Here is a 60,948-nt window from a genome sequence, read left to right on the forward strand (position 1 = left end):
TTGTGTGCAACACAAACACAACACAACAATGGAGGTAATTGAATACATGGTATACGTGCTGCTCAGTGTATGGCTTTTTGTCAGACTTGAGAAACACGGTGTTGGTGTTTTTGCTGCCGTTTCCCTCTCATGACGAGCCACTGACTAGCCAATCATCTGCTGACGTCACATTTTCAGATCCATTCAGATCGCTTGGAAACCCTGTCGAGTTGGTGCTAAAAAAGTACCTAGTAGCAGGTACTACCCTACCACCTAATTTAAAACCCTAAAAAGTTTTTATAAAAAGCTCAAGTTAAGCTGAGTAGGTACAAATGAAAAAGGGCTAAAAGTATTTACAAGTAGGATTTCTTTTTTCTTTTTTTGCATCACGTGACAAGACAGAAATATGATAGTGGGATGCTTGTTCACCACAAGCATTAATGTTTTGCCTGTGCACGTGACACAAAACATAAATATTACATTACTGTGACATTGACTAATTTTCATCTTTATACGGTGTCAAATCTGCTTGAGTTTCCCTGCCAGAGAAAGGATGTAAAAAGAAAGTAATCTGTTTGATAAAGTCCTGCTCTGTAAATAAACAAAAAGCTGAATTCCAACAAACAGGCGAAAGTCATACAGAGAATAATGAGTAACATGGAGCCAAAATACAAGAGGGGGAAAAAAATCTCTGAAAGACACAGTAAATATCATCTTGTAAACAAATCATAAGGAAATCCCTGGAAAGCTTGCCTACTTGGAGTACAAAGACAATCTGGCAACTGACAGAGGGAAATGGGAGAGTATATATATTTGGGAGAGTGAATAACTGGTTGGAAACAGGTGGTGCAGAAAAACTGGCAGGAAAAACGGCAACATGTGAAAGTAAAACTCAGCGGCATGCATGAAAACCCAAGATTACAAAATAAAACAGGATGTGACATAAAAGAAAAGAAACCTAAACACATGGTGATGAAGTGTCAGTGAGGAGTTTCTAAAAAACTGAAATGAGGACTGTGTGGTAGATAACACTGAGTTAGTAGACATCAGTCTTCGAGATGCTAATGCATCATAATGATTAATGCGTAAATATTTGTAAAACACTTTCACTTTCTTCATAATTAACTTTGAATTCATTAAAAAATGCTTCATCATTTGTTACTCTGTTCATGAACCATGAGGCATTACCAACAACCCTCTCAACATTTCATGACCATCCAACCATCGCGCCCATTAAAAATAAAGTATAACATCATCTTACGAAATCAATGTACTTTTTTTAACTGGAGAATTTTAAGTTATATCCTTAATAACAAACCACAAACGGCACATGCAAAGCAGCACTAAATATTGAAATAAGTTAATAAAGCTTATCTGAGAAAGGCAAACCTCCACCAACACTGGATGTAAATAGAATAACTTTGTTATTGTTTCAGCTTGCCAAACAATGGTTGCTGTTCTATATACAGCAAGTGTGGCTGATGCTTTAACCCTTTCATATAAAATGCTTTGAGTCCTTTTACCATTACTATTTTTTTTGTCATGAACAAAAAATGATATACTTTTGAAATACCACTTTAAGATATCACAGAGATTAAATGTAAAGTTAAACTTCTTTAACTTTGGGCTGTATGTGGCCCACGATGTAAAATAAATTCGACAGTCTTGCTTTAACCTCTTCACACTTTCTTCTCCATGCACCTTGGTGTAGGTAAAGTTGTGCCAGAAACCCCTCCTCTGTGTGCATTTTTTGGGTAAATCTGATTTAAAGTTGACAAAATGGAAAATGTTTCACCTGCTGAAAAACGATCTTTTGATATGACTGAGAGCTTCTGAGCTGCGCTCGAGGCAAGGTCGTTTTTGTCTGCTTTATCTGGTCATATCAGTTGTTTATCAGAGACGCTCCCAACATTAAAGGCAGTTTGTTCAAACCTTCTGGGCTGTTTAATCCTCCTGTTAAGTTAAACTCTATGTGATGGGATGCAGGATACTTTACACAAGGATTTTAATAGAAATAACCGAGGCATGGATTTACCATTAAATTATGTCCATGCCAGTTTAGTTTTCCATGCTGAGATAACACCCGGGGCTCACATCACTCCAAAAATGATGCAGATTCAGGCTTGTGTTACTTTAATTGGAGGCTACACTGCTTCCCTTGCTGTGTTCAAGAGAGTGTCTGCCAAAGTATTTTCCTTTAATGTTTATTGATATAAAATGTCAAACCATAGCCTGTTTGTTCTTTTCACCTGAAAAACAAAATCCCCAAACTTGAGGCAGTAACAGCTGCACAGCACTCGATGAAATGAGCAATCTTGGTCTGTAAGTGTCGTAGACACTTGAGAGAAGTTTGAAAGTTCAATGAGTCTGCCATCATCAGGTAAGTGTCCAAGTGTCCCAGTTTATGTGGGACTGCACATCATTTTTATCCCTCATCCCACTGGCCCACATATTGACCAAATGGCCCACATTTTGACTGGCTCTAGTTTATAAAATTCAACACTCGCCAGACGTTTCAGTAGTCACCTTTCTTGTACCATGTTGGGCTCTTGTTTACCTTCAGATCTGCCTTAATTCTTCATGGCATAGATTCAACAAGGTGCTGGAAACATTTCTCAGAGATTTTGGTCCATATTGACATTTTACCGTCACACAGTTGCTGCGTTATTGGCTGCACTGCACTGATGCAAATCTCCTGTTTGACCACATCACAAAGGTGCTCTACTGGAATGCAATCTGATGGCTGTGGAGGACATTATGATCCAAGCTGTAACATAGTGCGCCATCCTGCTGGAAGCAGCCATCTAAAGATGGTTGCTCTGTTGTTGTAAACGGATGGACATGGTCAGCAACAATCCTCAGGCAGGCTGTGCCATTTAAACAACTCTCGGGTGGTATTAAAAGACCACAGTATGCAAAAGAGATGATCTTCTGCATACTTTTGAGCTGGTTTCCTATCAGCTCAAAGCCATTCATTCTCCTCTGACCTCTGGCATCACTGCAGCACTTTTACTGAGAGAACTGCGGCTCACTGGATATTTTCAAATCATTCTCTGTAAACCTTAGAGAGAGGTGTATTAATTTGCTGCCACATGATTGGCTGATAAGATGTTTGCATTAAAGAGCAGTTGATCAGGTGTACCCAGTAAAGTGGTCACGAGTATGTGTTTCTGTTTTTGAGGGAAAAGATTTCTAAGAAATAACTGAGCGAGTGAACTAAAGCTTTTGTACACCAGCTATAACATTTGTGCAAGCCTCAATTCAATACCTCTTAAATATACAGTGAGCAAAATGAGAACTAAACTCATTGTGAATGTGTGTTTGCACAGGAAGGTTTCTCGTGCTGCCGTGAGCCTCTGCCAGCACGTGGAATCGTGTCTTTAGCTTTGGTGGCACTTTTATTACACAGATGGCCTTTCCTCATTCATCCTTCGGGCTATTTACATTTCTTGGCTGTTCATTATGCAATCAGCGTGATGTGTGAGGATGCTTGACCTGGCTTGATTGCTATTTAGCATCTCGTTACAGTCTCCATCTTTCTGGCTCTCTCAAGCGCTCTCTCTCTGCTTCGGGCAGCTTCAGAGAACCAAGGTCGCCAGAATTGATTCAGTTCCTCACTGAGCACACACTGATTCTCCACCAGGGCTTTAATTGCATTTCTGTACCAATAACTCTCATGACAATCACGTAATTCTCACTCACACACACACACACACACACACACACACACATACACATACACACACACACACACACACACACACACACACCCTTCTCTTAACTTGGTACCCATAAACTGGCTGCAGCGATGATGATAAGACAGAAAAGAGACGAATGAAACGACAGAAACTGATGTGTCCTTTTGCTGTATTCATGCGCTGTTGTGACTCTCAGTATAATCCATTATGTTATTAGAGAGCAAGAGAGAACTTGGCACCAATTCTTCATAAGGCACTCAGCTAAAAATGGTTAGTTAATAATTTGTTTTAATTGACAAAACTGCTCTTTTATGATGATTTTGTTGAGAAGAACTGGCAAATCAGCATACCATTTGCTTAAGAATCTGCAGATACAATTCTAATAAATTCTCAATTAAGTGCTCTTACAATAATAAGCACTGCAGCTATAAATATTGTTTTAGCTGCTAATTTATTAGGCTTTCCCTGGCCTCTCAAACATTTTTATTAACCCATTATTTATCCGCTGAAAGCAGCACTGTACATTGCGGTAGATGCCCTCACTGTCGCCAAGTGTTTGCTCAAAGAGGCTGATTTTAAGGGTTCTCTCTGTATTATTGTAGTAAAAGTGCATTGAGACAATGCAGATGTGATTTGGTGCTATATAATTAAACTAGACTGAACTGAGTATAACATATTGTAGCACACTGACTGAAGTGTAATATTCAGTCCTCTGGAGGGACCTGGCAACCAAAAAAAGTTAATTAAAGTCTTCTAAAAAAAACATGAACATGTAAAGAAACCATTAGTTAGAGCGTAAAATCAGTATTGCAGCAGCGATACTATCAGCTGGAAAGGAAAAAGCATGAACAAAAGTGCATCACAGAATGTGTCTTAAATATTCTGCGTATGCTATTTCAGACAACATCAACATCCCAGCGGAATTAAACCCACGGCCAGCCTGTTGACTTCACATCATCAGGCTGTAAGTCCACTTGTTTCCTCCATCCTCCAGCTGCACCCCTTACCCCACCCCCCGCCTCTTCCGTGGATCTCTCTCGCTCTCTCTCTCTCTCTCTCTCTCTCTCTCTGTGTGTGTGTGTGTGTGTGTGTGTGTGTGTGTGTGTGTGTGTGTGTGTGTGTGTGTGTGCGCGCCCGCGTGCATTCCTTTGCATCCAGAGCAGCGGCAGTCGGAGGTTGAGAATCCGCGCAGAGAGGACACACTCTGCAAAAATCAGCTATCATTGTCGCCGTTACAACACAGGAAAGCATGCAGGTAAGATCAACATCGAATGATTATTTTCTGTAATCGGGCATTTAAAAAAGGCGGCTTTTCTGCAGGTTGCAAAAGCAAAAACGCGTCTTAAGTTGAATTAACGCGCGGCATCTCCTCTACCGGCTACTTGTTGGCTTGATTTATATTTTAACCAATTTTTTTTTTCTTTCTTCGCGGACCTCGTTGGCTCATTCCCTCTCACTTTTGCCGAGAGCTGAGTTTCGGAGTGAAGTTATGTAATTGCAGCTGTGGAAGCTGCCTGTGGAGGAGACGCTTCGCTTTTAGCGCGCAGCAGAAATCCTGCAGACAGCAAGTGTCACTTGGCATCACGTCTCCCACCGCGACTTTTGCTCCCTGTCATCAAATTCTTTTTAACGTGTGGTTTATATATGTCATTATTAATGTGTGTGCGTGAAATAGACGTCCTTTATGTGATTCACTCGTGACTTCAAATCTGTAATAATCCTCGATTCTAACGAAAGAGTGGGATTGTGCTGGTAATTCTGCCGGTGTGTGTGTTTTCCTCCATGCTGATGAATCAGTTTAGGAGCTCAGATCTCAACAACAAGCAGCCTCTGAGTCTAAATCCGAGGTAATAGACTGTAAAGTGAAAGCCCAGCCTCCCCAAAGTGACTTCTACCACCTTGCAAGGCAGTGCTCATTAATTCTCCCAGAAAGAACAAGTTTCTCCCTTTATGGCTGTTTTTTTTTTTTAATATAGCGGGCTGGAAAACAAGGGCAACCCTGTGCAAAATATAATTTAAGAAAGGAGAGACACACATCATTCAGCAGGAGACGGGAGGCTGCAACATGTGTGTAACAGTTTCAACATAAAATTCTGATAATCTCAGACAGGAGCTGGTAGTCACACGCAAACAACTCACAAGTGCATCGAGCTCTGAGTGGTGAGATTTTGATTGGTTGGAGTTGGTTGGAGTACAAGCTTGAGGACAGTGCATAGCCTCTTTGGGATTGATGATACTCATCATCGGTCACTCGGTGGGTCAATAAGTCAGTCAGTAAATTGATCAATAAATCACATGAACATCAGATGGAGAGCTGAGGTCTGTGTGCATGGACGTATGCGTGTACACTCGTGGTTCTTTCAGTCACCATGCTGTATGTATGATGTTTAAGATGAAAAATACCTAATGCATGGGCACAAAGTACAAAAAAAGAAGCAAATTCTGACATTTCATGGACAAAGCAATGCTTGGCATTTTTTCCTTTCTGCATTTAGCAGCTGTTATTTGCTCCAGTTTGGTACCTCCTGTAGGTCGACTGTTGCAGGACCTCTACCTCATCATTTTATCTCTCCTTTCTCTCTGGCTATTGACATGCAGGTGTTTGAATTAAATCACGCTGTGAGGGAGCTGGGCACCTGCTGTTTCAGTGGGTGACTCACTTCAGTTTATTATTTGCTGTAGAATGACTGCGTGATCAATATTGTTGGTAGTTGTTTTCTCATTCTGAGTCATTTTCAGCAATATCAGAGTGCCTGTTGAAAGAGTGAGCCTGACATTTTTATATTTTATGCCACACTCTGCCTCAGTTTGAAAAATATTCATTTGGATAATGATAAATGTGAATTTACTCAGTGCTTTTATTCTCTCCTGTTGTTGTTTCATCTGGTTTAATGCTTGTTTGATACCTGAGTAATGTTTACTTAAAACTTCCAAGGTCTGCTGTTTTAGGAAATTATCTCAGTTTTTAAAATGTCAGTAAAAAACTGAACACAGTGACATAGTTTAAAACTTATATTTAACTAAAAATGGTATAAAGAAATGACTGAAACTAAGAAACACTGGCTGTTTGAAAAAAATACATGTTCAGTTTGAATTTGATTCCACTACTAAATGTCCCCAAAACTGTGAAAGCTGTAAAAAAAAAATCACCTGGTGGAACACTTTGTAGTTGATGCAGTTAATTAGTAAAACGACCGGCTCTATGAGAATATCCTAGAGAGGCTGAGTCTTTCACCTCTGTGGGACAGGACGCACGGGCAAGTGGTTTAATCATTTAGGAATCACGTTTTCATTATTAAGAGAATTTTAGGATATTGTTATCGGTGGTACAGCGACAAGGCTGAAAACCAAAATAGCATGGCTGTGATCTTAAGGATCTAAGATAGTGCTGCATTTAAAACTGACATGATTCTGTGGCGGAAATTACTGCACAGGCTCAGAAACTCCTCTAAAAAGCACTGTCAGTGCAGCTCGCTGTTTCATCTACTGATGCAAATTAAAATTCAACCGTGCAAAAAGGAAAAACAAACCCAGATAGGCCCTCATTTTTGGCCCTGAGTTCATGTAAGATGGACTGAAAAAAGTGGAGAACTGTCCTGAAAGCTGTGTGACCAACGGCAAATTTTTCCAGAATTGACTGTTTTTGAAAATCATAGACACTGAGCCCTGCAGTCTAAAGAGGAGAGCAACCATCTGGATTATCATCAGCGTACAGTTTAAAAGCCAGAGTCTGTGTATTAGTGCACATCACACTGGCAATTGAGGATCTTTGAAGGCGCCATTAAAGCTGTGTGATGCACATTTAAGAGCAAAATATGCTGCCATTCAGACTTTTTCTTCTTTGGGAAGTCTTTGCGTATTTCAAACTAACCTACAATTCAGACCTGTCATCCAGTGAAAACATTTGGTGTTTATTCTTTTTAATTTTTACTTTTGGAATTTTAGCCTTCATTTGACAGGACAGGGCAGACAGTTAACAGGAAAGTGGACAGCGAGGGGGAGAATGACACGCAGGAAATGATCTGGGGCAGACTCAAACCAGGCCCAAGCAATGAGGACTTCAGCCTTTGGCACATCAGACACCAGTTCAACCAGGTGAGCTGTAGCAGCAATCCTTCTGGTGTATTATGAAACAAGCAAACAAACAAAAAAAATGTGACAGAGGAGGCCCTGAACTACTAAACAGCTAAAATCTCACATCAAACAAAAGTGGGAAAACTTTTGACTTGTCAAACTTCAAATTTTCGTCTCCTCAATTTCCAAACTCTTGATGTTTTTATAAAGATGTGATGCAACAAGAGGTGACTGCTTTTTGAAAACAAAATATTCAAAATGTGTATAAAAGAATATTTGTAGCCAACTATAAATAGTACGTGAAATGAGTATTGAGGGGTGGACTCAAACCTCATGTCTGCACATTCCTGCCAAACCTATGTTTTGTTGACCCTGTTAGCTTCCCCAACATCCTCCTTAATCACTAATATCCCCTAATTACCTTTTTAGCTCTTAAAGTAACAATGTGTAAAAACTTTAAGCTGTGAACTGAGTTCAATTTTCAATTACGTTTATTTTTCACTCCCAATTCAAGTGCAGAATCCTAGCCACTGTGGCTGTTATAGGATAAACATGTTTTAGTCAGCAAAAGAGATGTTGCCAACCAACATGTTTCTAATACCGTTAGGACTGGATCTGGAGCCGGCCCAGAGTTCTTTCCCTATCTGTAGAAGGTTGTAAGTCTGCTGTTTACCTCAGCTGTCAATGCCAGGTTAAAATTGTCCACCCTTAGTTACTGTGGACGAAGATGTGAAACTTTGTGGAAGGAGTCCAATACGGGTCCGACACATTCACTTCTGAACAATGAGAGTCGTACTGAGGTGAGCTGTTCAGGATATGCTGACCTGTTGGTAGCGCTGCTGTTTTTGTCACTGTTAGCTACTATTAGCCTCTGTTAGCTGCAGTTGATGGCAATAGTGAAAAGCTCTTTTAAGTAGCTGTAACACTGCTGGAATCTGATGTTTAGTGAATAAACACTCAGATGTGATGATTTAAATTAAAAAATAGGATTTTTTCTTCTCCACCTTTGGTGTGTGTGGCTAGAGACCCATCACAGATAGAAATAGATAGAGATGTATGCCATATTGTATTGTATGTATGAGGCTTGTTTCCTGCCACTGAAAATACTTTTTTTCTGTTAGTCAGTCTTAGACTAACCCTAAATCTAACCCTAATTTCAAGTTAGCCAAAATTTCAAGATAATAATGCAAAATTTGGAGTTATGAATGGCAAAAATTGTTTGTTGGTTTGTTTGTTTGAATTGCAGAAACTTCCATAGGTCTGGGATGGAAAACAGCCCGCAGTCATACTTCTCCCTGTTATAAGAGTTTTTATTTAAATCTTTCTACTACTGTACTGCAAGTAAAGATCACAAAACAAGTATTTTATAGTGGAATTTTGCTTTAGGGGAGTATACCCATCATAGCTATTACACACACATAAGCCTGCAAGATGAGTGAATCTGTGGTAGACAGGCTGACGGCAACACACCCACCCTCACCCTCATGCTGCACCTGATACTGTGTCTTCGGGACCCACCTGCTCAATAGGTGGGGTGATTGGAAGTTGTAGACTCATTAAATAATTTACCAGGTCTGGTAACTGTATCCGTTGAAGTGGGAACAGGGATGGGCACCGCACAGTTCTGATCAAACTTCATCAGCAAACACAAAAGAGAGCTTCTGAAAAACAACAGAAAACTTTTAGCTCACCAAGGTCAAGTTGTTTTGTTTTGTTTTTCCAAAGTCTTCCATTTGTCTTATGATTACCATAGCTTATATTACCAGGAAGCTACACACACACACACACAGAGCCAACTTCATATTACCAAGAAAAACGGAGTATTATTGACCTAAAAGGGTAAAAATGCAGTGAGGTGCAAAGATGCTGCTGAAGAATATCAGTCACTGATCAGTATGTGTTGTTATTATCTGCCAGTATTTTTATTGACCTGTCCGGAGAAGAACGAAGCAATGTGATATGTTTCAGACTGACTTGTGTGTGTGTGTGTGTGTGTGTGTGTGTGTGTGTGTGTGTGTGTGTGTGTGTGTGTGTGTGTGTGTGTGTGTGTGTGTGTGTGTGTGTGTGAAGGAGGAGGGGCTGATAATTGAAACATGTCTCTTCTGTAGCTCTGAGCCTCCCCAGAGTATTAATTCTTTCACCACATGCAGGCTCACACATCAATATAAGTCTCACTCTTGCTCTTCTCTGACACACACACGCACACGTGCGCATACAAACACACACAGCATGCAGTCCATATGGATGTGCTATCCTCCCACAGACACAATGATTCGCTTTGACAGCGTTTAGGACACAAATAGTATCAGCTGTCGACCGTCAGCCTGCTTTCATATTTCATAATTTCGTCATCATGCTGCTGACTTCACATATAGAGCCGCACTGTGCCACATCGCAACAACAGTAATGCAGATATTTTCTGTCTGCTTACAGTAAAGGTTACAGCTCTGCTTGCTGCCTTCTTCAGAAATCTGAGAACAGAATTGGGCTCATTGTCAAAGCTTTATCACTTTATCACCTATTTATTTGATTCAGATGCTGTATATGCAGTTGGGTGTGTGATCTGGCAAATGACTTTACAAAGAGAAGGAGAGGTATTGCATACACAGTTGACAGGATCTCATCAAACAAAGAGACAGAAGCTAGAAGGAAACAAACCAGTCAAGAAGAAGATGAACTAATATAAATGCACCAATCATTATCATCCTCTGTAATGACACGTATGAGGGCTTTCTGATCTCTTGTCACTACTGGCAGCACAACAATTGCTGTCTGTGCTTTACAAAATCAATACATTGGCTGTATCAATATTTGACTGTTACGTAACTGTGCAGTGCATTTCCACCATTATAACTGTGCCTTCATTAGGTTTAGACCCAATCAAAAATGAAGACATTTTTAAAAGAATTAATGGTGGAAGCTCATATTAAAAATGATAAAAGTAATTAATGAGCTCAACTTGCAAGAACATCACTTTTAATTTTGGATATTAATGTCAGAGAGAGGTTATCAATATGATAATTTCAGGCATACACTGTCCCTATGGGCATAGCAGCCTGTCAAACCTCCCGCTCTGTTTGGTAGGCTCAGCCACTCAGAAGAGACTTGGTTTAAGCTGAGGGTTGGCTTAAAGGGGGAGGAGCTAAATAAAAAAAAGCATATTTCAGACTGCTCAGAATCCCAGTATGAGATAAGTAAGGCTACTCCTGTTTGCTGGAGAAAAAGAATTGAGGTCTGTCCATCAGAGTGTCCACGTCACACTCTTTTTTTGAAGTCACGCTGACCTCCTGGGGCTACTATTTTGGCTGATTGTCCACGTGGAGTTCTGAGCTGACAAAAGGCATCTGTATCATTGCGGCTTTACTTTGGTCGTCTCGCTGTGCTTCCTCCCGTTTGGCTGTGTTTTCAGCATGGTGTCCCGATGCGTCCATCTGTCTTTGTTATTATGAATGGTGTCCTGATGTGTTGTTTGACTGCGTTGTTATGAGCATAATTTCGGCACTGTGGCACTGCGGCAGCCACGTGACTAAAAACTGAAATTTGACATCTTTGCCAGTTAAATTTAAAAACGTTAGTGACATGGAACAATGCCCCGTTTTTTTCTTTTGCTGGTGAAACAGAGAGAGGAAATAAAGACAAGGAGTGTGCAGTTTGTAGGCATTTAAGAATGTAAAGCTGCATGAATGTACATTAACATGATTAAATGACATATGTACTATGGGCTCTTAGCAACAAAACCATAAGGAATCACTACCAGGCTCTGCATGATGCTCCTTCATCTCTGTGGAGCTCCTCCTGCTATTTTTGTGTTACAGATGCAGTTTTGCAATTTTGGTCAAATCTCAGCAGTAACATGGTTTCTAGCTACTGCAAGATACTTTTTACAAAAAAAGAAAAAAAATCCCTGATAAAATCAACCATCGGTACACTTCCTGCTTAGTATCAAACCAGCTGGTGGACTTGATGAAGCATTTAGCAGCCAAGGAGCTATATTAAGTTGGTGAAAATCAAACAAGACCATATAACACACTTGCCATTAAAAACAAAGGAAAACCTAACAAGGTGATGACATGTGGGGTGTTTTTCCCCCAGCTGCTTCCAGTCAGACAAAAAACACTCAGAAGTTCCTCTCCATAAAGATGGAGGACTCTCAAGAGACATATTTGGTATGGATCAGATGTTTAGCTCCTACTTTGCTCATAAGGCAGCTTCATTTTTTCTTTTCATTAGACCAATCCCTCGTCTCTTTTAAACTCCACATTCTATTGTTTGTAAGGATCTGCTGGTTCCTGATCCTCATGGCAGTTTTAGTTTCGCTGTGCTGAACACAGAGGGTGTTATCCAAGAGTTTTCTCCAGCTGACTTCTTGTCATTTAGATGTTTTAAATAAGAAGAATTTTCCTTTATTTCATTTCTTTTAAAAGGACAAGCACAATCTTTTCATTTTTCTGCTGCCAGTGATGTCATAACTCCAGGTGTTTCCTATTTTAGAGCCAGTCTGTGCCATGTTATTTGTCAACACACTGTGCCAACAAAATGAACCAACTCCCCGTGAAGCTGCGTTGTTCTCATGCTGCTTCACAAATGCAAGGCAGAGATTTAAGAGCATCTCACTCTGCTGGAAGCCTGGATGGGTTATGTGCGAGGGTTTAGCAAGTATTCACTGTACTTCTCCCCTTGTGCTGTCAGTCCTTGTCACCACGCTCCTCCTTCTGCCTGCTCGCCTTATCTCCCCGCATATGCAAGCACACATGGGCATGCAGAGGCTGAGTCTGCCTTCCCTTCTGTTTAGATCCCAGCTGGTATCTCTGCTTCACCTGGAGAGGAGCATGGTGACAGGTGACATTATGTGTGTGAGGGGGAGGAGGGGGAGGTGCCCCTGCAGGCGGGAGAGAGATGGAGAAGGAGTGATTGACTGTGAAATAAATTGGAAGGAATGAAGAGGTGACGAGATGGAGCGATTGAGAACAGATTTGTGCAGACATCCAGGGAGAGGAGATACAATAAATATTAAAATGAGGGGCTAATGAAATGACTGTTGTTTTCCCATTGTGGATGTGTTGGTGTATGTGTGCATACGCTCAGTTTCATTCTGTCTAAAATCAGGTTAAGGCTTTGAGTTGCAGCCCTGTGGATCAATTAGATCTCCTCAGAGTTCTACAAAGGAATGCTTAACAATAAATAGGACAGAGAAATATAACTTGGGAGACAATAAATGTTTGCGTTGTAGTAGTTAGGATGAAAACAGAAGAAACATCATAATCTTTTTTATTTTCTCCCTTTTCCCCCTGGTTCCAGTAGAACCAGTCTGGGAACTTCTCAACCAGTGCTTTGTGGTTCCCAGGTTAGCCAGTGGATACCTTTTAAAACTTTGCTGTCTACAGGGACTGTTTTCATGCAACTGTTTCTAGAGATTAAGCTGAAATGACTGTACACTAAGCTGGTGTTTCCAAACTTGCACAACAGATGTATATTTTACAACAACAGTAGCTGATTAAATACAATTTAAATGGCATTCAGTTGAAAGAGGGAGCAGAATTTGAAGGAATTAATGTTGCACTTGCTTAATGGTCCAATTGCCAACCACCATAATGGTTACTCTGTGGCATTATCCAGCTTTTCTGTAAGAAGAGAGAGAGAGGAACAGGAGAGGACTGAATCATGTAACCTTGTTCACAAACAATAATGGCCTATCCAGCCATTTTCTTCTGCTTATCCAGTTCAGGGTCATGGGGGCTGGTGTATATCCCAGCTTGTCAGATGGTGCATAAAAAGTCCCTGACACAAACCTTGATAAAACAAAAAAGAGAAAGAGAAATTATTCAGCTGGAGTATGAAGTACATGAAAATCCAGAACAGAAATTCAACTGAATCTAAAGGTCTTAAAAAACAAACAAAAACAAAGGCGCAGAAGGCAGAGCAAACAAGAAAAACAAACAGGCAGAGAGCACAGGCAATATGTCAGGAACATCATATAAACTTCTCAAAAAAATTAAAGGAACACTTTAAAAACACATCAGATCTCAATGTGAAAAAGAATCATTCTGGATATATATACTGATATGGATTGGGTAATGTGTTAGGAATGAACGGATGCTACATCGTTTGATGCAAATGAAAATTATCAGCCTACAAAGATGCCCTAAAAAATCAAAGTGATGTGGCAGTTCAGCAGTTTGTATGAACTTACATGTTTGTATGCATCCTTGACAATGATGCATGCTCCTAATGATACGACAGAGGGTGTCTTGGGAATCTCCTGCCAGATCTGGACCAGGGCATCACTGAGCTTCTTTACATGCTGAGGTGCAACCTGGTGGCATCAGATGGATTAAAACATAATGTCCCAGAGGTGTTCTGCTGGATTTAGATCAGGCAACCATGGAGGCCAGTCAACAGTATCAATGACTTCATTCTACAGGAACTACTTATATAGACTCATCACACAAGGCAGAGAATAGGGCCAAAGATTTCATCTCAACACCTAATGGCAGTCAGGGCATCATTGCCTAGCTTGTAGAAGTCTGTGTGTCCATCCAAGGATATGCCTCTCCAGACCATCACTGACCCACAACCAAACTGGTTGTGAAGAACAATGTTACAGGGAGCATAACGTTCTTCACAGCTTCTCCAGACCCTTTAACATTAGTTACATGTGCTCAGAGTGAACTTGTTTATGTGTGAAAAGCACATAAACAAGTCCTCAGGCCACCCTCATGAAATCTGTTTCTGATTGTTTGGTCAGAGACTTTCCCACCAGTGGGCTGCGGGAGGTCATTTTGTTGGCTGTTCCTCCTTATAGAGAGGAGCAGATACTGACTCTGCTGATGGGTAATAACCTTCAGCTCTCCTAGAGTAACTATCTCCTGGAATCTCCTCCATGCTCTTGAGACTGTGGTGGGAGACAGTAAATCTTGGGGGAGAGTGGAGACACCTAGGAAACTAGACACAGCTGAACTCAATCAGATAACGAGACATGGAAAACTAAAACTAAAACGTGGCATAAGAGACAAATAAAACAGGAAGTAACATGACACAGAAATGAAGCCTTAACAACCAGATACAATGAGTCATTAAGTGATTAACTAAAGCAATGAAGCTAAACCAAGTGATTCTAACTCTAACAAGAACTGAAGACTAAACGCAGTGACAATAAACCCGATACAACATGAAGGTACAGATACCAAGGAATGAAAAAACCCTGTAATACTAATCAACAGGAAATAACTAGAAATTAACACAAGAAATAATAAGCAGAAGTCAAAACAAAGGAAAACTAAAACCTGATTGAGACTATGAGGCTGACACTTACAGAAGTAAAGAAAACCTGAAGTATAAGAGCTCCAAGCAACAAAAACAAGAAAACCATAATCAAACAGAATTTTTAATACTTAACCAGAAAGTCTCAACAAACCCAAACCGTGGGTTCAAAACCACAGGACAATGAAACAGCCATCATAAGGGAAAAGGTGGCATAGAGCCTGGACAGGCTTGTCAGTTGCAAGGCTGAACGACAGAGACAAACACTCACAGCCAATTAAACCAACATGCAAACTGAAGCTTTTGTGCTTGCAATTGTGCAATGAATGGATATCGCTGGTTATAGCATACATTGTTTACACTATGTGGTGTTCCCTGTTTACTAATGCTGTCTGCAGTGTAGATCCAATATTGCTTAGTGAAACAATGGGGCTCCTTGACACATTGTAGGTTAATATTATTTTCAGATTACTTCCTTACTTCAGATTTAATAACCTGAAAAAATATTAAAGTTTTTTTTTACTTGTAAACTTGTGTGCACAAGATAAGGAAAAAATGATAAAGAGCTATTTAATTCTAGTGTAGAGTAACCCTATACATTTACTATTGCTTATAATGAAACAGTCCCCCACTAAAAGGGGAGAGCTTCTATCACTATTCATATGCTAATGTTTGTAGCTTATATAAGAGTACACGCACACATACACACACTGGCTTCTACTCTTGTGTGTTTAAAATGGCAGAAAATGACACAGTTCTCCAAACTCTTTATAATGAAGGTATCACTCCTAAATCACTTTCAGATTATCCTCAGAACAAAACTTCGCTCACCAGCTGTATCTGGCTAATCTGATTGTTTCTGTGCAGGTGGAGGGTTTCAGTGAACTCTGAAAGTGCAGTATCACTGAGCTGCAGCATAGCTGGTTGTTATTCTGTAGGTGCGACAGTTATATGTGGAGGTGTGTGCTGGTTTAACTCTCCCTGTGGGGACGTTTACACAGTCACATGGTGTGGTTGTGTCTTGCCTATGGGCACAGAAAGCAACATAAATCATTGATTTTTTTTCAGGTGAGATTTTAGGGTTATGGTTAAACACCATAACCAACACCATAACCAACATTTAACTCTTTAAGAACGACAATATGAAAATATTTTTGCTGTATCTTGAATGGGTTCAGCCTCATTTATACTTCTTTTCTAAAAACAGCGTAAGCCATTATAAGAAACTAACACAACATCAGTAACAGCAGTAGCAGCAGTCTCGCTGAAATCGGTGTGAGTCAATGTAGTGTCCATCAAAGTCACACAAACACAACTGTGTATATGGTGGTCTTGGTCTATTTATAGTCTGCACACCCTCTATATCGTCTTCTGTAGATGTGCTTCGAATGCACGTCAATGGTCTCAGTACAGACTGTATATACAGTCCTGTGAAAAAGTAATTGTCCCCTTCCTGATTACTTTTTTTTCCATGTTTGCCACACTCAAATTTTTCAGATCATCAAATAATTTTTGATATAAAGCAAAAATAAGCTTAGCAAATTTAAAGAAATGCAGTTTTACATGAAGAAAGCTAACACAAAAATCTTGGAGATCATCTTGATGTTTTTTGGCAAATGTGAGTTGAGCCTTTGTGGGATTTTTTCATCAGGAGTGGTTCATCCATGGATGTCATTTTTGCCAAGTCTCTTTTTTATTGTTGAACTCTGACCTTAACTGAAGCAAGTGATGCCTGCAGTTCTTTAGATCTTCTGGGCTCTTGTGAGACGTCCTGGATGAGTCGCTGATGCGCTCTAATTTTGGTCACACCTGGGATGATTCACCACTGTTACAGATTTTCTCGCTTTGAGGATAATGGTTCTCACTGGAGTTCACTGGAGTCCCAAAGCCTCAGAAATGGCTTTGTAACTCTTTCTAGACTGATAAATGTCAGTGACTTTGTTTCTCAACTGTTTTTTAGATCATGGCATGATGTGCTGTTTTTGTGATCTTTTAACCCACTTCACTGTATCACACAGGTTTTGTTTAAGAGGTTTCTTGATCTAGCAGATCTGGCAGTAATCAGGTCTGAGTGTGACTAGTGAAACTGAGCTTAGCTTTCCCAATAAATTGGGTTCAGGATTTAAAAAGGGGTGCAAGAAACCTTACCTTTTCACACAGGGGGAGGTAGACTTGGATAGCTTTTTATTTCCTTGATAAATTGAATTTTTATAAACTGGATATAATATTCTGAAACATTTACATTTGACAAATATGCAAAAAACAAAAAAACAAAAAACATTGTCAGGTCTCATTGTGATGTTTTAGCTGTGTTTTAGGTGTGCCCAAGCCCAAGCTAGTTCAACCCAACGCACACCCTGCTTTCTCATCTGTTTGCCTCTAAGTGGGACTTTAATTTGTAAAACGAACATCATGCTGTATTCAGTAAGACTTAAAAGTACATTTTCTCTGTAAGCCTCTTTACAATCTGACTTCATTTTGCAACCAGGGGAGTTATCCCCTTTTGGCCATTAGAAAAAACAGCATGTTTAAATTCATGCTGACCTTGAAGAAGCGGCAGAGGAGCACAGATGAACTCTGCTGGCTAAGTTTGAGTCACACTGACACAAAGAGTCAGAGAGAAAGTGAGAGAAAGTGAATCTGCTGTGGCCTCGTTAATCACTCATAAATTATTAATGGAAACTCCCATCCGCTGTTATAACATTGCAAGGATACACCGCTCTCTCTTTCTTAGACCTCTTTCCATCACTTTTACTTTCATTTTTTTTTTCATATTGCTGTGTTTTCACAGAGTCATGAGCTTCTTTAAGCCATTCTCCCAGAATGACTTCACTCTCAAATGTCCTTCTCAGGTATTCTAACATAATTTATAACACGACTGCCCAACATTTAACTCCTTAAGACTTTCTGCATGAAAATACTTCTGCTGTATCTTGAATGGCATCGGCCCCACTTATACATCTTTTCTACACATAGTGTAAGCCATTTTCAGAAACCAATAAAACACAAATAATGTCAGCAACAGTGCCTTAAATCACAGTGAGAGTGTGCATGTTTTCTCACCTTTTCTGTTGTCTGTAGAGGCTCGTAATTGTTGAATCATTATGTGTTGTGCACTATTTTCACACTAAGAATCCAAGAATAAAACGCTTTTAGGCTTTTAGGCTTTTTAACAAAAATAGGGAAGAAATGATTTGGTTAAAATGTGTGAAAAGAGAAGGGAAAGTGGTTTGGAAATATCTACTACAAATAAATTAAAGCTGCTCTCACTTACTGTGACAATCACACAGGGATTCATTACTAAAGCCTGCAGCTCTTTTAGCATCACTGAACTGATTTCTTCTACCCATAATTTTCCTTTGTGATTCAGTTTTGCTCTGCTTGCCATAAGCAATTTTTAATTTTTTTTACTTAATCTGTCATATTCGTTGTGAAGATGAAGACCCAAATGCAGACACTCAGGCACTGTCAGGCAAGCTGACTGTGCAGCAGGCATGAGTAGGATGCAAATGCAAGACTTGAAAACAGTAAAGAAAAAGCACTTTTATTTAACCTAAACTGGATACAAAAATAATACAAGGTGAAGAACAAACAAATCTAAACATACTTCAAGGTAGGACACAACCACTAGGGACAACACAACAGGAACAAAGGGCAATATATATACACATACCAGGCATTACCTGAAAAAGGGAATACACTGAAGGAAATCTGACTATTGAGACAAGGGGAAGTAACACTAAGCACAGTACACGAGACAAGGGCCTATCAAAATAAAACAGGAAGTAACAATCACTGAGACCGGGACTAAGACATGTGAACCTGACACTTAGGAATTTAAATAAATTGGGAATCAAAAGATATTTCAAATAAACAAAAATATCCAACAGATAGAGGACTGTGACATAACCTTTATTTAATAATATGACTGATAAAATTAAAAATTCACATCCACATTGTTCTTGCCAAGACACACACCAATAGTATTAATGGTAGTTGTATAAAAAAACCCACAGATACACAGTGAAAAACAGTGAATATAAAAAGTAAAATACAACACAAATAACCAACCTTTTTGACTTTCAGTGCCAATTATGACTAAAAGAACAGTAAAGGTCATTGTGTTGGCCTACAGGGGGTAACGGTATTCAGGAAAAACATTTCCAGCCCAGAGTAACTGGCTCTAGGTTATTTAAAATCCCCATAAATTAATTTAGTGAGCTGATTTTGTTGCAGATTCTGAAAGCAAGCTACTAATTTAAAGGCTCTTTTGTTAAAGTTCAGTGCAAACTTTCAGGACAGACAGCAGGAATGAATCTTAGGCAGTGACGGCCCACAATTTTTTCATTAATCTAATGGATTAAGAAAGGAGCAAGGCAAGAAATCCCTTCTAAATAATAATGTAGCAGTGGTTTAGTCTATGACATGAATATACCAGACCAACCGACCCCAGCATACAACGTTCGGTGGAGTTTGGAATAAGCCCCAGTGGAGACGGTATTAAGCATATCTATGCATTGTGAAGATACGTGCATATAAATCATGTCACTATAAATGAGCACTGACGTAGGAGTAGAGGCTGAAAGTCTATTACTTTCCTAACGGGACAGAAAGGACAGTTTCAGTTTAAGTTTTTGACAGCAGTTACTAAATGTTAGTTGTAAAAGGCAGCGAGCCATCAATTATTATTCCTAAGTACTTATACTGCAACACTAACTCTTGGAGTGGACTGTAGCGAAACATGAGATGTTTCGTGGTTTCACATTTCAAATTTGTCACCATTTAAACAAATGTGCTGTACGTCATTAAAAGCTACAGTACCATGCAGCCATAACCATTTAAAGCAATAGCAGATGTTTTTGACTAGTATACATTTTTAAAAAGCCAAATTCATGTTACATTTTCACTCTAAAATAGCGTAGCAACTACCTGTCGAGGAAAGCAAAGCACTTATAAGCCTAACAGCCTGATAATTCCCTCATTAGTTTGTCAGTTAAGATAAATAAACAAAGAAAATAGAGGAAATGAAGCTGTGCTAAAATAAGGTAAATATATTGGACTTAGATTCGACAGGTGGCCAGAAATAAAACACCAAATTAATGCTAATGCTGATCCGTGTTTGCTGACAGTGTAAACATTGCTTGCTGACACAGCTCCCTGATTCGTTCTCCATAACAGTTACACAGTGTTGTGTTTACAGCCTGCATGGCTGTTCCAAGTGACCAAAACTCTACTAATACTGCTCAAGAAGTAGAAAATAAAAAATGTATCTGATGAGAGGGGTTCAAGTTAATTATAATCATAAGACAAGAGGGAAAAGGATGGAGATGAATTAAAGAGAGAAGCTCAGTTGTGTTAGTTTTCTGTCAGGTCCTGGCACTGTTTTCCTACAGTAAATATTGAATTTTGTTCTGGTCTGAGAAAGTGTTGAACTCCTGGTATTTGAGTTTCATTTCAGTTTGGAATGAGATATTTCTGTCGTTGTACCAGAAGGAAGTGCAGCTCCATCTGTTCTTCTTGTTTGTGAAAGTCTGTTGTCTTTGGGTTGCCATGTTTGTCTTTGTCCACCAATCTCTGTGACCAAGCTGAAGTTTTCTAGCGACTGTCTTTCTAAATGTGCAGAGGTTTATAGGAATTGATTCTTATGCTAATTATCTATCATGTAGTGGTGCATTACATGATTTGAATTTAAGTTTAATCATTAACTGACTCACACTGGGCCTCATTGTGGCCCCTGAGTCCATCCTCTGTCTCAGATGTCTACGCGCCATCATTTTAGCCTTCTCTGCATTTTGCGACTCACAGCTTTAACCCAACTTTGTTCTGAAAAGCTCGCCCTTTTAAACAAGGTTTGAACAGCAGGTGGGTCAGTTACTGTCTCACAGCCAGAACTGTGTGCCTGAAAGGACCAAGGGTAGAAATAAACTGCCTGAAACCGAGTGGTTAAAGCTGCCTGAATTGTGAATTGGCTCACACATAATAACTTAATCTGATGTTATTTGAAACATTGGCTATGTATAGAAATATAAGCATGCAGAAATTATAACAGTCAAAAGTTAAACACATAATTTGTTGGGCAAAAAGAGAATTATTGTAGTTTTGGTTCTGTACACCACCTCAGTGGATTTCAAATTAAACAATGTGTGAGTAAAATGCAGACTTCCAGCTTTACAAAACTGCGTTACATGAACTGTTTTAGAATTACAGCCAGTTTCATGGCCAAGTGAGGTTTGTTCTCTCATTATTTAATGACAAATGGAGCCTAATATCTCAATATAATTCAAAGTGCTGTGCCCCAAAGCCCAAGAGATGTCAGTGCAAGTGAGGGAAGCCATCATTAGGATGACAAACCAATTAAACCAATGAGTGATAAAGCAGAAACTTCAACAGTAGCCACATCAACATCTGGTACATAATTAAAGACGAGGAATGCGCTGACCAGCTCAGCAACCCCTAAAGGCCTAAAAGAAGACAGAAGACAAGTAAAGTACATGATCAGAGAATTATTTTTATAGTTAAAAACAACAACTTCACAATATGTAACCAAGTCAAGAGCATGCTTAAGGAGGCAGATGTATCATTGTCAAAGTCCCGATTAAGAAACGGCTTCATGAATGGAAAGACTGGGGGTCTACAAGAAGGTGCAAACCACTGATTACGCGCAAGAACAAGAAGGTCAGATTAGACATTGTCAGAAAACATCTTAAAGATGCTTATTGTTTCATTTAAAGCATAGGTGTTAAACTCTGGCCCGCGGGCCACATTTGGCCCGCAGCCTAATTACATTTGGCCCACGAAGCCACACCAAATTACTATCAGAGCTGGCCTACTGGTATTATACAGCTAATATATATATTGTTTAGTATTAAGCTTTGCTTGTTCCAGATTCAGTTTTTCAGCAAAACGTGTTTGAGTCCATAAGAAAAGATTCATTCTTATATCTGGATGAATAAATATATTTCAATAAATATTAACGTTAGCCCGCGACTTTGTTCCAGTTTTGAATTTTGGCCCACTGTGTATTTGAGTTTGACACTCCTGATTTAAAGTCTACTGTGGTGGTGACAGAGGCAAAACTACAAAAAGTGTGCAATTCTCCAACAAATTGTGGACTTAACTGTACACTTTTGAGTACATAAACACCATCAGTCCTCTTTAACTTCGTTTCTCTTTGACTGTGTTTCATTTTAGAGTGATCCAGATTCGCTCTGTAACGTAATAAGGCCAGAGTTTATGCTTCACATTAGCCAACCTCCGCTGAAGTAACAACCCAGCAACTTATATTTAATAATTGATGGCAGAACATAGCGATGCGTACGGCTTGGCTCCTCTGTTTGCTCTGAGCGTTATGGGTCCCTTATAGGATGTGCATGAGTGTTATAGTGGATGTTGTACAGACATTACGAATGGGAAGTGCCGCCCCGGGACAAAGCCAGCTGAAGCGTTAAGAAACAGAAGATACTAGCTGCAAACGTGTGTGTGTGAGTGAGTGACTGTGAGTATGCCTACATGTCCAGCAGCCCATGAATAAACAAATAATGTAGGGCTGCATTTTCTGTTGTTTGCACTGTGCCTGTCTGCATCTGTTTGCCTTACGGCCCTCACTTTGGAGTTTGGGACTTTCTCTTAAAAGCCACGCTGAAAACAACACTTTCCAATAATCTACTTCTCCAAAGAAGCGAGTCACTGCTGAGCACATTTGCAGCATATATGTCACTGTTGACATGCGATTAAACAGATATTGTATGTTGTCATTACGATACAAGCCATCTTCATCCATCTCTTTCCTCGCAGTTGTCCCTCTCAGCCACTTTTTCCACTCATCTTTCGCTGTTTTTACCAATCTGTTCATGTGGAAGATGCACAGAAATAACCTTGAAAATGTATTCCCCAGCAAAGTGCTTTCATATCTTCACCTCCTATCTTCCCATCCTCCATCCCTCTGTCCTCTGGCCGTCCTCAGATGGGCCACGATTCATTATGGTAATTGACTTCGGTTCTTCCAGGAACATGAGCAGACCTTGTTCTCCTCACATCTTTTTCTTTTTTTTCTCTCGCTCTCTCTGTTTCCCTTTCTGCCTTAAAGTAAAGGATTTGCATGGTCAGACTCCCACAGAATCAAATAGCTGTTAAAAATCCTCCGTGTGTTTGTTTGTGCACCCTGCATCTTCATTTTCCCCCCTCCTCTCCCTCTGTCATCCCTTTTTTCCCTCTCTTGCCAATAGCATAACGGGGTGTCTGTTTGTTCACTGTTCACCTCTTTCATCTTCCTTCCTGCACATGTGTGTGTATGTGACTATTTTGCATGCACCCAGCAGGAGCAGCTTAATAGAGCTTATTGAGAATCTAAGAAAAGACATTCTCAGTAAATCAGAGATCGCATCGGATCAAATCAATGTTTGCTGGATAAAAAAAACTGAAAGGATGCCAAGATGTGAAGGAAAGAAATTGAAAAATATATTAGAGCCAAAAACGTTATCTCCTCTGATGAAAGCGAATAAATGCTAAATATGAATGAGATGGTAGGGATGGGGCTTGCATGGTAAGCATTACAGGGAGCTGAAATATGAAAATGAACAGAATGAGGCTTTTAACTAATCTGAAATTAAAGTTATTTCAGCTATTTAAAGATGTGAGAGCATGATATTTGTAGATGAAGTGGAAATAATCTCTTTAAGCATGGCTTGCTCTTATTCTTTCTTTTGGATCTAATAGGTATCAGAGATACGTTGTGTGCTTTTATTTGTAGCCAGAAATATGAAACCGTCCTTACTTAAATTTCAAGACTGTTTTGTGACTGATACACTGTTGGTGTCTCACCAGTTGTGTTATTGTTGTCTGGCTCTTAGTAAGAAGGTTTATCTGCCACTGGAAAAAAAAAGTAAAAGAAAAAGTATCAGGCAGACTTGTCAAGGAAAAAAAAAGGCAAAATTTCAGATTAGTACGTCAGAATTTCGACGTACAAACTCACAACGTCAAAGTTTTGACTTATGTACCATACAGAAGCTTGTGTAAAATAAATGTAGTATAGTCAATATAGTATTGAGTACAGATATCTCAATCTCTTAAATCAGTGCTGGATGATTCCATGTGTTTATTGGCCTTTAATTGCTGTCTGTTGTCCTCCACTGATCGTTTGTGCTGCTGTAACTGTTATTTTGATCTATCTCTTAAACTTTAAACTTCCTGTTTGAATAAATGCGCCGTTGTCTTCGCCACAAAATGTATATAAATGATGAGCTATTAGCATCTTTTAGTTTCTCTATATTATCACTGGCCACTTCCATGTTGTTGTTTTTTGTGCGTGAGGGTGCATTAATAATGCTAGCTAGCTTAGTTTGAAAGCTAGCTAGCATTAGCAAACAGTAGCAAACTGGCAAACAGTACTGGTACAACACACAGGCACACATATGTGTAAGCTCTAGAGGTTTTATATGGAGAAAAATAACCTACCCCATACTGTTTTATTCATCATAATTATTTCAGGTTATTAATATGTTTAATTTTCTGTTTTTGTCACATGATAATCTTTGCTAAACTCTTGTTCTTCTATTGTACCATAAGATGAAGCATCTATTGAAATGAAGTAGGACTAAATTCATATAGGACTAATTAGATAAAGACTTTTACTCTGGAAAACTGAAGCCTAACATCCTTGGATACCTCACTGATAATCCATTACAAAGGCTCCAACTACACAGACACGGTGAAGCGGTCCAAGTCAGAACGTTGAATTGGCAGAGGTGAGGCCCAACGGTCAGCTCTGTCCAAATGGATGACTTATAAAATATTCAGTGGTTATGATTTTTTTGTTGTAGGCAGTAAACGTACTCTTTAATGCTGTAAAGCAGGATTTGGCCATCACTTTCAGATGGGCTGGGACACCGTACCCGTGGAACCTAGAAAACGAAGCTTTCCAACATGCATTAAATATTCTGAAAGGGTCTTTTTAAACCCCAAATCCCATCTTTTTCCAAATCTACTATAACAAAGAACTTGTAATGCCTAAATCAATTGGTGGGTGCAAAAGAAATTTAAAAATAGCCCCCAGTGAGAGCTAAACTCCAGTCTCCTTAATGAAAGGATGGACCTTTCCACTCCTGGGACAGTGGAAACACTCTTAAATGTCATTTGAGAGATGTTTATGTGACTAATTTCAGTAGGTGGGAATAGTCTAGCAGCTCTAATCAATATTTCTCATTAACAGCGGCTGCAAACAATGTTAAAGAAAGGGAACAGCAACAGAGGGAAACAGCAACTGGTATTAACATCATCAGCATCGTTCAGCTCCCTGTTTTACTGTCATGGTTCACTGTTACGTCATGTCAGCAGACAGTTGGTGGCAATGGAAAAGCTCTCATGTGCTTATAAAACCTCATAAAACACTAAAGAGATCCAGAACTGAACTCTTTCTGAACCTCTTTAAAGAGTTCCTGAAACACTTGCAGTTCAGAGATTAATCAGATTCTCTAGGCTTGCACACACACACACACACACACACACACACACACACACACACACACACACACACACACACACACACACACACACACACACACACTTACTCATAATCTCTGGCTCCATTTGAACATTTCAGTCAGATTTGTTTAATTTTAATTTTGTGCTGAATTCTCTCCCGCTTCCTCCTCTTCCTCCCTCATCCCCTCCCTTCCCCTCTCTCCAGGCGGATGGCAAGGTGGTCGATGGCAGCCTGCTGGGAGATGCCAACGGCGTCGAGCCTGCACCGGGCAGAGTGAAGGATTCTGGGAAGTGGCAGAAGCCGCGGTTCTCTCGGAGAGCTCTGATGAAGTGCTGCCTGGTGAAATGGATCATCGCCAGCACGCAGCCACAGGACAAAGGTGAGAGGAGTGACATGAGCATCTCAGGCTGAGTGTGACATGTGGGGTGAAAGCACAAAGAGTTTGAACTGATCAATGGCTTTGACACATGAATCCCAAAGTTCCTGCAGACTGAGCTGGTCAGTTGACCTCAGGGTCAAGTACCAAGAGATAATTTAAAGTCATACGCTCATTTATCAAAAACCTCTACACCCTCGGTCACCATTAATATTGTCCACAAACCTGAATGCCCTCTCCAACGCCTCCTGTGCACTGCTTTTTATCTGTCTATTGACTTTGTCTTTGAAAGGAAAACAGATGCACAGAGGTCGCAACCACAAAACTGTATAGATAACAATAACAATAAAAAGCACAGGTAAGTGAATTAAAACCGATTAACAAAATACAATAATTAGAAGTTTAAAAAATGCTGATTTTTTTTTTAACAAAAAGGGGGTAAATAAGTAAAATGAGACCCTAAAAATATAATCGATAAAATAAGCAACATATTGACAAGCTAAACTACTGAAACAGGCAGTCAAAATTAAACCTTAGAGCACCTTCACTAGTATTGTTCCAGATGTTTGAACGATACTTGTCCTCACTGTTTTGTTTTTTTTTAAATATGAAAACAGTCTTCTTCTTTGTGTTTCGGTGTAGTGTAGCCACTCCAGAGTTTTCATGTCTCTGCCTCCTGTTTGCTACTTCCTGTTTTATTTTGATACTCTGTTGTCTCCTGTGTCCTGTTTTATGTTTTCTTGTCTCCCTGCCTTGATTGTATGCACTGCTGTGTTTTCTCCAACTGTTTCCACTTTCCCTTGTAGCCCTTGTAATACTTGAAATACTGGAAATTTTTAGCTTTGCAGTGTAGCAGAGAAAATGGTTACTTAAGCCTTTCAAAGCTACATTTGAGAATTATGTTTGACTTCTGAGCATATTACCCTGCATTATAAATAGTTGTTCCTTCCTCTGGCTTTACAGGCCTCCAGTCTTGGTTTGTTCAAAGGGGTTATTGCTCCACCCAGTGGTCCAGCTGTTATTGTACACAGTTAGTCTTTTCCCCGCAGGGAGGAAAAGAGACTCTTTTAATTTTAATCTTTATACACATATACATGTGTTTTACTGAAGCCTGCTTGTGAATGGCAGAAAATATTATCTGATGTTTGTTGGTTTTAAAATAGCTCTAATGTAAGAAAACATTTCTACAGTGCAAATAAAATCCATAGTTTAGTTCTGGATATTTATTATAAAACAAGAAGAAACCCAAATCATCTCAGTGTGCTCTCATCAGGGCTTTGCCTCCTCTGGGTCTTCCTTTCTTTGCCAATTCTTCAGCACTTCATGACCTCCTTTCCTCTTCTTGTCCTTCCTTGTCACTTCTTAATCACCATCATCTTTCTTCCTTACAGACTTTATTCTTTCCTTGCTGCCTCTTCTACTTCCTTCTTGACTTACTTGCCTTCTATCTTTCTCTTATTTGTTTACTCCTGTTTTCATCCCTCCTTTTTTCATTTCTTCACTTTTCCTTCATCATCTGTCTGTCCTACCCCTGGCTTCTTCCTGTCCATCCTTCTCCTTACTTCACTTCTGTCTCTATTCCTTCTCCTTCCTCATCCCTGCCTCATAACACCATATTTGTCCCCAACTGTATTCTGCTCCTAAACTTTATTTTCATTTGTTTTTTGTTTGTTTGTTTGTTTGTTTGCTTGTTTTTATCATTGGAGGCATGCATTTCTGTGTCCAATCAGTTTAAAGTTTAAATTTAAATAACACAATGAGGCAGAGTCTGTGGCTGTGACCTGTCTGAGCTCAGTTCACGCTGTAATGTAATGTAATGGTACACTAGGTAGACATTGACTCTCTCTCTCTCTCTCTCTCTCACACACACACACACACACACACACACACACACACACACACACACACACACACACACACACACACACACACACACACACACACACACACACACCACCCTCTCCATGAGTTGGTGTTTCCTCCTCTCGTCCTCTCTTGGCTCTGGTAGAAGTTCTTCACTTTTTTAAAAACGTAATCAAAGTTTTTGACAAAACGATTTCTAATATTTGAAAACACTTTTCATCACTGAGTGGATAAAACTTATATTGCCTGGATGTGGAGATGCTGGAAAATATGTTTGGATATGTTTTTTTTGCATCATTGTTCCAGGATTGTTTTTGTTTTTTCGGGCTTATAGAGACAAGTTCGGGTCATAGTCATTAATTATGCCCACTCCTCTGGCCAGCCCATGCAATCAATAAAGCCCATTAGGAGAGCTACACACACAGTCATAGACCTGTTTTGTACATTTTCTCTAAAACCTGTTGCAGAACAATTTTATCCACATGGACACATTTGAAGAACTCGTACTTCTCGTATTTCTGCTTTTAAATCATGCTTGCTTAAATGAAAATAGAAAGTTAACTATAAATCTAATATCGGGCTGTTTCCAGCAGAGAATAAAAATAATGTCCACCACTGTGCGCAGAGGGACTTCCAGTGATTTAGCACAGATATTTATACCTTGAAGGTTTCCACCCAAGCACCTGTGCAACCAAATTACATCTATTAGTTTTGAGGTTGTTTGTTTGTTTTACATGCCTTGATGTGCACTAATGCACTTCATCAATCTTTAACAGATTCAAGTAATCCTTCAGGTCTTTTCCTCTTTGCCTCTGGCTGTGAGATCAGTGAATAAGCTCTTTGTTTGCAGGAAACAGGAGCGCAGTGAGTAAAAAAGAACAGGACTAACAATCACAGAGAGAGAAAGAAAAGTGGGGCTGTGATGGGATCTATTTCATCTTAGCGGTGTCGAGGGAAAAGCGAGAGGGATTCAGCAGTGGAAGTGGGCAAACCCTCACCTCGATAATGGCCAGCAGCTAAAAATAGCAGCGCAGAGACGGAGATGTGAATCAGTGGTGTGGGTGTAGTTTAGGTGTGGAGAGTTAGAGACAGTGTGCAGGGTTTGAGCAGGATAACTGCAGTTTATACACTGCTGGAAACGAAGGACTACAGACAGTGGGTTTAATAATTTCTATTTTCAGGTACCTTGTGTTTTTAAGGATAACACTGATCATTTCAGTGTACATAAATGTGTTTCTTTCAGATTTTGGATGCTCGTTCTTACCTTTGTTTGAAGCCTTTATTGAATTGAATTTCACAACCATTAGGCCTTCAAACCCTTTATTATTAGGCTGTGGGCTTGGTTTTAGAAATCAACCTATAATAATAGAAAATTGTTGTCTGCATGATGCAGTACATTTGCTGTCCAGCAGATTTGTTCTCCCGGGAACCCTCATAAAACGGATTTGGCACTAGATGTTATCTAAATGGTCTCCACTTCATATAAGTTGGTAATGTAGTCAAGTTTCAATCACTTATGTTTAGTCTTGATGTATTTATTCAGTATTAGTTTTAAATTGGTAAAGCTGAAACTTCAAAAAGAAACTTTTTACTGATTGGCTTTGAATTTCCTGCTCGTTGTTCTTGGTTGTAGCATGTTTTATGCAGATATTAACTGAGGTGAGCTTTGCAGGACATATGTTTATGTGTGTGAAAAGTGAAGAGAATTGCTTGTCTTAAAACGTGCATTCTTGCAAATGACCAGCAGGTGGCGACTCCTGGTTGTAAAAAGATATCTGATTGCATAGCACTCTATAGGAAAATGGCCCTACTTTTCACTCAATTTGTGATCTCAGTAATTATTTTCCTACTGCGTTTATGGCCTCAAGAGCTAGTTAAAAGTCTTATTCATTACAGTACATAACACATTATGTGAATCTTGTTCCCATTAAGAGTAAAATAATCAATAAAACACTATAGGTTTTGGTTTGTAAGTCTCTCAGGAATAATTGTACAGTGTTCCTTGGTTTCTCAGTAACATCCTCCCCTCTCCTTGAGGTTTGATTTAAAAATAGACCAGTTATGATGAATGTTCTCAACTCAAGGTTTAAAAATGGGACTTTACGCACAACTGGCTGACATCACAGTGACCATGTACAACTTTTATGTGTAGCTGGCATGGTTTATGTCACATTAAATATATTTAAGATCATTCTGCTACTTGCGTGTATAAAGATGTAAACTACATTTAAAATTTTAATTAGTAGTGTTACCTCAGAATTTGAAGAGGTAGTTCTTAGTACACATCATCCACATAATGTGATGGCTCTGAGAGCTTAGTGCACTGCAGCTTGATAAAAACGCAAATTACAAAAAAATATCTTCACAAAACCGACTGCAAAACATTTAAAAATAATAATAATCAAGTAAATACAGAGACATTACAAAGCACTCAGACAACAGCACACAATATGGACAAAATTACTGAGCGACACCTCTTAATCTTTAAATTCAGGTGTGTAAAATCAAGCACCTAGCCATGCAGTCTGCCTAGATATTCACCTGTAAGTGGTTTTATGTAAAGTGGAAGAATTTAGGAACCACAGCAAATCGGTCACAAAGGTAGGTATGTAAAAGTCGCCAATGCTCTGGCGACAGTCCAAACCTCCTCTGGCATTAACATCAGCACAAAAACTGTACCAGGAGCTTCATGGAATACGTGTCCATGGCCACACAGCTCCTCTAAGTGTAATGTGTAGGCTGCACAGTATTCTTATCCATCCACTGTATTCCAAGGGGATACTGAAATGTTTGAACATATGTTTCTGTTGCAATAGTGAGTCATGAAGTTAGGTATTAATCACTCCAGATATCTCCTGTTAGCTCAGGATTACTTATCACTCAATGGGTGAAGTTGTGAATAAATCAAGTGAAGCGTGTCTAGTTTTATGAACCATGTATTCAAGCTTGATTAAGTTTGACTGGACTTTTTAAGGTTAAGAAAGGATTAAAGCCAGATAACAAAGGCTTTTTCACAAATGTGTTCTACGATTATTCCTGAGATTAATCAAACTAATAATAAACTAAGTGCTTACACTTGGTGGGAGGCAGATATCTGCAATGAATGAATGAATCATCTATGTTAAGATGAGACTTTTTCATAGGCACAGATTTATTTATTTAGCTTCCATAACATGTCTTCTTCATCAAAACCTGCACACTAGACATTTAATGCTTATTTTACACATTTAAACATCCAAACAGCAAATTTCAGAAAACTTTGAATACAAAAATAATTATAATAAACTGTAAGTTCCATTGTGTCAACGTTGCTTGCATTTTTTTCAATGTAAAATAGCAGTTTCTAATTAAAATGTATAGAAATCTATGGAAATCTGCACTCCGCTCACAAATGCACAAACCAAGCGTTCCAGTTTTAATCCCGTTTGTATTCTGAGCACCGAGGTTTGTTCATATATTATTCAGAGGCTGATTTGTAGAACATTTTCATCTGGGAATACTCCTGTCTCTCGTGATTTATGAAGTCATAAACTCATAATATCTTCTCCGTAAAAAAAGAAAATTAACATTTTAGCCGCTAAACAAACTTAAAGTATGCCGTGATGTTTTTATGCTGCTTGTTTTGGTTAAAGTAGTCTAAAGATATTGAATTTAAAGTGATATAAAACAGGAAAAACACGAATAAACAGTTCCTATAAATACAGTCAGCTATACTGCACAGCTCCACTCTGTTTTGGCATGCATGACTTCTTTCATTTCAGTCAGCATAAAGTTTAATCTCTACTTTAAGTTACTCTCACACCAGGGAAGAAGAGTGAGATAAGAAGGCTGTATCAGTGAAACTGAAAGACGAAGAGATATCAGTGACTGTAACACGAAAAGTGTAATATGAGTCGGATTAGATATGGAAGGAAAATGAGGGAGGGAGCTAAGCAGAATATTGGGATTTCTTTCTCCGTGACTGTACATGTTGACACGGTGGTCCCAGTGACCACGATGGCTGATGATGGCTGAAACAGGAAAAGCGGCGATGGGGGGGGTTCTTTTGTGGTTTGTCAGACTGGGTCGTGTTTAAGGAAAGCAATGGTGATTCGAGTCACCTCGTCTGAGACACCAAGGGTAGTGGAGAGAGGAGGAGGAGGAAGTGAAGATCACCTGTAAGCAAAGTGGGACAAATGAAACAACCTTTATATCAGAAGACTTTTCTGTGTCTTATCACATTCCTGATTTTTCCTGCAAGATCAGCATTTCTTTTTTACACTGTGTGGTCTATTTGGCCAAAGTTTGGATGATGAATGCATGCAGGGCACACTGTGAAAAGGAAATCGCCAAGCTGCTGCGCTGCTTCTTTGGCTTCATCACCGGGACACTAGTTCAAGGTATTTTCTTTTTTGTTCGGTCGTGCATTTTTCATTCCGCTTATTAAAACAGCAGATTATAGGCAAGGCAAGGCAAGGCAAATTTATTTGTATAGCACAATTCAACAACAAGGTGATTCAAAGTGCTTTACAGAGACATTAGAAACAAAAACAAATAAAAAGCATGATTTAAAATGATTTATAAACAAAAGCTGATTTGTTTTCTGTCCTGTTTATTTATTTTCCAGTTCAAAAATATCTACATGCATGCTTTTCATTATTGTCATATAAGTAACAAAGTCCACTTTTCAGCTTTAACTTAAGTAGTTTTATTATATGTTTGTCTATACTTGTAGTCCTTCACATTTATCTGATGGAAATTGACAATTTTTTAAACTTAGGTCAATTGAGCAAAAACCTTTTTTCAGAAATTCTTCAGAAACTCTAAAATCTCTCAGATGGCTTGATGATAGTTCAGGCTCCAAAGATACCAAATAAGAGACTATTTGTATAGAATTGGTGCATCAGGGCTTTCTTTTTCCTCCTCTTCTTCTTCTCTCTTAATAATGATCTCACTGACTTATCCTGAGACCTGATCCCTAGTTTGGGACCACTGAGTTAAACTGCCTAACTTTAAGGTAAAGTTACAAATGCTGCTGGTTAAATGTAGATAAAAAGAGCAGGCTATGATTGTAACCACAGAGGCTGAATTCTTTCATTTATGCAACAAAAGTTGAAAGTTCATTTTTAAAGGAAGCTGGCATGGTGGTGTAGTGATTAACACTGTTACCTCGCAGAAAGTAGACCCTGGGTTTAAATCCCCCAGCTGGGGACTATGTGAAGTTTACATTCTTGTGTCTCTGTGGGTTCTCTCCAGGTATTCTAGCTTCTTTCCACAGTCCAAAAACAGGCACAAGGGTCAGGTCATTTGGGCTTTAAAGTTGGCTGTAGGCTTGACCCTGACCCAGCTTCAGCATGACCCTGAAGTGGATAAGCAGAAATAAATGGATAGACATTTGAAGTATTACAGTACATCATCAATGGTACGATTGTGTTGGTTGTTTGACTTTATGAACAGGCTGAATATGTGCCTGTGTCTGCCTTGTTTTACAAATGTTGCCACAAGTACTTTAAGGATGAAAATATGTTGTGGAAATAAGAATCAAGAAGTGCTCTTTTTTATTGTGTTAAGCATACACTGGGACCTCCAAAATTAGATTTTTATTACTCTTCTATTCTCCTTTTTATTGATCTGTCCTTTATGAATGTATCTCTATGTCCTTCCATCAGCATTGATTAGATGTAAGTCTATCTGCTGTCCTCCTCTTCTGTCCTTTCGTCCAGCAAACATCATCAAGCCACCACCAGCTGAATCAGCACCTGATACTTCTTGCTTTTCCAGCCCGCTGTTTCCTCTTTATCAGCCCTCCTTGTATCACCTTCTTTGTTAAATTGTTCAGACTCATTATGTTTGCTGTTTCCCTTTCTGCTCCTAAACTCTGTGCAGACAGGTGAGGACACCTCAGGATATCAGGGCAGTGACAAGACACAACTCTGGATGATGGATGAAAAACTTATTTTGCCTCCTCCTCAGTTTAAACTCTCTGCTGTTCAGCTGTTTCCTGTTTGAATATTTCTAACCAAATTCTGCTCAGGTCTCCAGTGATCAGCTAGCTAGAGGTAGATAAGGGAATATGAGAGGATATTTCAGTGCTGGATAAAGAGAAATTTAAAAATAAAACAACCGTAGCAGCGCGAGGGGAGCGGAAAAGTAAGACTCTGTTTTAATCACACATCCAGGCCTGGCTTTGAACCTGCCAGGCTGAGGTGGGTTTATGAAAAGGAGATTATCTCATATGGATATAAGACTGGATTTAGTTTTAATTGGAAAATTAAAAAAGTTGACGGAGTGAGGCAAAGACAGCAGGAGTGTAAAAAGTGTGAAAAAGATGCCATCTTTTCCCCCAATGGCCACTAAATGGTTTTTGCAGCTCTTGGAGTTGGAGAGGACGTAGAGCAAGTTTACATGTCTGGGGTGCTGTTTACTGACAGTGTAGAGGGCAGTTCCTGTCAACACTTGGTGCAAAGTTTTCATCTTATGTCCCTGGGGTAGGTTGTTTGGGAAGAAACGGGCATTAAAGAGACTTGGATGATTTAGTCATCTCTCTTCTGACTGAGCAGCAGGGTGTTTAAAATCTGTGCACAGCCTTTAAAGATTTCCTTGCATTCGCAGATTTCCACTCATGTTCGTGAACATACTGCGAATAACAGGGTGGATTCAGGGAGGCAGGCTTTACAAATTAAATTTCTTGCTTTGTTTTATTCCTGATGTTCTCCTGTCAAACATGGATACAGATGTCGTGAGAAACCACACATTGTCTTCCTTTTCATTTATGGCTTAGTAAGCTTGTCTATGATCTGGCAGTAATCAGATCATATACAAACTTGATCTAATCAAAATTTGATCTAATATCTCCAGTTTCTTCTTGTGTCAGTGAAATAACACGAGTGGCTCTTCTCTGCTGTTTGGTGTCTGACGCCCTCTGGTGGACAGAGTGGATATAACATGGCAAATACATTCCTCAGTTCAAACTTAGTTTTATGACAACAGTCAAAAAAACAGCTTTTTATGGGCTAAAAATTATAATTTTATAATTTTGATTTTTAAATTTACTGCAAATATCCAAAATGATAGAGACCTTGTCTTTGGTGGGAAAACTGTGAAATGACAAATTTTAATAAATTAGATTATTTCTTTTTCCATTTTCTAATAATTCAATAATTTCTATTTAGGATAGATAAACCAAGCAGAGACTCGCCTATCAAAGCCAGAGTATTTCATTATAATGCAGTGAAGACGAAAATGAGATTACATTTTGGAATCGGCTCTGGTCTGAAGAGTCAACTAAAAAATAAGGTGATAAACAGCTTGACTAGCTCTGTCTAAAGAAAATCAGCTATAAGCCTGTTTTATTCTCCATATTTGTACAAGTTTTAAAAAAACAACAAAAGTTGCATTTTGTATGTCAACGTGATGTCCAAAGAGATGATCTAATTGAGGGAGGGAGGCTAAAAACACAAACCTATCTCAAAATCTCATCAATCTGGTATTTTCTTAAAGAGATTATACGTGCTCAGCTCAAAGACTTCAGAAGAAAACTGCAGTGCCCAATGACAGAACTGGTTAAAGAAAAACAGCTTCTCAACATCTAACTTAATAATAAGAGGAGGTTGGCATGTCATTGTCAAAGTCTCTGTTCAAAAAACACCTTCATGAATGTCTTGATGCATGCTCAATCATCCAGGTAAGTAAATCTCCAAAAGTTGATTCTGTTCATCTGGACGTAGCGTTTTGTGGGAGAAACGTTTCGTCACTCATCCATTCAGTCTCAGCTAACTGCAGGTTTCCCCAAATCTTATAAACAGTAAATTTGCATAATGACTGAAACCAGCCCACGAAGGAACAGTGGGCTGGGAGGTCAGTTCCTTAATCATAATTATGCAAATTCTCATGACCATTGATCAACAACCACTGACCAAAACACCGGGTCTCTGTGGCTTTTAAACCCCAAAACACACTGCGCCAAAAATTGGTCCACCCCAACACAGAAGAGCTACCTCATCAGGCCAGGACTCTGCAGTCTATTTACACCTACAGGCCAGTGGACACTCTTTCAATGATGAGGATGTACACATCCTGGACAGGCAGGAACGCTGGTTTGAGCGCGGAGTCAAGGAGGTCATTTACATGAAAAGGGAAAGACCATCTCTGAATCGAGGAGGGGGCCTAAAGGTACATCTTTCGCCATCTTACAATTCTATGACTGCAGCCATTCCCCAACTCTCTGTGAATGGTAGTCATTGATCAGTGGTTGTTGATCAATGGTCATGAGAATTTGCATAATTATGATTAAGGAACTGACCTCCCAGTCCATTGTTCCTTCAGTGGGCTGGTTTCAGTCATTATGGAAATTTACTGTTTATAAGTTTATAATTGGGGAAACCTGCAGTCAGGTGAGACTGAATGGATGAGTGACGAAACGTTTCTCCCACAAAACGCTACGTCCAGATGTACAGAATCAACTTTTGGAGACCTTCATGAATGTAAATACAGACTTACATGGAGGTGCAGACCGCTGGCTACATTCAAGAACAAGAAGGTCAGATTAGACTCAGTCTGTGTAGTTTGGATAAAAAAAGATTCGAGCAGATGAAACCAAGATTAACTTGTACCAGAATGATGGGGAGAGAAAGTATAGAGGAGGAAAGAAGCAGCTCATGAAACAAAGCATGGCTCAGGCAATGTTAAGGCATGGACATGTGTGGCCCATGCCATAACATCTGCCAGTGGAAATGTGCCAGCAGTTTTTATTAATGATGGGATGGAAATGGATAATAACTCAAAGCATACTGTAAGAGTAAACTAAAAGCAAAGAGTTAGTGGACCTGTAAAATGTACACGTGTCATATTTTTTACATGCAGTGGGACTGTGTGTTTGCTTTAATTGTTCCCTTGGAGCTCAGATTCTTACTCCCTCCTTGCTTCATTTGTTCCTAGGCTGAACAGCTGCACCTGTCTTTATATTCCTTTATGATTACATTTTTAGATATACATGAGCAGTTTTACGGCATTCCTGGATAACTACATAATCTTTGGGTTATTTTATCCATTAACCCTTGTGTGGAGGAAATCTGCAGGTATGTTTAAAACAGAGTTTCTATCGCTGGAGAAAATGGAGAAGAATTGCTGTTTTACTTGGAAAAACTCTACAGCAACCAGATTTGTTTGCAGTCTGTTAAATTCACAGCTGCTGTCTGAGCGTCTGTGTGCATGAGTCTGATCGTACATCCAAATGCAGTATTGCTGAACAGCACTACATTAAGGTTTCTTTACACAAAAGAGACAAGCATAAAACTTTCCCTTATGCTCTTGGAGGTACTACAGATATTGGGGAGTTGTTTGACTTTCCAGAGCCACAGAAATTTGTGAGACAGTAGGAGTCGAAGTTATGTTTATGTGAGGTGAACGATCTGAAGACAGGAAGGGAGTGAGACAGGCAGAAAAAAAGAAATGTCGGGGCGTCTGCTACATGTGTGATGTGAAAGGTCAGAAGCTCTGCTGTGCTGTTTGATCCTTTTCTCTTTTTTATCTCCCTCTCGCGCTGTGACGTGGTGTCGCAAACTCAAACAGATTTTCAAATGTGGCCTCACACACACACGCGCGCACACACACAAACGTCTCTCTCACCTGTCGCTTTTTCCATTTGCCTTTGTTAGTAGGTGAGATTTGCTCGTTTGCCTCCTCTCAGGCTGAGCTGAGACTTTCAGTGCTCGGAGTCAAACTTGGCGGGCGGCTCAGACATTTGTAAGCATTTTGTTAGCATTGATCTCCACGACCAAGCATTTACATTCAGTCATTTAAAATCTGGATCTTCTCCTGTTAGACGTCTTGCTATTGTGACAGTTCAGCTGATTATGGGAGCTGTGATGGCTGCGCTCTCTGTGGAGGCCAGGAGGCGCCTCTCTCGGCCCAGTTGCCTCTCTCACTGTGGCCACAGTGCAGCCAGGTACCACCGCTCAGGTAGGAACAGACAATGTCACATTATTACTTACTTACAGTATTAATATTACAGCAGTTGAAATGACAAATATTAATGATAATATGATAATTTGTCAGTCAGATATTGTGTATTTTTAGGAATTGAATCAGTCTGTTAGTGAAGTTGCTTCTAGTTTTCTTACTCTTAACTAAAAGGAGTGACACCTGGTGTGGTCTCTCTCTGCTGTAGCCCATCATCTACAAGGTTCGACGTGTTCTGCACTCAGAAATGATCTTCTGTATACCAGGTTGTAACGAGCAGTTATTCTGTCACCAACAAAGCACTTTCATCCATTTTCACACTTTTTTTCCAGACCGTCTCTTTTTTTCTGAACAGAGACGGTACAAGATTATGAAACATTCGAAAAGTATAGAACAAACATCTTTATAAAAAGTCCCCTAAATCACTTTTCTTTCCCATTCTGATGCTCAGTTTGAACTACAGCAGGTCATTTTAATCATTTCTACATAGCTAAATGCATGGGTTGTGATTGGAACAGGTGTAACAAATGAAATAGCCAGTAATTTCTACATGTAAATTATGTTTTTGTCTCTTTATACTCTATGAAAAGGTATTGCTTCCATATTTGAGGGCAGCACGGTGGTGCACTGGTAAGCAACGTCAGCGCACAGGCAATAACATCTGTGTTCTAATCTGTAGCTTGAAGTTCTAATTTTAGTCGCTGGTCAAACTTCTTATGTAAATATTAAAACTTGTGAAGCAAGGAGTCATTTCTTGTGAATTGGTGCTATTGTACTGAAGAGGCTTAAGTGTTATTTAAGTGTGTCTTCCAATCTCAGTAGATCTTTGCTGATATGTCTGACTCAGAGGAAACAGTCTGGGTCCTCTCTTCCTATTTACCGACTGCTGTGTCAGCATCAGCAACAAGCCTACCTTTTAAACCCTGTTAGTGTCCTAATGGTCTCTCTCACACACACACACACACACACACACACACACACACACACACACACACACACACGCACACGGAAATCCGCCAGCATTGATATTTTCTCAGAATAGACCCATACACAATTATTCATAAGTATACACACATGCCCAGATACATGCATGCAGTGTGTGTGTGTGTGTGTATTTAATGTTGGCTCATTATTGCTTGTCTCCTGTCAAATCCTCCTTCAAAGCTGTGTGAAAAATGTAAGTTTGACACTCATTATAAATCCCACCACAGAGTAACCAGTGACGTGATTCTGTCAGTGATAGGTGACCTCGGGTTTTCTGGTTAAATTCACAAAAAGCAGGAAAAACAGAGGGGATCTCCACCACCTCACCACAGAGATATTGATCTCTCCCACTCCAGCGTCCCATCTGCATCTCCTTTCTCCATCCAAGTCAATACAATAACGCGCACAAACACACATACACACACATCTTATCTTGATGCATTAGCAAATGCAGAGTCATCAGTTATCCTCTTTTGACCTGCTAAACACACACTCACACAACCATACTTATGCACGCTGATACTCACTCAATTATATTTTTCCATGTTATCCTTGGCAAACTGTGGACCATGTTCCAGTAATTCTGTGTAATCATTAAAATGGTTTAGCGATGCATAATTAGGACTCATTATACGTCTGATTCAGAGTAAAACAGATAAGTGGAAAGATCAAGAAGTTACACGTGTAGGGAGGCTGATGTTCCTATTTGATCTCTGCGTTTGCTCAACCTCGAATTCTTGACTCCAGCCCTCATATGCAAACAGGATCAGCTGAGGATGGTGACAGTAATGGAGCTGGCAGAGCCACAGTGGTGTAATGTGTATCATATGTGGATTAATGAAATAATATAACAATATAATAATATCACAAAAGCTATAAGATGCAAAATTAAGGTACAAAATAACTAAAAACATGTACCAGAATAAAAAAAATAAAATAAATCATCTTACAAAGTTGCCACAAAGACACAACAAACTATTATAAAAAGAGATGTGCACAAAAATTTCAAAATGACAAGAAGATACTGAAATCATTTTGCAAAAAAGATGCAAAACAAACACAAATACAGTCTGACCAAAAAAGAAAAATTACAAAAATACACAATATAACCACAAAGAGATGTAGAATTACTGCAAAGAGGTACAGAAACATCACAAAGAAAAGTAAAACACTCACAAAATGAATACAAAGAAAAATAAAACACCTACAGCAGATGCAAAATAGACCAAAATGGGAACACAGAAAAGGGAAAACAGCTTAAAAACCGCAAGAAATTACGACATAGTGACTCAAGTAGCCACAAAAAATGCAAAACAATTAAAGAATACAGAAAGCTGATACAAAGATGGCACATGTTCAAAAGGAATACTGCATATCTGCAAAAACAAGGTGCAAAATTGTCACAAAGAAACACAAAGTAGCCAGAAAAGGAAGAAAAAACAACCACGGAAGAGATGCAAAACGGCCGCAAAGTGACATGCGGATAGCAGCTATTTATTGACAGTATAAAGCTCTTTATCAGAGGCCATTTATCGAGGGCTCTTCAAGATGAGCATTACTGCAATTTGCTCCCCAAAATGTTTTAAGCCTTAAAAGGTGGATGCAGAATGAATAGTTTGCATAAAAGAGCTCAACAGAGTGGGGAGAAAGTCTGCTATTGGCCATAGTTATGGAACAACGGATGAGATAGAGAGGGAAGGAGGAGGAGGCTGAAAGCTCCAGAGCACATATAGACAGAGGGAAGAAAAGGAGGAACCCAGAGGTTCAAAAAAAAAAAAAAAGTAGAAGGACGGGATGTGCACAAGGTTTAAGGTGGAGCAACTGAGCTGAGGGGTGAAAAGTTGTAGCAAGAAACAGCAACAGATTAATTCAGGAAGCTGCAGAGAAAGAGGAGAGGGGTGGGAAAGTGCATGCGAGTGAGGCAGACACTGAGGGGGGAGGATTCATTCCCCACAGCGACTCTCAGTTTCTCAGGATTTCCCTTCCCGGACACTGCTGCTGCTGCTGCTCTGAGTATGTTCTCTCAGGGGTCATACTCTTCCATATCTGGACTTGGATTTGGCCAAACAATGAAGAGTGGACTGCGATGCCAAGTTTAAACTTAACTGTGGACGCTCAATTTACGCTTGAATGGTGGACGTGGGGATTACTTCCTATTGTAAGAGTACGAGAGCAGAAAAAAGTGATTGTTTAAATGATTTTAAACATCAAGTAAGTCCCATCAGTTTCGGGGTAGATTGTTGTTTCATCCGAATTTTTTTATTTTGAGCAAAGTTCAGTTTTTTCCGTCTTGACTGGACGGTCCGTTTAAAGTGGATACCGCTGAGGTTAGAGAGTCAGATAGTTCTCAGCTTGCAGATAAAACAAGAAGTGTTTTTTGTTTCCAGAGCTGAGGTTTTAGAGATTGCTCATGCGGTTTCGAAATTGTAATGGAGTGATTTATTTATGATCTCTAATGCTGTTTTGCCATTTTATGGCATGGAAGATGAGAAGACCTGGGTTTTTCACGTTCTCTTCTTGGATGTTCTGTTCAATAAGCCTGTCCTATTCAGTCTGACTTTCTCCTAGTAAATGAGTGCAAACTCATGAAAATGGACACCGACGCTGCACCGCATTGTTTTGCTTTTTCTAAATGACATTTTAATCTAAAACCAAGATGTGATTTATTAGTCCACGCTATGCAGCGAAGACTGATAATAGTCGGATTAAGAGGCTGAGTAGTAACGTGTGTCTTTTCCACTGTGAGCTCTAAAAGTCTCCTTTAACTTGATCTAATAAATGGCCTGTGACACAGCTCCCAGTTTTTCTCATGGGTCCAGAGAGGAAGATTTTCCATATATGTCAGCCTCCACATATTTTCCACTTCAGCATCAGTGTTGACATTAGAGGAGCCTTCATCCAGCTGGTTCTCATGCTGCTTCCTGGGCCTGGAGACAGCTTCATGCAGTCACCCACTAACCAGGCCGGTTCCTGTTGCCTCTTGGCTCATCCCTGTTGACACCGCTTGTTGTTGAGTAGAGCGCTAACTCGCATCAACCCGAGCTTTCTTTCATCTATCCCCGGGGGCTTGGTTGGCCCTGAGTGGGCTCCTGCCTGTTCTGAAGTCATGGGGATCCAGGGCATGGAGCTTTTCGCCATCGGCGTGGTCATCATCCTTTTCATGGCAGTTCTCAAGCAGTTTGGGATCCTGGAGCCGATGTCCTCGTTTGAAGGTAACAGCCCACCTGCAGCCTTTGCTGGGTAAACTTTTATACACCTTTAAGCACTGCCTGAGTGCACTGCACTGTAGGTTAGTTATATGATAATATCAAAAGTGTTTAATAATAATCAATCAACAATTATAACGTTACATTAAGACCGCTGAGTTGTATCATGTTGCCTTTTGAACTTATAAGACCTCAGCCTCCACTCAATGAGTTATTACTGTTTACATGTGCATGTATAAACACTTGTACCTGCTTACATTATAGTGTGCTATAAATCATTTATTAAATGTTTGTATACTGCGTATAAATTCTAAGTTATGAGGCTTTAATGCGGTTTATGGTTTATGTAATAAACTGTGGTGTTGCATGCCATTATGGAAACACTTCTACAAAAATCTTTACATAACATTGCTTGTTTCCAAATTTGGTTATGAAAATAAAGATAGTCTGCTCCCTTGAGAGTTTAGCAAAACAAACTGTGTAAAGGGTTGCCCAAAAAAAGAAAAAGTTGTCAGGATGAGCTCGTGAAAAATTGACATTTAAGAACTTTTGGACTTTTAAAGGCCGCCACCGCATGATCAGATTTCTCTGTGATTAAACTCTGTCTCCTAGTAAACACAGCTGGACTTATCCAAGACTTCTGATTACTTAGTTTTAACACAGGAAATAATACTCCAGTATTAATCACTGTATCTTTAATAAACTGTACGCTTCAGCCAATCAACGGTTTTCTGCATTTGAATTTTATCACCAATGAAATTTGGAACAGTTACAACTTGTTGCTTACATGTTAATTGATTAATAATATTTATTAAGTATTAATACGTTTATAGACAATATATGAAAATAATATGTGGACAAATATAACCAACAGGACCCATTGTGCTGGTTTTTAAGCATATCTAAAGGGTTTAAATTTAACTCTAGTATTTGTAGTCTTTCTTAGTGGATGTCAATCATTTGGAGAGTGATCAAATAGTGATGTCCACACTGCCTCCTATAACAAACTAAGATAAGTTCATTTTGGTTTATTTTATACTGTCTAGATTACATCACAGAAAAGTACAAACGCAAGTCATGAAACATAGACGTGAAGACGAAGAAACTGTGGTGTTTAGCAGCTGATGAGCCCTTCACATCAGAGATGTCAAATTTATTTTACATAGTGGGCCACATACAGTCCAGTATGAGCTTAATGGACCAATGAAAGTCCTCTTTCTATCAGTGCAAAGATGTTTTAACTACTTGTTAATATATTAATATAAGGAGTGCAATTTCAACAATAAGCTTACTTTTTCTATAAGCATGACTCTGTGAGCTTAAATCATAAGAAATAAATGTTTGAAATTACAACACTCATTGTAAAAAATAAATAAATAAAATAAAAATAAAGAAAGAAATATACATATATAAGTAGAGCAGACACACAGGTAAAAGCATGTGTTCACAAATTATGAAACACATGTACAGGAGTAATTTAAGATACTGAAATTTAACTTTTCAAAATGTTTAATTCATATTTATTGGAGTCCAGTTTATTTCAAGTTCTTTATGAACAGGTGGCACAGCTAATGTGCTCTTAACCAAAAAACGCATTTACCCCAGGGTAGCATTTGTAGGAGAGCTATGTAAATAACAACCATACAATATTAAGCTTTATACGTTATTCTTATTAGTTATTACTTTCAAGTGACAAAAGCATAGGAACCTTTGCTTTAAGGTTTAATAGACTCAATACTTGAAATGTGCAATTCACTTGTATTTTTATTTTTTATTCCTATTTATTCTATTTATCCCCTTTGTATATTTTATTTATATTTGTCTCTGTATTTATATATGTGTGTGTGTGTGTGTGTGTGTGTGTGTGTGTGTGTGTGTGTGTGTATATATATATATATATATATATATATATATATATATATATATAACAATTCTGTAACTGTAACTTCGGTCGTTGCTGTGCTTTTTGGAAGTCGAATTTCCCAGAGGAACCCACCCGAGGGATTAATAAAGTTCTATCTTATCTTATCTTATCTTATCTTATCTTATCTTATCTTATCTTAATATGACTCGGAATGAGTGACTGAGCAGGAAACAGGGGAGGTAGGTGACAGAGGACAAGACAGAAATAAACTTCTATACTGCCAAATATCTTTTTGAAACCACAGCTATCTCCATCTGGTAATTTTCATGTTGAATACAGCTTTTAGACACTTTGCATTGGCTTTATTTTTCTGATCTGGAAGCTACATCGAAGTTTTATATTGTGTATGAGTCAGACACATCGGCTAGGAGGAACTTGAGCCCATTCGACAGAACATATTGAACTCTTAGATGTTGTGTGCTTTTTTCAAATAAGATAACAGTGCATGACCTTTTTCACTTCAATGTTCAAAAGCATTAATGTCCTAGTTTTTATGTTTCAATCAGAAATTGACATCATGTTGACAAACCTCAGCAGCCTTATTTATAGCACAAGGGTCTTTGAAAAAAGCCTGAGTGAAGAGTGGAAAAAAGGTCACGACTACATCGTCTCTGTTGAGTCTTTGTTCACATTTTGTCTGTGAAGTACAAAAATCCAATTAAAGTACTTCTAATGTTTTTTTCCCTTTTTTCTTTTTCGAAATTCTGTAGATGTTGTAATATTTGGGGGCTTTTAACATTTCTTTCTAATGTTATATTCAGAGTTGAAAAGTTTAATGGGCTTTTATTATGCCTGATACTTCATGAAGCCTTGAAGGGCTAACAGGCAGCGTACCTTTAGGACAGCAAAAGAAACATCAGACACTGCTCTTTGAATGATGCATTTTTTCCCTTTGACTAGAGTTTTGGGCTGAAGGCCAGCGAGTCAGAGTGCCCTACAGTCACTGTGCCAAGACAATTACAGCCGGAAGGCTCCAGTCGGCACATTAGTGCCTCTCATATGGCTCGGCATCATAAGTAATAAATTCAACAAAAACGCTAGTAATGTCCTTACATAATTTATCACTCCTCTCAATCTCTACTGTCTTCAGTTCCTCCAACACCACCTCTGCCTCTTCCTCCTCTTCTCCTCCAATACTAGAGCCTACACCCAGGTTTAGCATTACTTCACATCAATTATACATAAAGTATCGAACAAGCTTTCTCTGAGACCGCCTAAATATGGAGCCCCGAGTACTCCTCCAGGACCCTGAAGGACACTGGCCATCCCTGAGTAGCCTCCAAAATTCCCATCATGTGCCTTCATCTATTTAACTACCTACTTCAACATCTCCCACTAAGACTTTCCCAACTGCAGTGTCATTATCCCACTCCTGGATCATCTTCTAATTGCCTTAATCATCTTTAAGTACTTGTCACCAGAATGTTTGCGTCATCACCGATACAGGAAGTGGAATATATATCTGCTATTGTAGTTGGATGGATTTTAAGTTTTTTCTACATTAGGTCGTTAGGTCCATATATATTTGGACACTGACACAAGTTGTTGTTTGTTTGGGGGGGGGTTTTGTTGTTGTTTTTTACCCGTTTACTGAAACATACTCCATTTTAAATTATATGATGGACATAATGTGTAGACTTTCAGCTTTTACTTGAAGGTATCCATGTTCAATCTGGATGAAGGGTTTAGGAGTTTCAGCTCAACATGTGCCACCATTTTTTTAAAGTATTTGGACGATTGATTTAAAGGCTAGTTCATAGGCAGGTGGGGCAATTGCTTCATTATGTCATTATCAATTAAGCAGATAAAAGGCCTGGAGTTGATTTAAAGTGCGGTGCTTACATGTGGAAGATTTTGCTGTGAAAAGACGTGGTACAGTCAAATAAGTGTTCCATGCAGGTGAAACTAGCCGACCTTAACCTGCAAAAACAGAAGAAAAAAAAAACAATTAGACAAATTTCTGCAATAGTAGGAGTGGCAAAATCTACACTTTGGTACATCTTGAGAAAGAAAAAAAAAAGCACTGGTGATTTGAACAACACAAAACAACCTGGACGTCCATGGAAAACAACAGTGGTGGATGATCGCAGAATCATTTCCATGGTGAAGACAAACCCCTTAAAGACAGCCAACCAAATGAGCAATGCTCTCCAGGGGTTAGGCATTGCAATATCCAAGTCTACCATGAAAAGTAAATATAGAGGGCTCACTGCAAGATGCAAACCACTGATAAAACTCAAGAATAGAGAGGCTCGATTGCACTTTCTTAAAAAAAAAAAAAAAACATCTAAAAATGTCAGCACAGTTCTAGGAAAAATATTCTTTGGACAGATGAAACTATAATCAGTCTCTACCAGAATGATGGCAAAGTGTGGAACAGATCATGATCCAAAGCATACCACATTATCTGTAAAACACGGTGGAGGCAGTCTGATTTCCTGGGCGTGCATGGCTGCCAGTGGTACTGGGACACTAGTGTTTATTGATGATGTAACACAGGACAGAAGCAACCTAATGAATTCTGAGGTGTTCCGAGACGTACTGTCCTCTCATATCCAGTTAATGCAGTCAAATTGATTGGCCAGTGTTTCATTATACAGACAATAATGACCCAAAACATACAGGCAAAGCAACCCAGGAGTTTATTAAAGCAAAGAAGTGGAATATTCTTGAATGGCCAAGTCAGTCACCTGATCTTAAACCACTTGATTACAACAGTTACTACAGTTTAATACAATGAACTGGAACTGGTATAACACCACATACAAAATTTTAATCAGCTTTTGCTTTAATACTGTAAAGTTAACATTAATATTAATATAAAAATACTACTGTTTAATGCTGAAATGAGAAATGTATGTATCTGAAGAAGCATGCAGTGAAGCAACTTGAAGGGTTTGTGGTTGTGCCCTTTAAATCATGCACCCTCACACTCAGTTAAGGTTCTTTGTTTGTTTGTTTGTTTTTAATCTTGAATATGTGCATCGGGATCTTATGGCAGGAAAGCTTAATCCACATTTTTAAGCTAAACTATATATGCAATAAAAATGAAAGTTTGTATTTTGTTTATGTTATTTAATTCATGTCAGTAGGACACCAACCCAAAATGCAAAATGTTAAATTCAATTCAATCCAGTCCAGTTTTATCTATAAAGCATCAAAGCACAACAGTTGCCTCTCGTTATTATTATTGATAACGAGGGGCTGCGGTTTAGGGAATGCCTCATTGGGATAGACGGGTGGAAACTAGACAAAGAGCAGAGAGAGGGTGAAACAAGAATAAATGTGTGTGTGGTGCAAGTAGGTATTTATAGACATATGACCGGAAGAGGAGTGTTTTGGGTGGAGTCTAGCTCCTGAAATTCAGAAAAATTAGCTCCAATTATGTGCACTAATTTAATTTCCCTGGCAGTGTGACTTCTTCCAGGTGTATGAGTGATGAGTGAGTTTTTTTTTCTGTCATTTACATTCATGCTACTGTGTGTGTGTGTGTGTGTGTGTGTGTGTGTGTGTGTGTGTGTGTGTGTGTGTGTGTGTGTGTGTGTGTGTGTGTGTGTGTGTGTGTGTGTGTGTGGTAAATGGAAAGTCAAGAGCTCAATAAATCAAAATCTAAGTGTGATGCTAAAGGAAGTTAAATCTAAAGTGAATACAGGTATTGTGGTATGAGGTGGTAAAGATCTTCTAGCTCCAAGAGTGTGTTGATTCCATCAGCAGCAACAAAGACGGGTACTATGGATGTTTTGATAAGACCACAGTTTAATATTAATTGAGAGTTAATTTGTCTGGGATTGCACCACTTTTCAGTCACAACTGGTGCAATCCCTATACATCTGGATGACAAGCAGGACTGGTCCTTGAACTGGTCTTCCTTAGATGTAACCCAAGAGGTTTTGTTGAAATTAATTGATCTCTATGTCGCCTCATTTTTTTTTCTGTCTTTGTGTTTGCAGTTTAAGATATTAATTTTCTTTTCACATTTTCCTGCCTCAACGTTTTGAGTTTAAGTTGTGTTTATAAAAGATTCGTTGTTTCATCATTGAGAATACAATACAACAGGCTTTTTAAATATTCATTAATTCAGTGTTTTCACAACAGAGTTGATTATAATCTCGTGGGGGAACCAGACAGGCAAATATCTATTAAAGTATGTTTTAAACCACATCAGGAGGCTATCTCAGAATCCATTTTGGTACTGTGTATGTGCTAAAACATTCCACATTTAGCATCAGCAATACATTAGTGGTCGCTTATTAATCAGAAGATGCCGTGGCCTATTTGATGAATTATTTATATCATCAGCACTCAACAAAAGCTCCTTTGATTTCACCCTACGAAAAATATTCACTCATTGGCACTTGTTGTGTGTGTTTGTGTAAATGTGTGTGTGCTTATAGTTCAGTTAAGTGATGTGATCTAAAACCAAACCACTGACCTTTCAGGCCGGTGCTCTCTGATGTCGATTTTTGGGATCAGTCCAGGACCTATTTTGGGATGAAATCGATGGCAGAGGTAGCCTTGGCTTTAGAGATGTATGAGCCCTATTTCGGGGCTTTCTGATACCAGTATCTGGTGTTTTACTGGCGGTTTGTGTTGGATATTTTAAGTGGCAAGTGGCGTCAGTGTACGGTAAGAAAAGATAAGGAGGAAGTGAGTATTTCACTCTGTTCATCTCTGGTTTCTTTGCTCATTTTCATGTTTCTTAGAAGCCCTTTAGATCAATTTAATAAATTACTCAGAATTTATGATTCGTATCATCAATTTCCCAAAGCTGGTACATTTAGAAAATGCTTTCAGTTAAACAGGACCTACTGTGCTTCTTCTTGTTTTATCTAATATGGCCAAAGTTTCAAATAAGTTCAGCATATGTGCAATTAATTCCTCTGAAAGGAAAGCTCAGGGTTTAGACTTTAGCTTTGACACTTTTTTCTACTCTTGGACTTCTATAATATCAGCCCACCTTCTGTTTGCAAGGGGCAGCCAATCAGAAGGCAATCAACTAAAAGTGAGAGGAGCTTTAATGCTGTTTGTTTCAGATCACTGATGAGCTGAGGGGCTAAGGCACAGTAAAAGATAAAAAGATTTATTTGAACTGTGAATCAATAAAATCAAAATAGCAGGCAGTAGTGGACTGGCAAGTGGAAGCACCAAAACATTTCCCGGTGGCCTAAAGGTCATTTTAGCCTGCCGTGAATTTGAGCAGCAATATTATAAAAGTGCGAATGAGTTGAGGGAACTATCAGACCACAGCAGATCTGTCTCTAGCGTCCTCCTCTGCCATATCTTCCCTTTGCGGATCCTCCATCATTACATCCATGAGATTTCTCTGTGGTCTTCAACTTCTTCTCCCTGGCAGCTCCATCTTTAACATCCTGCCTCCTCTGCACATGTCCAAACTGCTCAACCTGAGCTGTTCCTCTGATGTACTTATTTCTAATCTTGTCCATCCTGGTCACCTCCAGCATCATCAATCAGCCCCGTATGTGCTTAATGTAAGAGCTGTCATTTTTAATTATTATTTTCTTATTTTAATGGCTCCATCCTCCAGGATCTGAAAAACAAATGATGTGAGATGAATGTCACTTTCAGTTAATGCTGTTTATTTAGAGCAATATGCTTAAGAAGCTGCATCTTATGATCTTAGGAGTTAATACAATCCACTAATGGTAGACTCTGTTATCTATGATTTATCGCTGGATTTTATTGCTAAAGTTTCAAATTGAATGAGTAGGAAATTATAGAAGGTCTGCATGGACATAACTGTGAATGGAGAGAAAAACAATTTCTTAGTCTATGGAATTACATCCTCATATTACATCATGCACTTTGTGCATGTTGTCTCTTTAGTCTCCACTAGAGGGAGGCACACAGTAAAATGAGCTTTGAACAAGTGTCACAGGGCCTGAGGGAGCCTTGTCTCACTGTTTTTCTTTATTACATGAGAATGAGTGTGTGACAGGACTCCACCGAGGCATTAAATCTGTGCTGCAGATCCCAAGAGAGACGGGGGAACAATTAGAAAGTGGATCACGGAGATGACTGGGAAAATGAGATTCAGGACACCTGTTGACCTTTGTCACCACCCTCTCTGTGTCCTTAAAGGCAAATTATTTTTCCGCTTGTCACATTTAGCAGAAATCATTCTAATCTTTGTCAGCCATGCCTATTTAAAGCCGTCCTGCACTGATTTGATGTATTTTCCGGTCTCGTGTTGAGGTTGTTTTGATGGAAATGGGAGAAATGCAACTTTCTCTGCTTCCTCAGGAGTTCAGAGGTTAATTAGCAGAGAATAAGGTGTGATATGGAGGGAGGCTATAGAGGAGGAAGCTGCACAGCATCAGTCATTTGTTCTGTGGTGGATTTTCCTGATGCACCTCCTTGTGAATTTTGGATAATTTTTTTTATTGTTATCACTGACGGCAGGAATAATATTTACTGGAGAAATCCCAAGCCAGCTTCAGCTTTTTGCCAAAAACCTAATCTATGTGGTGTGAGAATATTTGAGCTTCCTCTTTGTGTGATTGGATTTCCTGTGGATTAACGTGGTGATCCAGATTTTTTGGGGGGATTTTTTACTCTCATCTGAAGCATTTGACGTTCATGAGGGAGTTGGACCATCACACCCTGCTTTTAATTGTGGAAAAAATCCTGTAACATTCATTGGAGCACAACAGATCACCGGGGTAAAAAAACAACAAAAAAAAACAGGCAGTCAATTAAAAAGGCAGAGGGGGAGAGCTAAATAAAGAATCATCAAGAAAAAAATGTGACATAAAAAGAGTGATGAGTGACTGACACTGTTTCAGAGACAGGAAAAGGCAGTGGAGAAGAGTGAGACTGTGAGAGGCAGATGGATTAAGACAGGTGTCTATAGAGAGTCCAGTGATGTCGAAATAGAGGCAAGGAAAATAACAAGAGAAGACGAGATAGAAGAAGAGGGGAAGATGAGTGTAAGATGGGAGACGGAGGGACTCCAGACAGTTGGCATCGTCTGCCTGGTGATCATGTTCCTCAAACTGATGCACCTGCTGGGCCTGATCGACATCACTGAGACCGGTGAGATGCCACAGGAGGGGGGAAGTGAGGAGGAGGAAAGACACGGAGCAATTTGTGAATGTTGTGAATGTGTCTGACCCAATTTGGATACGTGTAGATTATCAAGAGAGAAGAAGACATAGCTGTAAGAGACATGAGACAGCCACAGATGGTGTAAACAATAAAGACTTTTTTTGGCTTGGTTTTACACAGGCATCATTTTAAAGCTTGTTAGCTGAATAATTGATGTGAGTTGACAGTCAGTCCCTATCAACCTCTGGTAATAATTGCTCACATGTATATTCTTTTAACCCAAAGCTTTAAATATGTAAATCTTTTAAAAATGGCAATTATAGAAATACACAGTGTATTACTGATTCCTGAAATACTAATTTCAAACAGGAGTAAATAGTTTGATTTCAGTTTGGCATGAATACATATTTGATGGTCTGGTGAGTATTTGCAGCACTGGGGCATTAAAGGGGGAATTAACTATCATGGTAATACCAGTGCAGCAGTTTGGCTCGTGTTTTAGTGACAGTTAGTGACATTAAAATTGACACATGTTTAAAAAAACAACCATACTTTCCCAGTACCTCAGAGTGTGTATAGTACAGTAGCTACAGAAATCACTTCTGTTAGAGCAATGATTCCCCAGTACCAGTACAAGTACCCCCAGGGTACTTCTCCAGCCAGGGGAGTACGTGAAAGATCAGCTATTACTTAGGCCAGTTAAAGACTTTAGTGGACATTAACATGTTTAAGCACCCTCGAAAACATGATTCTTCACCCTCAATGAAGCAATAATTTTCAGTTAAATACAGGTGATATATATAATTAAAAGGTTTATTTATTCAGATAATAAATCATTAAGGAAAATGTGCTTATAAATTGAATCTTTGCCAATCAAGTCAATTTTATTTCACCAGATTCCATTAAATTTGACATTTTATCTTTTATTTATGTTACAAACTATACATGGAACATTCACATGTAATTAAATTAGAGGTAGAAGTAAAGCATTTTGGGCACAGGCTATTTGACTGCATAAAACCTCTCTAAAAGAAATAAATGAGGAGTAAAACAAAGAAGAAAAACTGATTTACTTTTATCCAAAGAGAAATCAACGATTAAGATAGTTTTCTAAAATTATGCCTAACACTTTACATTATTACATAATGCATTGCAAATCCCAGCAAAGTGAAGTCTGCCATTTTCATTCTTAATGTATTATAATAGTTTTCAGTGTATTTTGTAGATTGTGTTCTGTGTGTCTGAATTTTCTGAAGTTTTGAGCCCTGGGTTCAACATTTCCATGGTAACAGATGCCTCCGCCAATCAGACGCCACTGTTTCAATTTAGGATTGTGGGTAGAGTAAAAAAAGCCTTTTCGTTACAACGAAAAGGTTGATATACAGACCTGTGCTTTCTGTAGGAATACTTACCATCATCCCATGTTTTAGATTGTAGTAAGGCGTAACTCTGAATGTTTATGGCTCATAATGAATCAGGTTTTTATTTCCACAAACTAAATGCTGACCTGCAGAACTCTCGTCACCAATAGTTTTTCTTGGTTATTCTGTATTATTTTGTATCATGCAGGAGATACAGAATAATCATGCTCTGATGGGATCATATGAGCGTTATTTTCTTTAATAGAATTTGAAATTATTAAAAATGTGCAGGTTAGATTCATTTTAGATTAGAATCTTTAGCAGGCAAATTAAACTTTTTTGCAGAAATGTTGCAAAAATGCATTGAACAGTCTGAAAATTTAGAGGGGAAAAAGGAAAATGTGTGGATTTTTGAGAAAGTATTTCATCCTACCGGGTGCCTTTTCTGATATAACTGGGTTACAAGAGCATGACCGTCTTTGACAGCTGCACCCATACAGACAAGGTCAGAAGCCATCTTCTTCTCACATTGTGCAAGAATAAATGAACTGTAAAGAAATGTTGAAGAGCAGATCACATTCCAGTTTTAATCCCCTTCGCTGTGGTTTGGGTTTATGTTTCACAGCGTATCATATTTCCCCGCTCTGCTGGGTGTTTTATCCGAATATGACATGAGTCCTCTCCTTTGGACCCAGCGTGTAAACCACACAGCGTCCGATCTGACTTGACATGTTTTCTTTTTGTTTTTTGTTTTTTTCTTCCTCTTACTGTCACTCTCCCACTGTTCTCCATTTACGCTCTTTCACTCCATCTCGGTGTCGACACCCGTCCACCTCCTCCACCTCTGTTCTTTCTGTCTAAAGATGGTGAGTATGTAACAGCACGAGTCCAACCAAACGGAGAAAACGTCCCTCCTTTTTTAAAAGTGTTTTCTTTTTGCCCGGCTGTGCAGTGCTTTCTCTTAGTGTGCAATGGTAACCAATGTCACGACACTTCATTTGAGTGAGAAAGTGTCTTTGATCTAAATGATCAAACTTAGGTTTTCTGTGGTGGCTTTTGTTTTGAAAGTCGCTCCATATAAAGTCAGCCAGATTTGAAACATTTCCCACACGTCTACCTTCAGGATAGGCTGATTTTTGTTCTATAATAACTTTTTTATGTTTAATGAAGGCATGCAAACTTTTACTTTTATACTATAAATATACTTTCCAAGTTACAGGCCCTTGAAGTACATAGAGATTGGCTGGAATTCAGTGCTTTTTAATGGCCTTTCATTTTTAAATGCTTGAACCTGATTAAAACTGATTTGGTTGTAGTTTTTAACTATGTTTAAACAAGGCAATAAAAAAAGTGATAAATTTCAACCTTCCTTTTATATATTTCAAGGGCCTGTAGCTCAGAAACTACTCATACATTATTGACCAACAATATCAGCTGATTCTGATGGGGCCATGTGGGATGCATTGATTGAATTCTCATAAAATGACCCTCCAAGTTTGGTGACATGTCCACCATAAAGAAAGTACCTCCTCTTATTTTACTCCCTTGTTCGCCTGCCTTTTCCTCCTCCGCAGTTTTTTGATAATTCTCTCTTTTGAACTTCGAACATTTTCCTCTTATGCCTCCTCCTGTTGAATGTGTGAACCCACCCACACCCCATCTCCGAATGTTGACCTGCATCCTCTCACTCAATGTCTGCCCCATCCTCCCTCTTTTTTCTTTCCATCCTTCCCTCCCTTCATCACTTCTCTCTCCTTCTCCCCTTCTTTACTTTTCCTCCTTTCTGTCTGTCTATCCATCCCTTTCTCTCTGTCTCTCTTCCTCCCACAGACAGCAGCGACAGTGATTTGGAGCTGTCGACTGTGCGTCACCAGCCAGAGGGGCTGGACCAGCTGCAGGCTCAGACCAAGTTCACCAGGAAGGAGCTTCAGTCTCTGTATCGAGGCTTCAAGAACGTGCGTCTAGCTGCTCCTTCTGCTGAGACCAGCCTAATTGCTTTGCTATTATTACTATGCTTTATATAGAGCTGAATTATTATTCTAACATGTATATCTCCTTTTTCCTCCTCTCTTGAGCAGGAGTGTCCCAGCGGACTGGTTGATGAGGAGACATTCAAGTCCATCTATTCTCAGTTCTTTCCCCAAGGAGGTTAGACATTAAAACAATCTCCTCTTTTTCTGTCCTTTTTAGTGAGGGACTGAGGGTCATATTTTTCCACACCTGATTTATATTTCATAACTTTGACCTCCTAAGACCCAAACTCTTTCATGGCATGCATTTTTAATTTCTCTTTGCTATTTGGGCTGATTGGGACCTGATGAATGTAAAAACAAAATTATCTGATTTCTTTTTTTTTTTTTTGAGAAAAATGAGACCCACATATGAGGACATTCGTTTTAAATTTTGATAGAGCAGTGGCAGTATAATGTCCTCCTAAGTGGATATCAGGCCCTTGTAGAGAAAAATTTAGTATTTTGGTCTAGACCAGCGGTCCCCAACCCCCAGGCTTCAGACCGGTACCGGTCCGTGAGTCGTTTGGTACCGGGCCACGAGAGTTGAGGCTCAGGTCTGAAATGTATGTGTTTCAGGGTTTTTATCGGTTTTCAGCGTTATTTTGTTATGGTTTTTATCATTAACTCAGTTTTCCTCGGTCTTTTCACGTGTGTTATGAATAAATCTTCTTTTTTTGGTACCGGTACTAGTTTTATTTTGTTGTATTTATCTGCGACACCTTAAAGGCCGGTCTGTGAAAATATTGTCGGGCATAAACCGGTCCATGGCGCAAAAAAGGTTGGAGGCCGCTGGTCTAGACGACCCAAAATGTGATGTCCACATGTGTGGACGCCAGGTCCTAGGAGGTTAAACAAGATTTAAACAAGATGCACACCCAATTATTTTGTTCCTGAAGCAGGCTTGAAATATGCCTCCATTCAGGAAAGAGAAACAAGGGTTACCCCAGTAGGTGTCAAAGGGGGAATGAGTTAAAAGCATTTAGTATGAGAAGTAAAAGTATGTGGCTACAAGAGCCACATGCTGCAATATTCAGTTAAAATTCAGTTTATCATGCTTTAATGCTGCCCTATTAAAATAATTTAATAGCATTAAAAAATACACAGTGTGTCAGAATTAATCTGAAACTGAAAAGTCCAGTATGACAAAGTCTGAAAGAATACCCAGACTGCCACCTTCAGATGAGAGGAAGCTGCTTTGGATGCTCAGGAGCAACCCAGGAGCCATCAGTGCTCAAGCCTGCTATGAACTGGAAACCAGTGAAACACCAGCTTTATTGGCTGAATATGTTTTACATCGCCATGGACTAAAAGGGTGTTGACTACACGGACAAGTCAAAGCCTTCTGGAGAAAAGTGACACAAAAATTGATCTATTTGGGTACAATGACATGAGGCATTTTTGGAAGAGTGTCATGTCTCCCTCCCCTTACCCCTGTTGGAGGGTTCTTTCTGTTAAAAAGGAGGTTTTCCTTCCCACTGTCGCCAAAATATTTGGTCATGGGGGGGTCGTCTGGTTGTTGTTGGTTTCTCTGTATTGTAGGTTCTTCATCTTACAATACTAAGTGCCTTGAGGTGATTATTGTTGTGATTTGGTGTTATATAAATAAAACTGAACTGAATTGAAGGCGAAGCGAAGCTTTACAACCCAAGAACAATGCACTGCAACAGTGTTGCAACAGGACGCATCAAAACACACACAAAAACTAGTTCTAGAATTGAAACCGCAGGCTAACCTCTGGAACAGCCTTTCCAAAGTCCCAACTTCAATCATGAAAACTTGTTAACAATGTTTGAAAACTGGGTCTCCCTCTCCTTTGCTTTTTTGGGTGCTTTGTTAAAAGCACCACATTAAATCCGCATCTTCTTTCATCTACAGATGCAACCACCTACGCTCACTTCCTGTTCAACGCGTTTGACATGGACAGAAACGGTTCAATCCGTTTTGAGGACTTCGTCATCGGCCTATCAGTGTTGCTCAGAGGTTCGGTCACCGAGAAGCTCAACTGGGCTTTCAACCTTTACGACATTAATAAGGATGGTTACATCACCAAAGAGGTGTGTGTGTGTGTGTGTGCGTGCGTGCGTGCGTGTAAGATATGTCATTTTTTTGACAACAAGACAAAGACAAATTTCATATTCTGTCACCTTTGTTACATCCAAAACTGTTTAAACTGACATGAAGTAGAAGCAACTAATAACTGATTTCATATGTGTACACTTAAGTGCTTTACAAGAAGATAAATGTTTTTTGTTTTTTTTAAAAACCACACTCACTAGCTCACCTTCTCAATCTAGATTCTGGGTCTAGATACTGATCAGGGGCCTTAAACCAGGCAGAATTATATATTTTTGTTAGTAATAACTATTATGTCCTATTTAAGCAGTTAATAAGCATTTTAATAATGCTTATTAACTGCTTATTAAGGTGTTAATAAGCATATTAAGCCCATTTCTTGGGGCAGATATGCCTGTTTGTATTTGTAGAGAATAGCATGTTGATTGGCTTCACTTTGAGAAACTACACCAGTCGCAGACATTTAAAGGAGAGCTCTTATACTCGTTTTCCATGGTATAGGTGACCTGAATGATGATTGTGCCTTTGGCAGTTTCAAGCTAAATAAACATATGTAGACATTTAGCCTCAAGGGCTGTCTGTCTCTATCTATCTGCCCTGATACAATCTCATCTTTCTCAGAGACTGGCTTTTTTTTTGTTTTTATTAAAAACAGCCAAGATGGGACAACTAAATTAAATTTCCGTTTTAATCATATAATATAGAGTTTGTACATTTTAAAATTCATAGTAGGTAAACAAAACACTGAAACAGTTGGCTGTTTTAGGTAAAAAGTGAATTATATTCACTCCCTTTCCTTCTCTGCTTCTCTTCAGGAAATGCTGGCAATTATGAAGTCGATCTATGACATGATGGGGAGGTATACCTACCCTTGCGTGCGGGATGAAGCACCCTCTGAACATGTCGACAAGTTCTTTCAGGTTCTGATTCCACACAATTAAATATAATTTCTAGATTATAGTTTTTCATTGAGTCATGGATAACAGACTTAGGGGTAGTAAGATTTAGCCTTGAGGCAGATGACTAATGCCCAAAGTTATGATGAAAAGACTGGTGATGGCTCAGATTGACTCCCTTTTCCATAAAAGCTATTGTAAGCCATACATAACTACATTAGAGCATCTTAGAATATCTGTCATAGATAAAGACAAACGTCTAGGTATAAACGCAAACAGAGCCATTTATGAAAAGTTTTCCCTTTGTAAAATATAATTTGGTTGGAAATGACCCTACTCATTCATTTTGGTCTCTTAAGAGTTAAATATCGTAAATATTGTCTCACTAATGTCTGCTTTCTCTTCTTATTTTTTCTGTTTTTTCAGAAAATGGACAGGAACAGAGATGGTGTAGTGACTATTGAAGAGTTCATTGAGACCTGTCAGAAGGTGATGCACACTTTTTTGTCCCACACACCAGTCAGTGTAAATCACAATTACAGTATTGCAGTAGATCAAGGTTCTTGGTTCAATGTCAGCTACAGCATGACGGCACTCACACTGACTAGTGTTATCTCCCTTCACACATATTGTAAACCCTGACATGTTATTTTTGGAGGAATATTACACTTTCTAGTTTGTAATGATCATATTCTGTATTTATTAATTATAGCGTGTTTATTTTTGAATCACCTTTAATCCTGTGTTCTTCTATATGTGTCTCCACTTCTTTCTCACAGTCAGTACTGTAAGGAAAAGAGACCTGATTACACCTAATTTCCTTTTTTAATACCCAATTCATGAACTTAAAAACGTCAGTGATAAAAACTCAGCTTCACATCCTCAAAGATATCTCTGCAGTTAATAACCAGAACCAGATGTTCCTCATATCAATACACTATTTTGGTTGAAAAATGTTTATAAACTAATATCCTTAATCATGAACATTCTCTGAAGGAAAGCACTTCCTCTGTATTTTGCTATATTAAGCTCCTGGTGTTTAATTTGTCACAGTCAGTATCTACACAATGTTAACAAACACTAAAACAGTGTTTACTCATCATCTAGTTATTTGGGCAGGCTACTTTTTCAGATTTTTTATGTCTGCTAGACAACCTTGACATAAACACAGTTTTTTTTTCTTAGATTTTTTACAGTAAAGTCAGTAGGCCTTACCAGGAAGACATCTCTGTACTGGAAAAGAAAGAAATTTTAAAACACACCTCCAAAAGCTGTAAATTGTTAACTGGGCAACAGTAAAAGTCATTATCTCCTGATAAAGGGTAGTTTTGAGTGTTGGCACTCACTACCAGCAAGTAAAAACTTGTAATGAGGCAATTAATTGACTTTTGACCCCGTTTCTTAACTGTTTTACCACAAAATTTTCTTTAGATTGTATGCGCAGTTTCGTGGATGTCAGTTTTCTTACCGACTTCACAAGTAGTTGAGGTCAAAGTATGTACACTAACTTATCTTGTGTTTTGGTTGGTGTAAAACACTGGGTTTTTAGATTATTAGTCATTATTTATTTTGAGACCATCTGTGTGTGCTGTTTACCCCAAACTCAAATATTGGTCAGTGCCTCTGATGCAGCTCTGCAGCTGTTTTAACATGCTTCAATCAACAGAGATAAAAATGGAAAATTCAAGCCAGTGCATTTACGTAACGAGCAGAGAGTGTTCCAGTTATTTTACTCAAACTGTAGACGTACTGTAGCATGCTTTATTTACACACAATTTTTTTTTAAAATACCGATAACACTAAGGCGCAAAAGAATTACAATCTGAGAACTTTGAATTAACACAAACAATAGACTGAATGCTGCTGCTTTTCCCCAACAGGCTGTGTGTAATAGATGGATTACCACCAGGGGATGACTTGATCGATGACCTCAGTAAATCTTTTTCCTTAGTTAGTGGTCTCAAACACCAGTTCAAGTGTCATTGAATATAAAGTTTGGTGAAAAAGAATGTTTTTCTAGGGCTCTAAGTACACCCTAGATTTCATTTTCTGTATTTTCTGCATGACTTTCTCAGTGTCTCACATCACTCTTCTATACAGCATTGCCTCAGTTGACTGCATTCAGTCTTCTTCTCTATCAAGCACATCAAAAAACTGAAATTAGTTGTCTATTAGATATTTGTAAAAACAAGCTCAGTCTCTAATCTGTGCCCCTATAAAGAAACATGACATGGTGGAAGATTTATATTCGCAGTTGCTGATAATGACTCAGTTCTTTTGGCTATAAACAGTGCCACCATGGCCATTTGTTATATCTGAAACTTTGACCTAATCAGCGTGAACATTTGTTTCCTTCTGAATTTGCTGACAGATGTTTTTTCTTTATCGTTTTATTTGCAGGACGAGAACATCATGAACTCCATGCAGCTGTTTGAAAATGTGATATAAGAATCTGGACGTCCTCAGCTGTTTTCCTTCATTAGCACAACTCGCATACAAACAGAGCAAAGTCATGCACTCCACCCAATGCCGCAGACTCCACAATAACGTAAGACACCCTGATACATAATGTAGCTCCAGTGAAGATGCAGGGACTAGAGGTTTTTCTATTTCTCGCCACACTCTTTTAATGGTATCTTGTGACTGTTTCTGGATTACAAAAACTGCCTCATGTCAAAGGAGACATTCTTGGATGACTTTTTTGTCCTCGGTGGCTCAACAGACATGCTGATTGTGCTTTGATCAGCGGACAAAAGCCACAAGGAACGAAGAGGCTCACAGAAATTGACAAACTACACGGATACTAACTTTAACAATAACATACAGTATATACACTCACATATGGAAAAGCCTGCTGTTTCCTCAGATTTTTTTATAGCACTGGATGGAGAAAAAAATCACAGTGAAAAAAAAAGACATGAACTAAAGCATGTTTGTCATCAGATATGTCATGTGGAATTAGCTTGCACTACAGTTTTATGACTATGTATTATATGTGCCTGAAATAAAGGCACTGTAGATACCTGCACCTGATATACCACTGAAGAAAACCAGTGTATATGTATATACATGTAAAGTTAATAATTATATCTAATGCATTGTGTTGGTCTAATCTGTGCTCCACCAAGTGATGGAATAGGACCAGTGCTCAATATTTGTTTAAGAAATTTCAATGTTAATCACTTTTAAAAAAAATGGTTAGTAAGCGTCGTTGGAATTTGGGATATTTAAATGTTTCTCTTCTTTTTTTATTTTTGTTTTGGAAGATTATGTTTGCTGATCAGATTACAAAAATGAGTCTTTGCACAACCGTGAAGAAAGACACATCAAACTAAGACCTTTTCTTTAGTATCTGTGAGCATGCTGACTCCACAGTGCCACAGTGTCATGTACAGTACAGTAGGACCTTTGTGATGTCAGGTAATTAAAGATGCTGTCTACAGGTGCGACTTCTTCTCTTTATTGTGGTTAACCAGTGGTTAACCAGTGCATTCAAATGATGATTCAGAAAATCTTTCATTATAAAAAGTCAATTTCTATTCCTCTGTATTTAGTGTTACATGCTGGCTTTGGAGCATTGCCCTGTTGTGTGACCCGGCTTATGCAATTACGGCTATTCTTCCAGTCTTTCTTGATCATACTGTCTATTACTGCATGCATAATGCGTTCCTCAGCCTGACAGGGGTCACACTGATACTTTGATACGATCCCTCAGAGTGACCACTAACCTGATGATGTCAAGCCCACCCACTTAAACA

At 39.0% G+C, this 60,948-nt stretch overlaps 1 protein-coding gene across 3 annotated transcripts; it reads left to right on the top strand.

Moving 5' to 3' along the window:
* Positions 1-4,771: 4,771 nt before the first annotated feature.
* Positions 4,772-60,632, top strand: kcnip3b (Kv channel interacting protein 3b, calsenilin). 3 transcript variants are annotated; one of them, XM_080308821.1, is made up of 11 exons: positions 4,783-4,932; positions 7,623-7,772; positions 25,696-25,870; positions 37,366-37,453; positions 37,533-37,669; positions 54,040-54,164; positions 54,288-54,357; positions 56,097-56,275; positions 57,110-57,214; positions 57,617-57,679; positions 59,591-60,632. In XM_080308821.1, exons 1-11 carry the CDS (start codon positions 4,927-4,929, stop codon positions 59,636-59,638), a joined length of 1,146 nt encoding a protein of 381 aa, XP_080164947.1. In that variant the 5' UTR covers positions 4,783-4,926; the 3' UTR covers positions 59,639-60,632. The 3 variants fall into 3 exon arrangements, with proteins under 3 accessions (XP_080164948.1, XP_080164947.1, XP_026042651.1); XM_080308822.1 differs by lacking the exon at positions 7,623-7,772 and having other exon boundaries at positions 4,772-4,932; XM_026186866.2 differs by lacking the exons at positions 37,366-37,453; positions 37,533-37,669 and having other exon boundaries at positions 4,787-4,932.
* Positions 60,633-60,948: the final 316 nt, after the last annotated feature.

This window comes from Astatotilapia calliptera, chromosome 12, assembly GCF_964374335.1.
Source record: "Astatotilapia calliptera chromosome 12, fAstCal68.1, whole genome shotgun sequence".
NCBI classification, from domain to species: domain Eukaryota; kingdom Metazoa; phylum Chordata; class Actinopteri; order Cichliformes; family Cichlidae; genus Astatotilapia; species Astatotilapia calliptera.

What these genes read in the sequence shown, in the direction of transcription:
- kcnip3b (XM_080308821.1), top strand. An exon ending in TCAGACACCAGTTCAACCAG is followed by an intron (nt 7,773 to 25,695) that starts GTGAGCTGTAGC and finishes CCCTCTCTCCAG; the next exon opens with GCGGATGGCAAGGTGGTCGA. An exon ending in TCATTGAGACCTGTCAGAAG is followed by an intron (nt 57,680 to 59,590) that starts GTGATGCACACT and finishes TTTTATTTGCAG; the next exon opens with GACGAGAACATCATGAACTC.